Genomic DNA, 72,089 nt, shown 5'->3' on the forward strand with positions numbered 1-72,089 from the left:
GCATACAGAACAGCATACAAAACACCCATTGGGATGAGTCCTTTTCGCTTAGTTTATGGAAAAGCTTGTCATCTCCCGATGGAAATAGAGCGCAAAGCCTTTTGGGCAGTCAAAGAGTGCAACATGGGAATTGAGAAAGCCGGAGCTGAAAGGAAGTTGCAACTATAAGAACTGGAGAGCCTTCGCCTAGAAGCTTATGAGAACTCAAGACTACACACGGAGAAGATGAAGGCTGTACATGACCAGAACATCAAGAGGAAAGAGTTCCAACCTAGGGACTCGGTCCTCCTTTACAAATCTCAACTGAGGCTCATGCCAGGCAAGTTGAGATCAAGATGGGAAGGTCTATACAGAGTAGAGAAGGCCGAACCATACGGAGTTTACCACCTAAGCCATCCTTCGAGCTCGGAGCTTATCAAAGTGAATGGACATCGTTTAAAGCTGTACCATGGCGAAAAGTGGAAGAAAGACAAGGAACTCGAGATCTTCCTCTTGGAAGATCCCCACATAGCCAAAGACTGAGCTAGTGGAGCGTCCAACTTACGGACGTTAAAGCAAAGTGCTAGGTGGGAGACAACCCACCATGGTATGATCGTTCTTTTCTCTATTTTTAGTTTTCTTATCCAATAACTCTTCTCTTTACTAGTATATTTCGTGCATCTGCATTTACATATTTTTTATTTAAAAAAAAAAAGCCACGCGACGCGATCGCATCAGCGACGCGTCCGCGTCGCAAGGAGAGGGGAGAAAAATAAAAACGAACAGAGAGTCCCGCTGGAGCGTGGCTAGAGGAGTGCCAGTGGCACAAATCAGCCCACGCGACCGCGTCGCCAACGCGTCCGTGTCGTATGGGCATAATGCCCTCCCACGCGACCGCGTGCCCTGATTTTAGACGTAGAAAGGGTGCACAGCTGAAAGTTGTGCTAGAGTGGTGCTGGACTGGTGCTGGACGCGCAATCCCCCTCACGCGACCGCGTGCCCCACGTGGCCGCGTCGTACCCCATAAACTGCCCACTCACGCAATCGCATGCCCCATGCGATCGCGTCACCTAAAATTTGGCATTTAATGATTTTAAACAGAGAGTTGTGCGAGTGCGAGGCAACCCTCGCGCCACTAGCACAAACTGGGTCACGCGACCGCGTGACCGACGCGACCGCGTGACCGACGCGACCGCGTCCATCACCTTGAGCGCAAGTCGCGCGACCGCGTGCCCCATGCGATCGCATCGCTTGCGCCGCACAGCTCAACCTAAATTGCCAAATATCTTATTTTTCTCTTCTCCAAATCCTAATTTTTCTTTTCCCTCCTTATTTCTTCCTCCTCCCTTTTTCCTTCTATCTCACCTTTCACTCTCTCTCCCTCACCTCCATTAACACGGTTTTATTTTCTTCTTCACCCTTTTCTTTTCTATCATTCTTCTTATTTTATATGTTATTTTCGTTTCTTTTCTTTTTCTTTTCATTATTCATATTTTCTTTCTTCTTCTTTCCTTTTTACATGGTGTTAGAATTTTATTTGAGTCATTATTCTTCATTATATGCTTGTGGATTGTTGCAAATTATTTGGCAATTATATATTATTTTCTTTAAAGGGTTGCTTGCATATTCACTTTAATACTTTCTATACTTTATTTACCTTGCATGCTATGTGTTTGTGAAAAAGCCCATATGGCATTATGCACTTCTCTATGTTATTCTAATATTCAATGCTTGCTTTTCACAAATTCCCTTTACTATTATATTAGTTGAATTTAATTGTCAATACAAACGTGATGGTTTGCTACAAAGTGATGCTTGATCTATGCTACTCATGCCCTTTGCCGGCATGCTAATAAACACCTTGCATTCACTTGTCATCATATGCACTAACTATTTTCCATTAATGATCTTTCACATGTACTCATGAGCGTGTGTTAACATCATTTACCTTTTAATGTGCATTTATAACCATCCTTTTTCGTTCTCTTCATTGCTATATATCTCTTTGAATTCAATTTACTCTCTCTTCCCTTTTCAGGATGGCCACCAAGAAAGAAAAAGAGAAAGCTACTCCCAAACCTCCAGCAAGAAGAGGAACTAAAAGAGCACTAGTGGCAGAGCCTTCTTCAACTACAGTCAAGCCCTCAACAAAAAGAGTTAAGAGGATCATAAAGGTTGATGAAAAGGAGAAAGCCTTTCAAGCAAAGGACACCGCGCGATTTCCGAATCGCTACTGTGAGCAGATGTTCCCTATTCTAGCTGAAAGGAATTACAACAATGAACACCTTCTTATCCTCCCGCCCAATATTGCTACTTTTGTTGAGCCGCAAATTGAACGAAGACAATGGGGTTTCCTACAGAGACAACAGAAGCAGGTCAATCTTTCTTGGGTAGTCAAGTTCTACTCTAACTTCTACCTGCCTACCCTGCAGTCTGTCTTTGTTTGTCAGAAGCAAGTCTCCATTACAGAAGAGGCTATTCAACAAGCTTTGAGTCTTCCCCCTATTCCAGAAGGATTGGACGCCTTTCAAGAAGCCGCACTCAAGCGCCAGATGTACCAATTTGACTGGGAAGCTGTTCTCAGAGTTATCGCACTACCTGGCAGCCGTTGGATCTACGGATACCATCGTACCCACCCTAAGGGTATATTGGCTTTAGCACATACATTGGAGGCTCGTGTATGGGCACAGATCATGTCCCATTACGTCTTTCCGAGCACTCACGAGTCCTTCTTCACTGCAGACATGGCCGTTCTACTATGGTGCATCCTTACAGACCAGCCTCTGAATCTACCAAGACATATCCAGAATGCCATGGGACACGTACAAATTACGGGCAACTTACCTTTTCCCGCCTTGGTCTCAGATCTTGTCTCAGCAGCCGGAGTTTCCTACAGAGCTGGAGACACCAAAGCCATGCTTCCACGGGATGATCAGTATGTCCCCAATGGGAAGTACCTTAGACTTCCAGCAGCCACTACGAGCCTTCCTAATGCACCGGTTGAAGATATCCCTTCTTCAACACCACAAGCACCTACAACAGATGAACTGCTCCAGCAGATAATCAAAAGATTGGATCGGCAAGAACAGAAAGCGAAGTTAAGAGAGCGTCGTAACGAGCGCCGATTCAAACACCTCAGGGAGCTACTCAAGGGACACTTCAAGAACTCAGACACCCCGGACTCCACTTCTTTTACCAGCACAGGGAGCCATGATGGTCCTGACTGTGGAGATACTGCTACCAGCCCACCCCTGTTCCTGACAGATGGCACCGAGGACGGTGCAAAGCCTTAAGTGTGGGGAGGTCGGTTAGTACCTGACTTCCGGAGGTAATTTCTCTTCCCTAGCACCAATAAATTAGGATATTTAGTTAGATTTTCTTTCTTTTATAGAATAGGATAAATTGCATAGTAATAGGTTAGTTGCATGCATGCTCTACTTGATTGAAAAGACAATAAGTTTCTTCTAAGACTCTATCTTTGGAACAAAATTTCACTAATTTTTAAAATTTTTATGATAAATTTACTTGAAGTTGTATTTGGAACATGATGTTTGAGCTAAAGAACACACAACCTGTGAAGATTTGAGCCTTTATGCATGGTTAATTATTTAACCATAATTATTTTATTCTTGTGTGTTTACTTCTCTATGATTGTAATCTATATTTTGTTTTATCTTATATGTCTAATATTTATTATATTTATATGTTTGCACATGATTGAGGCCATTATTTGTTTAAACTCACTCATCCAAATTAAGCCTACCCTTTTCAATTACCTTTGTTAACCACTTTGGGCCTTTAAATCCCATTTGTTCTATATTTCACCACATTACTAGCCTTAAGCGAAAAAACAATTGTATATCCCAAATTGAATCTTTGGTTAGCTTAAGATAGAATTGTGTGTGCTAGTTAAGTATGGGAAATTGTGGGAGTAAAAGTTATTAAGGGAATGTGTCATGATAATTTAATAGGAATTTGGATACCTACTCATGTGAAACTATAAGAATTAAAAATCTATGTGCATTGATAAGCTATGTTTATTTTTGCTTCTATAAAATAAATAAATAAATAAATAAAATTTAATAAATAAATGAATAAGGGGACAAAATTACCCCAATGCTAAATTGAGAATTCAAAGATCAATGCACATATGATAAAAATTAAAATAAAAAGTTGATACATGAGTATGGAATGTAAAAAGGGAATTCTGGGTAGCTAGGTATGAATTCTAAGGTTATGCAAGTTATATAGGTTGGGTTGAAGCTTGGGTTAATTAAAGATTCAATTTATAAGCTCACTTGACCATACATGTATCCCTACCTACCTTGGCCCCATTACAACCTTGAAAAGACCTCATGATGTTTGCATTGGTATATTAACTGTTGTTGATTGGTTATGAGAAGAACAAAAGTTAGAGAGCATGATTAGAGAAGGATAGAGTGATTACCCTATACACTAGAGAGGTTAGAGCGTACATACATCATCAGTGAGGGTTCAATGCTAGAATTTCCATGTTCCCTGCTTTCATGAGCTATCTTCTTGCACTTTTATCTGTCTTACTGTATGATGATAGAATTAGTGGAATTTGATTTGTAATTGTTTTGAAGAGCTTATTTACTTTTGATCAAGTGGGAAAGGATCATATAGTTGCATTTATTTATATATATAGGATTGCATTGCATTGCATGAGTTTCTGCATGATCATACTTATTTACTTTATCTCCTTCAATTAAGCATGAAGACATGCTAATGTTTAAGTGTGGGGAGGTTGATAAACCACTATTTTATGGTTTATATTGTGTTTAATTGTGTGGTTTTATCATGATCCTTACCCACTTATTCATTAATTTAGCATGCATTTATATTTCCTTCCTGAAATTATTACATGATTGAAAACTGCTTCCTAGAGACTTTTAATTATGCATTTTAATTCTTCTTTATTCCATTCGATGTCGTGATCTGTGTATTAAGCGTTTCAGGCATTATAGGACATGAATGAGTTGGAGATTGGAAAGGAAGCTAGAAAAAATGGAAGGAACACAAGAAATTGAGGAGATAACCAGCGAGAAGTGACGCGGTCGCATGGCTCACGCGACCGCGCGAAAGAGGAAAATTTGCAGTGACGCGGCCGCACGGCTCACGCGATCGCGCAGATTGGAAAAGCTCGAGCGACGCGGAAGCGTGGACGACGCGAACGCGTGGCAAGGAAAAGCGCGAATGACGCGTCCGCATGGATGACGCGATCGCATGACATGTGCGATCTGCATAATCTGCAGGATTTGCTGGGGGTGATTTTGGACCCTATTTTGTCCCAGTTTTCGACCCAGAACAGCAGACTAGAGTCAGAGAACATACAGATACCAAAGACAACATTCATTCTACACATAGTTTAGTTTTAGATCTAGTTTTTACTCCCCTCCTAGGTTTTCTTCTCCACACACGTTCATAGTTCTTAGGATTTTTATTTTACTTTTTGGCATTGGGATATTGATAAGAGTTATTACCTCATCAAGACTTCGTCACTCTAGTTCGTTTTCTTTACTTGGTCTTATTCTTCCATGTCCTTTGCTTTGTTTAATTTTATCATTGGAATATTTTTAGGATTATTTAATACAAGGATTGATTTTATTTTTAACTGATTATTTTGATTTTTATTTACAATGTCTTCCTCTAATTCCTTTTCATATGTTATGAATTTTACATTCACAATGAGCGAGCAGTTCCCTAACTTGATAGGGAATTGATTGAAAGGAATCTTTGAGTTGGAAAGCTTAAAAGAAAGATTGTAATTGGGTTTATGGTTGGATTGCCTTCTAGTCACTAACACCAATCTCTTTTAATTAAGTGGATTGCAACTCGTGAACAGACATAGCATTCCAACTTGTTTGACTTTCCCTTACCTAGTAAGGGATAACTAAACAGGACAACCTTAATTTATCAATTAATCTTGAGAGTATTCCAACAATAATAGGAATTCCAACTAATCAATTCCCAGTCAAGGCTTTTATTTATATTATTCAAATTCATCAATTTAATTCCCTGTTTACTCAACTCAAACCTTTTTGAAAACATCTGATTAATAGAATAGCACACTTTTCTATAACTCGTTGGGAGACGACCTGGGACTCATACTCCCAGTATTTTAATTTCAATTTTCCGTGACACCTTTTTAAATTGAGCGGTGGATTTCTGGCGAGTTAAGAACTATACTTGCAACGTATATATTTTAATAATTTTTAATTCACCAATTTCTACACGCATCACTCCTCACCCCCAACAATGGAGTTTAGAGACTCATGCCATCAAAAGGTATAAAGTTCAGATCTAAAAATGTCATGAGGTACAAAATAAAAATCTAAAAGTTGTTTAAATACTAAATGGGTAACCTAGGTTTACAGAAAATGAGTAAACTAAGATAGATAGTGCAGAAATCCACTTCTGGGGCCCACTTGGTGTGTGCTGGGGCTGAGACTTAAGCTTCTCACGTGCTTGGGCTGTTTCTGGAGTTGAACGCAAGGTTGTAACCTATTTCTGGCATTGAACTCCAACTTGTAACCTGTTTCTAGCGCTGAACGCCAGACTGCAGCATGGAACTGGCGTTGAACACCAGTTTACGTCATCTATCCTTGAGCAAAGTATGGACTATTATAATTTCTGGAAAGCCCTGGATGTCTAATTTCCAACGCAATTGGGAGCGCGCCAATTGGACTCCTGTAGCTCCAGAAAATCCATTCCGAGTGTAGAGAGGTCAGAATCCAACAGCATTAGTAGTCCTTTTTCAGCCTGAATCAGATCTTTGCTCAGCTCCCTCAATTTCAGCCAGAGAATACCTGAAATTACAGAAAAACACACAAACTCATAGTAAAGTCCAGAAATATGAATTTTGGCTAGAAAGTAATGAAAATATACTAAAAACTAACTAAAACATACTAAAAACTACATGAAATTAACCCCAAAAAGCGTATAAAATATCCGCTCATCACAACACCAAACTTAAACTGTTGCTTGCCCCCAAGCAACTAGACAAATAAAATAGGATACAAATAAGTCAAGAAGCAATAGTCTCTCAGAGTTTTTGAGTGAAGCTCAGATTCTAATTAGATGAGCGGGACTAGTAGCTTTTTGCGTCCGAACAGTTTTGGCATCTCACTTTATTCATTGAAGCTCAGAATGATTGGCATCTATAGGAACCTAGAATTCAGATAGTGTTATTGATTCTCTTAGTTCATTATGTTGATTCTTGAACACAACTACTTTATGAGTCTTGGCCGTGGCCCTAAGCACTTTGTTTTCCAATATTACCACCGGATACATAAATGCCACAGACACATAATTGGGTGAACCTTTTCAGATTGTGACTCAGCTTTGCTAAAGTCCCCAATTAGAGGTGTCCAGGGTTCTTAAGCACACTCTTCTTTTTGCTTTGGACCTTGACTTTAACCGCTCAGTCTCAAGTTTTCACTTGACACCTTCACGCCACAAGCACATGGTTAGGGACAGCTTTGGTTTAGCCGCTTAGGCCAGGATTTGATTCCTTTAGGCCCTCCTATCCACTGATGCTGAAAGCCTTGGATCCTTTTTATTAGCCTTGCCTCTTGGTTTTAAGGGCTATTGGCTTTTTCTGCTTGCTTTTTCTTTTTCTCTCTTTTTTTTTCTGCAAGCTTTTGTATTCACTGCTTTTTCTTGCTTCAAGAATCAATTTGTTTATGATTTTTCAGATTATCAAATAACATTTCTCCTTTTTCATCATTCTTTCAAGAGCCAACATATTTAACATTCATAAACATCAAATTCAAAAGACATATGCACTATTCAAGCATTCATTCAGAAGACAAAAGCATTGCCACCACATGTAAATAATTAGAATTTTTCTTATTAAAAACTCGAGAAATATTGCCTCCTTATTCTAAAGAAAATCTGCTATTTTATTCATGTTTAATGATGATGAGAAAAATAAATTATAGCTTAATTGGAGATAAAATCAAAATATAGATACTAATTACTACTGTAACTTCTAAGGTAAAACTCAAATAAGAACAATTATCACAGATTTAAGGCGAAGATTAGAACTCAACAACCTTGAATTTGGGAGGTGGAAGCCTCTTTAGTCTGTGGAGTGCTTGGCCCTTCGAGAGATAGTTTCTGACGCTTTAATTCCTTCAGTTCACGACCTTGCTCTTCTTGTTCTCTAAGCAGTTTGCGGAGCATGCTGTTTTGATTTTGCTGTTCTTCCTTTATTTGATCCATAGCTTCTTGCAACTTGGTAACAGATGCTTCAAGATATTCCCAATATTCAAATTGAGGAATTTCTGGGAGGAATTCCTGTGCCCCCCTCTTAATGGGGTTATCCTGCACTTGCTATTTTTCCATTGTGGTTTTAGTGATTGGTTGCTCAACTGAGATATACTCTGTTATTCCCATCCTCACTCCAGCATCTTTGTAGAGCATAGAGATTAAGCTTGGATAAGCCAACCTTGCATCCTTGGAGTTCTTGTTTGCAATTATGTAAAGTTCACATGAAATCAGTTGATGAACTTCCACTTCTTTCCCCAACATAATGCAATGGATCATCACTGCTCTCTTAATGGTGACTTCAGAGCGGTTGCTAGTGGGCAATATAGAACGCCCAATGAAGTCCAGCCATCCTCTGGTGACAGGTTTGAGATCTTCTCTCTTGAGTTGATTTGGGACGCCCTTGCTGCTGGTGGTCCACCTGGCTCCAGGGATGCATATATCCTCTAGAATCCTGTCCAGGCTCTTGTTTGTTCTCATCATTCTCCTATTGAAGGAGTCTGGGTCATCTTTCAGCTGAGGTAGCTTAAAGATCTCCCTGATTTTGTCAGGGTGGATGTGAACAATCTTTCCTCTAACCAAGGTCATATAGTCATAGAGGGCAGTTCCAGATATTATCTGCCTGTCTGTTTGCCACAGATTAGCGTAAAACTCCTGAACCATATTTCTTCCCACTTTTGTTTCAGGATTAGCTAGGATTTCCCAGTTCCTGTTTTGAATTCGCTCTTGGATCTCCGAATATTCATCTTCTTTCAGATCGAATTTGACTTCCAAAATCACTAATCTTAGACCCATTATTTTGTAGTAGTGGTCTGAATGTTCTTTGCTTAAGAACTTCCCTTGATTCCAAAGTGGTTTTGGAATACTCTCTTTCTTGACTCTTGGAGTGGGTTGTTTTTCCTTTCGGAGCCATGATCTTAGTGGGTATGGTTTAGTGATCACGGATAAACACACCAAATTTAGAGGTTTGCTTGTCCTCAAGCAAAAGGAAAGAAAGCAGAGGGATAGGAGGAGAGCTAGGCACAACTTGTAGAGGAGGCGGGGGAGGCCGAACCAGAATTTAAGGGGAAGGGGGGGTGGGATTCGAAAATTATTTGAAAAAGATATGATAGAAAAAGTGATTTGGAAAAGATAGGTATGATAGGAAAAGATGTGATTTAAAGTTAAAAAGATATGAAAGATATTTAAAAAATAAAAGATAATGTGAGGATTTGAAAAAGATATTGATGAGTTGAAACGATTTTAGAAGGAAAAGAGATAGATTTGTTTTGAAAAGGATTTGAAAAAAATAATTTCAAGAGGATTAAGAAAAAGGGTTTATGAATTAAGATACATTTGATATTTTTGAGATAGGGATTTTAGAAATTAGGATTAAAAATTTTTTTTGGAATAGAGAGTTTGTAACATGTTTATGCAAGAAATCATGAATTGAAACACAAAAAAATAAAAATAAAATAAAAAATGTGAAGTAAAAACGAATTTACCTCCTCCCCACCATCCTGGCGTTAAATGCCCAAATGCTGCATGTTTTGGGCGTTTAATGCCCAAATGCTGCTTCTCCTGGGCGTTCAACGCCCAGCTGCCGCTTCTTTCTGGCATTGAACGCCAGGAACTCCTTTGTCACTGGCGTTTTTCTGAACGCCCAGGATGCTGTAAATCTGGCGTTTAACACCCAGAAGGTGCCTCTTTCTAGCGTTCAACGCCCAGAAGATGCTTCTTTCTGGCGTTTAACGCCTAGATGGCTATCCTTACTGGCGTTTTCTTGCCAGTGAGCTCCTTTTTCCTGTTTTGTGCTCTGAATCCTTCTGTAGCCCTGTGAACTTATGCAATTGATTCTTTACCTTGTTAATAATGTACTTATAAAAAAAAATTAAAATGAAGAATGGAATAATATAAAATACAATAACAGAAAAAGTATTGTCACTGGCTGGGTTGCCTACCAGCAAGCGCTTCTTTATTGTCTTTAGCTGGACCTTGCTGAGCTTTTAATCTAGCCTCAACCTTGAGCACTCTTGCTCAACATTGCCTTCAAGATAATGCTTGATTCTTTGTCCATTAACAGTGAACTTCTTATCAGAATCAATGTCTTGAAGCTCCACATAACCATATGGTGATACACTTGTAATCACATATGGTCCCCTCCACCGGGATTTTAGTTTCCCGGGGAATAGCCTGAGCCTAGAGTTAAATAACAGAACCTTTTGTCATGGTTCAAAGATTCTAGATGACAGCTTTCTGTCATGCCACCTTTTTTATTTCTCTTTATAAAGCTTGACATTTTCGAAAGCAGTGAATCTGAATTCCTCTAGCTCATTCAGCTGGAGCAATCTTTTTTCTCCAGCTAATTTGGCATCAAAGTTTAGGAATCTGGTTGCCCAGTAGGCCTTATGTTCCAGTTCCACGGGCAGGTGACAGGCCTTACCATACACAAGTTGGTATGGAGAGGTCCCTATAGGAGTCTTGAATGTTGTTCTGTAAGCCCACAGAGCATCATCCAACCTTCATGCCCAATCTTTTCTATGGGTACTTACAGTCCGTTCCAGGATTCTTTTTAGTTCTCTGTTAGAAACTTCAGTTTGTCCATTCATCTGTGGATGATATGGAGTCGCCACCTTGTGGTGAATCCCATACCGGACCATGGCAGAGTAAAGCTGTTTGTTGCAGAAGTGAGTGCCCCCATCACTGATTAGTACCCTAGGGACACCAAACCTGCTGAAGATATGTTTCTAGAGAAACTTCAGCACTGTTTTAGTATCATTGGTGGGTGTGGCAATGGCCTCTACCCATTTTGATACATAGTCGACTGCCACCAGAATATAAGTGTTTGAGTATGATGGTGGGAAATATCCTATGAAGTCAATTCCCCACACGTCAAACAACTCAATCTCCAAGATTCCTTGTTGAGGCATGGCATAATCATGAGGCAGATTACCAGCTCTTTGGCAACTGTCACAGTTACGTATAAACTCTTGGGAATCCCTATAGAGTGTAGGCCAGTAGAAGCCACATTAGAAGACCTTGGTGGCCGTTCGCTCACCTCCGAAACGGCCTCCATATTGTGATCCATGGCAATGCCATAAAATCCTCTGTGCTTCTTCTTTAGGCACACACCTACGGATTATTCCGTCTGCACATCTCTTAAAGAGATAGGGTTCATCCCACAAGTAGTACTTTGCATCAGTAATTAATTTTTTCCTTTGTTGCCTGCTGTACTCCTTGGGTATGAACCTTGCAGCTTTATAGTTTGTAATGTCTGCAAACCATGGTGTTTCCTGAATGGCAAATAAATGCTCATCTGGAAAGGTCTCAGAGATCTCAATAGAGGGGAAAGACGTCCCTTCTACTGGCTCTATCCAGGACAGATGATCAGCCACTTGGTTCTATGTCCCTTTTCTATCTCTTATTTCTATATCAAACTCTTGCAGAAGCAACACCCATCTTATGAGCCTGGGTTTTGAATCCTGTTTTGTGAGTAGATATTTAAGAGCAGCATGGTCAGTATACATAATCACTTTTGATCCTACTAAGTATGATCTAAACTTGTCAATGGCATAAACCACTGCAAGCAATTCTTTTTCCGTGGTTGTGTAGTTTTTCTGGGCATCATTTAAAACGCGGCTAGCATAATAAATGACATGCAGAAGCTTGTCATGCCTCTGTCCCAGTACTGCACCAATGGCATGGTCACTGGCATCACACATTAGTTCAAATGGTAATGTCCAGTCTGGTGTAGAAATAACTGGTGCTGTGACCAGCTTAGCTTTCAGAGTTTCAAACACTTGCAGACACTCTGTGTCAAACACAAATGGCGTGTCAGCAGCTAGCAGATTGCTCAGAGGTTTTGCAATTTTTGAGAAATCCTTTATAAACCTCCTGTAGAATCCTGCATGCCCCAGAAAGCTTCTGATTGCCTTAACATTAGCAGGTGGTGGTAATTTTTCAATTACTTCCACTTTAGCTTGATCCACCTCTATTCCCTTGTTTGAAATTTTATGCCCAAGGACAATCCCTTCAGTCACAATAAAGTGACATTTTTCACAGTTTAAAACTAGGTTGGCCTCTTTGCATCTTTTCAGAACAAGTGCTAAATGGTCAAGGCAGGAGCTGAATGAGTCTCCAAATACTGAAAAGTCATCCATGAAGACTTCCAGAAACTTCTCTACCATATCAGAGAAGATAGAGAGCATGCACCTCTGAAAGGTTGCAGGTGCATTACACAGACCAAAAGGCATTCTTCTGTAAGCAAATACTCCAGAAAGACATGTGAATACTGTTTTTTCTTGATCCTGAGGATCTACTGCAATTTGGTTGTAACCTGAATAGCCATCTAAAAAGCAATAATATTCATGACCTGCTAGTCTTTCTAGCATCTGGTCTATGAATGGTAAAGGAAAATGATCCTTTCTGGTGGCTGTGTTGAGCCTTCTGTAGTCAATACACATGCGCCACACTGTAACTGTTCTTGTGGGAACCAGTTCATTTTTTTCATTATGAACCACTGTCATGCCTCCCTTTTTTGGGATAACTTGGACAGGGCTCACTCAGGGGCTATCAGAAATAGGATAAATAATCCCAGCCTCCAATAATTTGGTGACCTCTTTCTGCACCACTTCCTTCTTGGTTGGATTTAGCCTCCTCTGTGGTTGAACCACTGGCTTAGCATTATCCTCCAATAGGATCTTGTGCATGCATCTAGCTGGGCTTATGCCCTTAAGGTCACCTATGGACCACCCAAGAGCTGTCTTGTGTGTCCTTAGCACCTGAATTAGTGCTTCCTCTTCCTGTGGATTTAAAACAGAGCTTATGATCACTGGAAAAGTGTCACCTTCTCCCAGAAATGCATATTTCAGGGATGGTGGTAATGGTTTGAGCTTGGCTTTAGGAGGTTTCTCTTCTTCCTGAGGAAGTTTCAGAGGCTCATTCAATTCCTCTGAATTCTCCAGATTAGGCTGAACATCTTTAAAGATGTCTGGATGCTGCATGGCCTTGACAGCATTAAACTTAAACTCATCCTCATTGACTCTCAGGGTTACTTCCCCCTTTTGGACATCAATGAGAGTTCGTCCAGTTGCTAGGAAAGGTCTTCCTAGAATGAAAGTAGCACTCCTATGCTCCTCCATTTCTAGCACTACAAAGTCAGTGGGAAAGGCGAATGGCCTAACCCTGACAATCATGTCCTCAATCACGCCTGATGGGTATTTAATGGAGCCATCAGCAAGTTGGAAACATATCCGGTTTGGTTTAACTTCTTCAGTTAAACCAAGCTTTCTGATAGTGGATGCAGGTATTAGGTTGATGCTTGCCCCAAGATCGCATAAAGCTATCCTGGTGCAATTACCCTCTAATATACATGGTATTAGAAAGCTCCCGGGATCTTTAAGCTTTTCTGGAAAGCTTTTCAGAATGACTGCACTGCATTCTTCAGTGAGGATAACTCTTTCAGTTTCTCTCCAATCCTTCTTATGACTCAAGATCTCTTTCATGAACTTGGCATAAGAAGGTATTTGCTCAAGTGCCTCTGCAAACGGAATCTTTATTTCAAGAGTCTTGAGATAATCTGCAAAGCGAGAAAATTGCTTATCCTACTCCTCTCGGTGGAGTTTTTGAGGATAAGGTATCTTGGCTTTATATTCCTCAACCTTAGTTGCTGCAGGTTTATTTCCTACAGAAGTGGTTGGAGAAGCCTATTTAGAGGGGTTGTTATCAGCATTTGTGTATGTCTGATCCCTCACTGGCATTTGAATGCCAGGGTTAGAAGCTGGAGTGACGTTAGACGCCAACTCCTCACCTATTCCTGGCGTCTGAACGCCAGAACTGTGCTTCCTTTGGGCGTTCAACGCCAATTCCTTGCTTGTTTCTGGCGTTGAACGCCAGGACTGAGCATGGTTTGGGCGTTCAACGCCAGCTTTCCACCCAATTTCTGGCGTTTGAGTGCCAGAATTATTCCTCTCCGGGCTCTTACTATCCTCAGATGGATTTTGGGTAGTTTGCTCATTTCTTGGCTTCCTGCTACCTTGAGGTGAGGCATCTAATGTTTTCCCACTTCTTAATTGAACTGCTTGATATTCTTCTGTTATTTGTTTTGACAGCTGCTGTTTTGTTTGCTTTCATTGTACTTCCATATTTATATTAGCCATTCTTGTCTCTTGTAGTCTCTCCTTGAATTCGGCTAACTGTTTTGTTAGAAAATCCAATTGCTGATTGAATTTAGTGGCTTGTTCTGCAGGACTGAGTTCAGTAGTCACTATTTTAGCCTCTTCTTTCATGGAAGGTTCATTGCTTAGGTATAGATGTTGATTTCTGTCAACTGTATCAATGAGCTCTTGAGCTTCTTCAATTGTCTTTCTCATGTGGATAGATCCACCAGCTGAGTAGTCTAGAGAAATCTGAGCTCTTTCTGTAAGCCCATAATAGAAGATGTCTAACTGCACCCACTCTGAAAACATTTCAGAGGGGCATTTTCTTAGCATCTCTCTATATCTCTCCCAGGCATCATAAAGAGATTCATTATCTCCTTGTTTAAAGCCTTGGATGTCCAGCCTTAGCTGTGTCATCCGTTTTGGAGGGAAGTATTGATTCAGGAATTTTTCTGACAGCTGTTTCTATGTCTTTATGCTAGCCTTAGGTTGGTTATTTAACCACCTCTTAGCTTGGTGTTTTACAGCAAATGAAAACAGTAATAATCTATAGACATCCTGATCTACTTCCTTATCATGTACTGTGTCAGCAATTTGTAAAAACTGTGCCAGAAACTCTGTAGGTTCTTCCTGAGGAAGACCGGAATACTGGCAACTTTGCTACACCATGATAATGAGCTGAGGATTCAACTCAATGCTACTAACTCCGATGGAGGGTATACAGATACTACTCCCATATGAAGCAGCAGTGGGATTAGCATATGACCCCAGAGTCCTTCTGGACTGTTCATTTCCACTTAGGTCCATGATGGAAAAAAGGAAATTGATATGAATAGCAAATAGAATATATTTTTATTTTTATAAAAAAACGAATAAATAAAATAAAAAGATAAAATTTCAAAAATTAAATAAGATAATTAGAAATTAAATATAGATTTCGAAAATTAAGAACAAAAAATTTAAAACCAAAATAATTACTTAATTAAGAAGATTTGAAAAATTTTGGATATGGTTTTTGAAAAGGAGTTTAAATTTTGAAATAAAAAACAATCTGAATTTTAAAAGTAATTTTCGAAAGTTTGCTTTAAAATAGAGATAAAAAATATTTTTAAATTTAATAAGGAAAGAGAAAAACAATAAAATAGCACAAGATTTAAAATTTTTAGATCTAATGCTCCTTGTTTTTGAAAATTTTGGAGGGAAAACACCAAGGAACACCAAACTTAAAAATTTTAAGATCAAGACACAAGGAAAACTTAAGAACACCTTGAAGACTCACAAGAACAACAAGAACATGAAGATAGAACACCAAACTTAAAATTTTTAGAAAACCAAAATGAAATTTTCAAAAACTAAAGAAAAATTAGCAAGAAAACACCAAAAAAATGCATGAACCAATTGGAGAAGAAGTGTTTTTGAAAAATTTAAGGAACACAAAAAGCATGTAATTGACACCAAACTTAAAACATAAAACTAAACTCAAATAGAAAAACTCAATTATTAGTAAAAAAAAAATAAAATTTCGAAGAAAAAATTTTGAAAAAGAGAATAAGGATTCTAAAATTTTAACAAGAACAACAATAAAAGACTCAAAGACAAATCACAGATTAATAAAGAAAAATAAAAAAATTTGAAATATTTTTGAAAAGAAAGTAAAAGACTCTGACCCAAAAGACAAAATCTTCCTAATCTAAGCAACAAGATAAACCGTCAGTTGTTCAAACTCGAACAATCCCCGACAACGGCGCCAAAAACTTGGTGCACGAAAATGTGTATGTCAATGTCAATATTACCATTTCTCACAAATTCGCACAACTAACCAGCAAGTGCACTGGGTCGTCCAAGTAATACCTTACGTGAGTAAGGGTCGAATCCCACGGAGATTGTTGGCTTGAAGCAAGCTATGGTTATCTTATTATTCTTAGTCAGGATACCGACAACAGTGTTTTGTAAGTTCAATTGTGAAAAGTAAAAAGGCATAAAATAAATACTTATTGTGCAATAATGGAGAATATGTTGGAGTTTCGGAGATGCTTTGTCATTTGAATTTCATCTTTTCTCTTGTACTCCTCTTCACACATGCAAGGCTCCTTGCATGGCAAGCTGTATGTAGGGTGTCACCGTTGTCAATGGCTACTTCCCATCCTCTCAGTGAAAATGGTCCAAATGCTGTGTCACAGCACGGCTAATCATCTGTTGGTTCTCGATCATGTCGGAATAAGATCCATTGATCCTTTTGCGTCTGTCACTACGCTCAACAATCGCGAGTTTGAAGCTCGTCACAGCCATTCAATCCTTGAATCCTACTCGGAATACCACAAACAAGGTTTAGACTTTCTGGATTCTCATGAATGCCGCCATCAATCCTAGCTTATACCATGAAGATTCAGATTAAGAAATCTAAGAGATACTCATTCAATCTGATGTAGAACGGAGGTGGTTGTCAGACACACGTTCGTGGATTGAGGAGGTGATGAGTGTCACGGATCATCACCTTCTTCATAGTGAAGCGCAAATGAACATCTTAGATAGAAACAAGCGTTTTTGAATGGAAAACAGAAATAATTGCATTAATTCATCGAGACGCTGCAGAGCTCCTCACCCCCAACAATGGAGTTTAGAAACTCATGCTGTCAAAAGGTATAAAGTTCAGATCTAAAAATGTCATGAGGTATAAAATAAAAATCTAAAAGTTGTTTAAATACAAAACTAGTAACCTAGGTTTACAGAAAATGAGTAAACTAAGATAGATAGTGCAGAAATCCACTTCTGGGGCTGAGACTTAAGCTTCTCACGTGCTTGGGCTGTTTCTGGATTTGCACGCCTAGTTGTAACCTGTTTCTGGCGTTGAACTCCAACTTGTAACTTGTTTCTGGCACTGAACGCCAGACTGCAGCATGGAACTGGCGTTGAACACCAGTTTACGTCATCTATCCTTGAGCAAATATGGACTATTATATATTTCTGAAAAGCCCTGGATGTCTACTTTCCAACTCAATTGGGAGCGCGCCAATTGGACTCCTGTAGCTCCAGAAAATCCATTCCGAGTGCAGAGAGGTCAGAATCCAACAGCATTAGCAGTCCTTTTTCAGCCTGAATCAGATCTTTGCTCAGCTCCCTCAATTTCAGCCAGAGAATACCTGAAATTACAGAAAAACACACAAACTCATAGTAAAGTCCAGAAATATGAATTTTGCCTAGAAACTAATGAAAATATACTAAAAACTAACAAAAACATACTAAAAACTACATGAAATTAACCCCAAAAAGCGTATAAAATATCCGCTCATCAAGGATCTCTTCATTTGAAGAAGACGCCTGCAGAAGCTCAGGAACTCATTGAAATGGTTGAAAATAACCAATTCATGTACACCTCTGAAAGGAATCCTGTGAATAATGGGACAAGTCAGAAGAAAAGAGTTCTTGAGATTGATACTCTGAATGTCATATTGGCTCAGAACAAAATATTGACTCAGCAAGTCAATATGATTTCTCAGAGTCTGTCTGGAATGCAAGCAGCAACAGTCAGTACCAAAGAAGCTTCATCTGAAGAAGAAGCTTATGATCCTGAGAACCCAGCAATGGAAGAGGTGAATTACATGGGAGAATCCTATGGAAACACCTATAATCCTTCATGGAGAAATCATCCAAACCTCTCATGGAAGGATCAACAGAGGCCTCAACAAGGCTTCAACAACAATAATGATGGAAGAAATAGGTTTAGCAATGGCAAACCTTTTCCATCATCTTCTCAGCAACAAACAGAGAATTCCAAGTAGAACCACTCTAAATTAGCAACTGTAGTCTCTGATTTAATTAAAACCACTCAAAGTTTCATGACTAAAACAAGGTCCTCCATTAGAAATTTGGAGGCACAAGTGGGTCAGCTGAGTAAGAAAGTTACTGAACTCCCTCCTAGTACTCTTCCAAGCAATACAGAAGAGAATCCAAAAGGAGAGTGCAAGGCCATCAATATAACCCACACGGCCGAACCTGGAGAGGAGGAAGAGGCAGTGATCTCCACTGAGGAAGACCTCAATGGATGTCCACTGGCCTCCAAGGAGTTCCCTAATGAGGAACCATGGGAATCTGAGGCTCACACTGAGTCCATAGAAATTCCATTGAATTTACTTTTGCCATTCATGAGCTCTGATGAGTATTCTTCCTCTGAAGAGGATGAAGATGTTACTGAAGAACACGTTGCTAAGTACCTTGGAGCAATCATGAAGCTAAATGCCAAGCTATTTGGTAACAGGGCTTGGGAGGATGAACCCCCCTTGCTCACGAAAGAACTGGATGACTTGACTAGGAAGAAATTACCTCTGAAGAGACAAGATCCTGGAAAGTTCTCAATACCTTGTACCATAGGCACCATGACCTTTGAGAAGGCTCTGTGTTACCTAGGGTCAAGCATAAAACTCATGCCTCTCTCTGTAATGGAGAAGCTAGGGATCCTTGAGGTACAAGCTGCAAGAATCTCACTAGAGATGGCAAACAATTTAAGGAAACAGGCTTATGGACTTGTAGAGGATGTCTTGGTAAAGGTTGAAGACCACTACATCCCTGCTGATTTCATAATCCTAGATACTGGGAAGTGTATGGATGAATCCATCATCCTTGGCAGGCCCTTCCTAGCCACAGCAAAAGCTGTGATTGATGTTGATAGAGGAGAATTGGTCCTTCAAGTGAATGAGGACTCCCTTGTGTTTAAAGCTCAAGGATCTCCCTCTGTAACCATGGAGAAGAAGCATAAAAAGCTTCTCTCAATACAGAGTCAAATAAAACCCCCACATTCAAACTCTAAGTTTGGTGTTAAGAGGCCATCATCATGCTCTGAGTATCTGTGAGGCTCCATGAGAGCCCACTGTCAAGCTACTGACATTAAAGAAGCGCTTGTTGGGAGGCAACCCAATTTTACTTATCTATGTTAAATTTCTATTTTCCATTGTTATTTTATGTTTTCTATAGGTTGATGATCATGTGAAGTCACAAAAACAATTGAAAAAGCAAAAACAAACTGAAAAATAGAATGAAAAATAGCACACCCTGGAGGAGAAGCCTACTGGCGTTTAAACGCCAGTAAGGGCAGCAAAATGGGCGTTAAACGCCCAGTCTGGCACCATTCTGGGCGTTTAACGCCAGAAATAGCCACCAGACTGGGGTTTAATGCCAGAAAAGGGTAAGAAGCTGGCGTTAAACGTAAGAAATGGGCAGCAACCTGGCGTTTAACGCCAGGATTGGCAGCAAAGGGCGTTTCGCAAGCCTAATTAGTGTAGGGATGAGAAATCCTTAACACCTCAGGATCTCGTGGACACCACAGGATCCCCACCAACCTCAACTCACTCTCTCTCTTCTTCACACCTTTTCATAATACTCTTCCCCAAATACCCTTCACCCTTCACCAATCACCTCAATACCTCTTCCCCAAAAACCCCTCACCTATCAAATCCTTCCCTCTTCTCCATAAAGCCTTCACCAATCCACATCTATCCATCATAAACCCCACCTACCTCACCATTTAAATTCAAACCACTTTTCCTCCCAAACCCACCCATACATGGCCGAACCTTACCCTCTCCCCACTCCTATATAAACCCATCTTCACCCCTTCATTTTCATACATCTTAAACACTATTTCTTCTTCCTCTACTCTCTTCCTTCTTCTTTTGCTCGAGGACGAACAAAACTTCTATGTTTGGTGTGGTAAAAGCGTTGCTTTTTGTTTTTCCATAACTATTTATGGCACCTAAGGCCGGAAAAACCTCTAGAAAGAGGAAAATGAAGGTAAAAGCTTCCACCTCTGAGTCACGGGAGATGGAGAGATTTATCTCAAGGGTGCATCAAGACCACTTCTATGAAGTTGTAACCAAGAAGAAGGTGATCCCCGAGTTCCCTTTCAAACTTAAAAAGGGTGAATACCCAGATATCCGACATGAGATTCGAAGAAGAGGTTGGGAAGTTCTCACCAACCCCATTCAACAAGTCAAAATCTTAATGGTTCAAGAGTTCTAGGCCAATACATGGATCACCAAGATCCATGATCAAAGTGTGAACCCGGACCCAAAGAATTGGCTTACAATGGTTCAGGGGAAATACTTAGATTTCAGTCCGGAAAATGTAAGGTTGGCATTCAACTTGCCCATGATGCAAGGAGATGCACACCTCTACACAAGAAGGGTTAACTTTGATCAAAGGTTGGACCAAGTCCTCATAGACATTTGTGAAGAGGGCGCTCAATGGAAGAAAGATTCAAGAGGGAAGCCGGTTCAACTAAGAAGGCATGACATCAAGCCTGTGGCTAGGGGATGGTTGGAGTTCATCCAACGCTTAATCATTCCCACTAGCAACCGGTCTGAAGTTACTATAGACCGGGCTATCATGATCCATAGCATCCTGATTGGAGAGAAAGTAGAAGTTCATGAGGTTATATCCCTAGAAATCTACAAGGTGGCGGACAAGTCCTCTACTTTGTCAAGGTTAGCCTTCCCTCATCTCATTTGTCACCTTTGCAATTCAGTTGGAATTGACATAGAGGAAGACATCCTCATTGATGAGGACAAGCCCATCACTAAGAAAAGGATGGAGCAAACAAGAGATCCCATTCATGGACAAGAGCATGAGGAAATTCCTCATCATGAAATCCCTGAGATGCCTCAAGGGATGCATTTTCCTCCACAAAATTATTGGGAGCAAATTAATACCTCCCTAGGAGAATTAAGTTCCAATATGGGACAACTAAGGGTGGAACACCAAGAGCATTCTATCCTCCTTCATGAAATTAGAGAAGATCAAAGAATCATGAGAGAGGAGCAACAAAGGCAAGGAAGAGACATTGAGGAGCTCAAGCACTCCATAAGATCTTCAAGAGGAAGAACTAGCCGCCATCACTAAGGTGGCCACATTCTTTAATTTCCTTGTTCTTTATTTTCTGTTTTTCAAATTTTTATGTTTTATGTTTATCTATGTTTGTGTCTTTATTACATGATCACTAATGTCTTAGTGTCTATGTCTTAAAGCTATGAATGTCCTATGAATCCATCATCTTTCTTAAAAGAAAAATGTTTTAATCACAAAAGAACAAGATGTACATGATTTCGAATTCATCCTTGAAACTAGTTTAATTATTTTGATGTGGTGACAATACTTTTTGTTTTCTGAATGAATGCTTGAACAGTGCATATTTTTGAATTTGTTGTTTATGAATGTTAAAATTGTTGGCTCTTGAAAGAATAATGAAAAAGGAGAAATGTTATTGATAATCTGAAAAATCATAAAATTGATTCTTGAAGCAAGAAAAAGCAGTGAAAAGCTTGCAGAGAAAAAAATGGCAAGCAGAAAAAGCCAATAGCCCTTTAAATCAAAAGGCAAGGGTAAAATAAAAAGGATCTAAGGCTTTGAGCATCAGTGGATAGGAGGGCCTAAAGGAATAAAATCCTGGCCTAAGTGGCTAAACCAAGCTATCCCTAACCATGTGCTTGTGGCGTGAAGGTGTCAAGTAAAAACTTGAGACTGAGCGGTTAAAGTCGTGGTCCAAAGCAAAAAGAGTGTGTTTAAGAGCTCTGGACACCTCTAATTGGGGACTCTAGCAAAGCTGAGTCACAATCTGAAAAGGTTCACCCAGTTATGTGTCTGTGGCATTTATGTATCCGGGGGTAATACTGGAAAACAAAATGCTTAGGGTCACGGCCAAGACTCGTAAAGTAGATGTGTTCAAGAATCAACATACTGAACTAGGAGAATCAATAACACTATCTGAATTCTGAGTTCCTATAGATGCCGATCATTCTGAACTTCAAGGGATAAAGTGAGATGCCAAAACTGTTCAGAGGCAAAAAAGCTACTAGTCCCGCTCATCTAATTGGAGCTAAGTTTCATTGAAATTTTGGAATTTATAGTATATTCTCTTTTTTTTATCCTATTTGATTTTTAGTTGCTTGGGGACAAGCAACAATTTAAGTTTGGTGTTGTGATGAGCGGATAATTTATATGCTTTTTGGCATTGTTTTTAGTACGTTTTTAGTATATTTTAGTTAGTTTTTATTATGTTTTTATTAGTTTTTAAATAAAAATCACATTTCTGAACTTTACTATGAGTTTGTGTGTTTTTCTGTGATTTCAGGTATTTTCTGGCTGAAATTGAGGGACCTGAGCAAAAATCTGATTTAGAGGCTGAAAAAGGACTACAGATGCTGTTGGATTCTGACCTCCCTGCACTCGAAGTGGATTTTCTGGAGCTACAGAAGCCCAATTGGCGCGATCTCAATTGTGTTGGAAGGTAGACATCCTGGGCTTTCCAGCAATATATAATAGGTCTATACTTTGCCCGAGATTTGATGACCCAAACTGGCGTTCAAAGTCAGCATAGAAATTCTGGCGTCAAAACGCCAGAACTGGCATAAAAGCTGGAGTTAAACGCCCAAACTGGCACAAAAGCTGGCGTTTAACTCCAAGAAAAGCCTCTACACATGAAAGCTTCAACGCTCAGCCCAAGCACACACCATGTGGGCCCTGAAGTGGATTCTGCATCATTTACTCATTTCTACAAACCCTAGGTTACTAGTTTTCTACAAATAGGACCTCTTGCTATTGTATTTTACACACTTGATCATACTTTTGATCTTGGTTCTTCTGGTTCCCTCTCTGGGGCCGAAGCCAATGATCACCATTATCACTTTTGTATTTTCAACGGTGGAATTTCTACACACCATAGATTAAGGTGTGGAGCTCTGCTGTTCCTCATGAATTAATACAAAGTACTATTGTTTTTCTATTCAACTCAAGCCTATTTCTGTTCTAAGATATCCATTCGTTCTTCAACATGAAGAATGTGATGATCCATGACACTCATCACCATTCTCACCTATGAATGCGTGCCTGACAACCACTTTCGTTCTACATGCAAACAAGCTTGAATGTGTATCTCTTGGGTTTCTAATATAAGATTAGAACCTTCATGGTATAGGCTAGAATCAATTGGCGGCCATTCCTGAGATCCAGAAAGTCTAAACCTTGTCTAGGTATTCCGAGTAGGATCAGGGAAGGGATGACTGTGACGAGCTTCAAACTCGCGAGTGTTGGGCGTAGTGACAGACGCAAAAGGATCAATGGATCCTATTCCAACATGATCGAGAACCAACAGCTGATTAGCTGTGCGGTGACAGTGCATTTGGAACATTTTCACTGAGAGGATGGGAGGTAGCCATTAACAACGGTGAAACCCAACATAAAGCTTGCCATGGAAAGGAGTATGATTGATTGGAAGAAGGCAATAGGAAAGCAGAGGTTCAGAAGGAACAAAGCATCTCCATACGCTTATCTGAAATTCTCACCAATGAATTACATGAGTATCTCTATCTTATTTTATGTTTTATTCATATTTTAATTATTAATTCTCCATAACCATTTGAATCCACCTGACTGAGATTTACAAGATGACCATAGCTTGCTTCAAGCCGACAATCTCCGTGGGATCGACCCTTACTCACGTAAGGTTTATTACTTGGACGACCCAGTGCATGATGCACAGAAACTTGTCTCTCAACAAATTTCCTTCAGCAAGTATACCGAATTGTCGTCAAGTAAAAACTCACAATAGAGTGAGGTCGAATCCCACAGGGATTGATTGGTCAAGCAACTTTAATTGGAAGAATGTTCTAGTTGAGCTAATCAAAAAGTGAGTTGAGAATTACAGGAAATTAAATGGAGGGAAAGTAAATAGCAGAAAATAAATGACGAGAAGTAAATTGCAGAATCTGAAATGGGAAAGGGAAGTTTAGCATGAAAGTAAATGGCAATAAGTAAAGAGAATGGGTAAGATCAGAAATGGGGAATTCATTGGGCTTAGGAGATGTTGCATTCTCCGGATCAAGTTTGTTTTCATCTCTTCCTCAATCAATGCATTCATTGATCTCCTTGGCAATCTTAAGTGATTGAATTCCAATTCCTTGGTAATTCAATCTCTCAAATCATATCAATAGCCAATTCCTTGGTCTAATTGCTCATGAGAAGAGATGAAGTGTGGTCACTAATTATACCACATGTATTTCCAAATCAAAGTATTGGGAGAATTATATGTCACCATATCCGCCCAAACCCCAATTTGGTCCAACATGAGAAAACATTTCTAGCATGATCTCTTCATTCCTTTTCCAAGGTTCAGAAGAGATCCAAGTATGAATAGCTTCTTTTCCAAGATAACTACTCAATTGGATGAAGATTGAAAGCTTTCTAGTAAAATCAAGAGAAAAAAAAGAAGAAGGATTATGAAAACTATTATTAATCCATCAAATTACAACAGAGCTCCCTAACCCAATGAAAGGGGTTTAGTTGTTCATAGCTCTGGGAATGGAAAGAAAAGATGGAGAGTACATTCTGAAAGTTAAACTAGAAGTGCAGAGAAAGTAAAATACAGAGAGTAATTCTAATAATGCCAAAAGCTCTTTTCTAGTTCAAAGCTACTCCTATATATACTACTCTTCTGATCTTCTAGTTGATTCTTCAAGTCTTGGATATGGGCCTTTGGATCTTGAGTTGAAGCAGTTATCTTCTTCAGTGGGCTCAACTTTACTTGCAGAGAAAGTGTGAAGTAGGCAGGGACTTTAACTTAGGGCATTAGTGGTGTTAACGTTAAGTGAAAATGTAGGGTTAAGAACGTTAGTGACAATCACCTTTTTTACTAACGTTTCTAACCCAAAGTGGTCCACGTTAACTTCAACGTTAGTGGCACTAACGTGACCACTAACATTGACCCTTGGCCCTTCGCAAACGTTATTGGGGTTTACCTTTTTCAATAACGTTAAGAGTACCCCTTTCTCCCTACGTTAGAGTTCATGTTAGAATAGTTAACGTTGCTTTTAACGTAGGTTTGCCAAATCTTCGAGAGCATTAGTGACACTTACCTTTGTCACTAACGCTTCAGAACGCCCTTACTTCCCACGTTAGAGTTCATGTTAACTAGGTTAACGTGACTTCTAACGTGGTATTGATAGCCATCTCCAACGTTAGTGACAAAGGTGAGTGTCACTAACGTTGGCTCATCATCCCTCTTCTCCATGTTAGCTTCCACGTTAATGTAATTAACGTGGCAATGAACGTGGCTCATAGTGGCTCAATCTAACGTTAGTGACAAAGGTGAGTGTCACTAACGTTGGTGATTCTTGCTCCCTCCACGTTAGAGTCCACGTTAACTAGGTTAACGTGGCTTTTATCGTAGCCAATATGGGCTTAGTCTAACATTAGTGACAAAGGTGAGTGTCACTAACGTTGGCATCATCTTCTTCTTCCATGTTAGAGCTCACGTTAACTAAGTTAACGTGGCTCTTAACGTGGCCAATTGCCCCTTTTGGAACGTTAGTGGCACTTACTTTTACCACTAACGTTGGAGTTCTACTTCTCTTCCACGTTAGCTTCCACGTTAACATAGTTAACGTGGCAATTAACGTGGGCTATGATGGCTCACGAAGGCGTTATTGGCAATCACTTTTCTCATTAACATTGCAAGCTAGCCTTCATTCCACTTTAGTGGTCACGTTAGCTAGACTAACGTGGCTGCTAACGTGGTTCTTCCTTGCTTCCTTTATCGTGAAATCAAGAAATAAAGTGCATCAAAGCTCTGATCCAAGTTATGAGACATGCATCATTCAATTTGTCCTTTAATTCATGCATAATTCTCATGAAATCATGTAAAATTCACAATGTTTGCTTGAATCAAGATGTAAGTGATTATTTACCCAAAACTTGCTTATTTCCTAAGAAAATGCATGAAACTACCTTAAAACCATAAAGAAAAGGTCAGTGAAACTGGCCAAAATGCCCTGACATCACAACACCAAACTTAAAGCTTGCTTGTCCCTAAGCAAGTACTGGAACAAGAGAATGATGAATGAAATAACAAGAGGAATGAATAATTATTGTGGAAGTCATGTTCTTGGTTTTATGGGGTTTCATGCATAGCAACTTAGGTTCATTCCTTTACTGGCTTTCAGACCTTTATCATGCCTTGGAATACTCACTTGATTGCACCCTTTGAGACTTTTATTTATTGATCCCTTTGTCTTTCCAAGGTTTATTTCTTCCTTAGGCTAAGTGTTCTGTGAGGGGACAACTCTTTAAGATAAGCTTTCAGCTAACACTCCCGAACCAGTTGGTTCAAGGTGCTAGGTGTTGAAACACCCCTAAGAACTTACTCCCTCAAGTCTCTCTCCCCCATACATGCACACCACAGGCACATGGTTTGTTATTTTATTTCCTTGAGGTCTTGGTGTCCAGCACCTCTTTGGGTTACTAGATGTTCTGTAACAAGGTTGCTCTTGATAGTGGATTTTCAGTTGACAATCCCGGGTTAGTTAAACCAAGTTACCAAGTGATGAAGCACTCCTAAGAACTTATTCATCCAAGCAGATCCTTGGTACAAGAGCACCACAGACACATCCCTCAAGTTTCAAGCCCTTGGTTCCTAGCCTTATTCTTTATTAACTTTTCTTTCTTTTTCAACCCTTATTGTTTTTTCCTTTTTTTTATTAGGATTTTATTATTTAGCTAGTCTCATGGGGTGTGTTTCAAGCATATGATTCAAGACAGATAGTTGCCTTCCCACCTTGTTGGTGAACCAACTTAGCTAAGTGATTACTACACCACAAATTTAAGGACCTACTCCACAACTTGAACATCACTCTGGTCTTTCATAACATCTCTTTTTATTGGACTTAAAAGGACAAGCATACAATAAGCAAGATGAGAATGAAAACAGGCAATTTGACTAGCAAGCATAGACCTAGGCAAAAGCAGACTTAAAGACAGAATTGAAAATTCCTAAGCTACTATGGAAGCATGTTCTATTTCATACATGATTTTCCTTATTTAAAAGACTTGAAAATGAAAGATGGAACAATGAGGGAACTCCACCACCTTTTACTCTTGGGGGTGCTCATGCTCCCCTTCCTGTTTGTCCTCCTTGTGTTTTTCTTGAGTGCTTGCACTCCCACTTCCCTTGCTTTTTCCAATCAACTTCTTCCAGAAGCCAGCATCTTCCATCTTCTTTTTCAATGTTTCCTTCTGCTGTTTCACCTTCGTTTCCTCTTGTTCTGTGAGATCTTTTTGGACCTCATCATACCTAGGGATTGCAGAGTGTAGATTATGCATATGACTAGACATATAGTTCAACTTGGCTTGAGTGTTTATGTTGAACTCCTCCCTATGTAGTTGCCGTCCTTCATTCAATACGCTGAACTCATTGAATGCTTTTGTCTGAGCTAGCTGTTGTTGATTGAGTTCTTGAAGGCGTTTGTCTTGATGCTCTTGCCTTTCAGTCACTTGATTGATGGCTTGAGTGAGCTGGGAGTAGTGTTCCATTTGCTGTTTCTGCCACTCCCCTTATTGATTCATCCAATTAGAAAGCAGTTCTTCTTGACGATCCATCCTTTGGGCTTGAATGTGCAGTTGTTGTTCTTGTCCCTCCATATAACTCCTCGCTAGCTCCTCAATGGCTTCGTGAATGTGATTCAAGTTGATGTTAGTTGGATCATAGTACTCTTCTTGCTGATATTCTTCCTGTTGAGGTTCTTCTTGGTGAGGTTCTTCTTGTGTTGTTCTTCTCCCTATTTGATGCCTTCTTTGTTGTTGGGCGGGTGTCACATACGTTATACGCTGGAGTGTAACCATCCTTCCAGGGTTTACCCAAGTTGGATTGCTGTCCTTGAAGACTATCTTGGCTTTCGTACACAGCCTAAGGATGGTGCTGGGGAACCAAAGTCTAGGACCTGGATCATTCTTCTCGGCTGATTCTTGAATCCCCTCAGCTATAATTTCGTTCACATTGATGCCTCCATCCTTTACTAAGAAGTGTACCATAGTAGCTCAAGTAACGTTGACCTCAGAATTGTTTGCAGCTGGGAGGATAGATCTTCTCACAAGTTTAAACCATCCCTTGGCTTCCGGGATGAGGTCTCCACTCCTGATGAACCGAGGTCTTCTATCTGAATACCTTTCCCAGTTAGATCCTATAACACACATATCATTCATAATTTCTTCAAGTTCATCATTGTCGGGGCCGTTATTTATTCTCATGTGGTAACTGGGCTCATCAAAATGTGGTGATTTCAGCTGAAGAACCCTTGTTATGGCATTGGGGTTGAAATCCACCTCTGTTCCTCTCACGTAACTTTTGAAGGTGGGGGCCTTGGTTTTGTCTTCTCTAACCACATTTGCATAGAATTCTTTGATGAGGTTTCTATTTATCTTTGCTTCTGGGTTCGTGAGCCTTTGCCAACCCCTTTGTTCGATCTTCTCTCGAATCTGTGGGCATTCATCTTCGTTGAACTGGAATGTTAACTCAAGCAATATCTTTTTGAGCTTTATCCATTCAAATTCACGTTCATGGAATGCAGTTTTGAATTTCCCTTCATCAAAAGGGCTGCTCTCAACCGGTTCCTTTCTCTTTTGCCTCTTGGAGCTTGATGATGCCATGAATGATTTTTGAAAAGTGAAGGTGTTGAGGTTAGTGATGAGTGGTGGAATTTGGTTGGGTTTGGATAGGGTGTAGCTTGGAGAATTGTACTTCGAGAGTGAGAAGTTTGAAGAAGTGGTTGCTGGAATGTGAAGGGAAGTACGGACTAGGAATCACTTATATAGGAAAATGATGAGTAAATAAAAGGTGTGGATTGATGGGGTGGTTGTGTGATGGACGGATGGGGTTTTGCATGGGATGAGCACAAGGATCATCAACTTTATGATGAGGTTGGTTCAGTTTCCAAGCTTGTTCTCCTTCCAATGTTGCATGGCAACAATTTCCAATGCAATCCCCCTGGACACACGTGTATAATCTTCTCTTTTTGTGGTGGCCGAACCCTTCAATTGCCCCATCAATTCTCCTTTAAAATAAAAGAAATGTGATTAAAAGAAAACTTGTGGAAAGTGGCGGCAAAATTTAAAAGACAAGAAAGAGTAACTACTTTTTAAAATTGTTGTTGTCAACTACTAAGTGCTATTCACAAATGCAAACCAACTGACTAATTAAATTTCCATGTATGCAACCTTGGTGACACCAAACTTAGTTTGTGGCAATATGGTGTAAGATGATTTGTTCAAGGTGCTAAGAGTGACATGCTATGAGCTACATTCATGTCCTCTTAGTGTACCTTGAACACCAAACTTCTTCTTCACTATATGTTGTATAAAAGGATTTATTCAAGGATATGTCAAAGTTGATTTGCGATCCATGAACCTTGCTTTATTAACTACTTTAAAAGCATGTAAAACATGGGTTGCCTCCCATGAAGCGCTTCTTTAGCGTCATTAGCTTGACGTTCTTCCTTTGTCAGGGTGGTTGGTAATGCTTCAAATCTTCCCCCCTTGCAGTAAACCTGTCTCCATTGGCTTCATCAATGATCTTTACATGTTCTAGGGAGAGAACTTTATTGATGGTGAAAACCTTAGGTAACTGAGATGGGATGGTGGGGAGATGAGGTGGGATCTCTAGGAAGTAAGCTGATATCACTTTATCCCCTGGAGAGAAATCTTCTGTAGGGATCCTTTTGTTCCTCCATCTCCTTGGTATCTTCTTCTTTGTTTCTCTTGTTGTTATCCTGCTCTTTGTGGTCTCTTTTCCTAGGGGGATTTTGTTGCTGGTCCTATATGATTCTGGTGGTTTTGGCTCCACTTGAGTTTCCTTTAGCTGTGACGGCTGCTGATTATTTTGTTCATCACCCAAAGAAATTCTTGAGAGTACAGCTTGTGCCTCAATGCTTGTTTCTCCAACCATTGCTCTGTCATGCTCTGTCCTTAGTTCCTTGCCTTCCTGACTTGCTTCTTGTGAGGATTTGAAGACATTGAAGGTGAGTTGTTCATCATGTACACTTAGTATTAGCTCTCCTCGCTCCACATCTATGAGCGCTCTGGCTGTAGCTAAGAATGGTCTTCCCAATATGATTGGGTGAAGATGACTTTCTTCCATTTCCAGTATGACAAAGTCTGTGGAAAGGAAGTAGTTCCCAACCTTCACCAGCACGTTTTCAACCACTCCTATTGCTTATTTTTGAGTTTTGTCCGCCAGCCTGATGACTACATCTGTGGGCATCAGCTCATTGATTTGCAGCCTCTTCATAAGGGATAAAGGCATTAAGTTGATGCTGGCTCCCAGATCACAGAGTCCTTTATCAAACATTGTTTCTCCTATAGAACAGAGGATGTGAAAACTCCCTGGGTCCTTCCTTTTTGTAGGCAGCTCTGGTTGAATGAGAGCACTACACTCCTTATTCATCACTATGGTTTGTCCTTCCTTGAGTGAGCTTTTTCTGGTCAGCAGCTCCTTCATGTACTTAATGTATGAGGGCATTTGTTGGAGGACCTTGATGAATGGTATGTTTATATGGAGAGATGAAAATATGTTAAGAAACCTTGAGTATATTCTCTTCTCTACACCACTGTTGAGTAATTGGGGAAATAGTGCATAGAGTCTCAGCAAGTACTTCTGTGTAATTGTGGTTTCTTGATGATTCTCTTCCTGCTTTTCTGCTGATGTATCTTCAGGTTGTTCTGATGGTTTGTTCGGCTCTTCCTCAGTCTCCTTATCATTTATAGTAACCATCTTACAATCTTCCCATATGACTTTCTTTGCTTCACTTCTCGGATTTTTCTCTGTGTCACTTGGGAAGCTATCAGTAGATTTGGGAATCTTCTCAGATAGGTATCCCACTTGAATTTCCAGCCTCTTGATGGTGTCTCCCTGATTCTTGATATTGGCTCGCACCTCCTCTTTGAACACCTTGTTATCTTGAATCTCCTTGCATATGCCTTCAAGTAGAATCTCAATCCTTGATAGTCTTTCTTTCGATGATGGATAGTTGAGATTGGAAGGATGAGAAGGGCCATTTTGACTTTGGTATGGATGTTGAGAAGTGTTGTTGGGTGGGTGTTGGTATGATCTCTGTGTGGAGTGTTGGTGAGTTGCATTGTTTTTGGGGTTGTGGCATCTTTGATCTTGGCCTTGGTCTTGTTGATTTCTCCACCCAAAGTTTGGGTGGTTCCTCCAACCAGGATTATACGTTTTGGAGTATGGGTCATGGTTCTGCCTAGGTGAATTCCCAATGTAGTTGGCTTGTTCCTGATCACCCTTTGCTTCTTCATTCACTCCTTCTTGGGTTGTTGCTGAAGTGGTGATTGCTGCTACTTGATTCCTCTCCATCTTCTTGGTGAGGTCAGCTAATTGCTTGGTAATAATCTTGTTTTGAGCTAGCAGTGCATCCACATTGTTCAGCTCCATCACTCCTCTAGTATTGCCTCTTTCAGAAGCATAGAAGTAGTCATTCTCTGCTACAGTCTCAATGATATCTATGGCTTCTTCAATGGTTTTCTTCTTGTTCAGAGATCCCCTGGATGAGTGGTCTACTGCCTTCTTTGATTCATACGAAAGGCCTTCATTGAAAATGTGCAACTGCACCCATTCATTGAACATATCTGGCGGGCATCTTCTTATCAAGTCTTTAAACCTCTCACATGCTTCATATAGAGTCTCACCATCCTACTGCCTGAATGTTTGTACCTCAGCTCTCAACCTTTGATCCGTTAAGGAGGATAGAATCTTGCCAAGAACTTGTTCACCACATCTTCCCAGGTTGCTAAACTCTCCTTTGGAAAGGATTCCAGCCATTTAAATGCTTTGTCCTTGAGTGAGAAGGGAAACAGAAGTAGTCTATAGGTGTCAGGATGAACACCATTAGACTTCACAGTATCGCATATCCTCAGGAAGGTGGTTAGATATTGATTAGGGTCTTCTTGGACACTTCCTCCGAATGAACAATTGTTTTGAACAAAGGTGATGAGCTGTGGCTTTAGTTTAAAGTTGTTTGCATGTATGGTTGGCCTTTGGATGCTACTTCCACAGTTTCCTAGGTTTGGGTTGATGTAAGAACCCAGAACTCTTCTCTCTTGTCCAGCCTGATGCGCTGGACCTTCTTTGCCATGGTTGTGAGTCTCTTCTTCATGTGGTTCTCCATATTCTCCTCCATGTCTAGTTCAAAGTACTCTTCCTCTTCCTCAGCACCAACTACTCTCTTTCCTCTTGCTTCCCTCCTTAATCTAAGGAAGGTCCTCTCAGGTTCAGAATCAAAGGAAGTTGAAGCCCCGCTTCTTCTACCTGTCATACAACCAACAAAGCAAAAGCAAGAGAGATAGATGCAGACAGTAATTTCTACAGAAATGCTGTTAGTGTGAGTGATGCAATATATCAAACAGTTAGTGGGTTAGTGACTGAATTGTAAACAACTAAGAAAATGGGTAGGGAAAAGGGAAGAAAATAGCTAAACAGAAAGTAAATTACTCAAATGAACTTAAATCAAGCAAAATAAAAACAAATGCTCAATCTAGTTATCCACCAATTTAATCATTGTTGATACAAAATCGATCCCCGGCAACGGCGCCATAAACTTGATGCATGGAAACTTTTCTCTCAACAAATTTCCTTCGGCAAGTATACCGAATTGTCGTAAAGTAAAAACTCACAGTTGAGCCAAGCAGAAAGTGAGTTGAGAATTGCAGGAAATTAAATGTCGGGAAAGTAAATAGCAGAAAATAAATGACGAGAAGTAAATTGCAGAATCTTAAATGGGGAAGGGAAGTTTAGCATGAAAGTAAATGGCAATAAGTAAAGAGAATGGGTAAGATCAGAAATGGGGAATTCATTGGTCTTAGGAGATGTTGCATTCTCCGGATGAAGTTCGTTTTCATCTCTTCCTCAATCAATGCATTCATTGATCTCCTTGGCAATCTTAAATGATTGAATTCCAATTCCTTGGTAATTCAATCTCTCAAATTAGATCAATAGCCAATTCCTTGGTCTAATTGCTCATGAGAAGAGATGAAGTGTGGTCACTGATTATACCACATGTATTTCCAAATCAAAGTATTGGGAGAATTATATATCACCATATCCGCCCAAACCCCAATTTGGTCCAACATGAGAAAATATTTCTAGCATGATCTCTTCATTCCTTTTCTAAGGTTCAGAAGAGATCCAAGTATGAATAGCTTCTTTTCCAAGATAACTGATGACAAGTCATCTTAGCCTAGTTTCACTAGCCTTTTTCTTTTCTTTTCAATTGATTTATGCACTTTCTTGAGCCATAAGCAAGCCAATTGGGTGGATTTTCATGCTTCCTTTGATTTAATCAACCATAGATGAATTAACACAATTTCATGAGGATTTATGCTATAATTGCCACATATTATGAAAGAATGACAAACTCATGATTTTGAGCATAGCTTTGATGTGTTTGGTTGATTAATGATAGGTGAAGAAAGCTTGGAGAAAGGTTTAAACAAGAAGGAATGGCTAGGAGCAAAAGAGAACAAAAAGTTTGAGCAAACGTTTGCCTCAAACTTAAGCTCAAACTTTCGGATAAGTGAAAACACATCAGGGAACAAAAAAGCTTGAGCAAAAGTTTGCATCAAACTTTAGCTCAAACTTTTGGGAGAAAAGCTTGAGCCAACGTTTGCCTCAAACTTTTTGGCAAACGTTGGCATCACAAATCAACACCCTGGAGAGCAAAAGTTTGCGCCAACGTTTGCCTCAAACTTTTTGGCAAACGTTGGCGCCATGAACAACACACCCTGGAGAGCAAAAGTTTGCGCCAATGTTTGCCTCAAACTTTTTGGCAAACGTTGGCGCCATGAGTGTGCAAGGGGGAGCCAACGTTTGAGCAAAAGTTTGACCCCAAACTTTGGCTCAAACGTTGGTAGCAGCAAGGATGGGGTGGCTGATATGAAAAGTTTGAGTAAAAGTTTGCCTCAAACTTTTACTCAAACTTTTACTCAAGCTTACATGATTCCAAACCCGGTTCACTTCGGTTCTTCTCCAAACTCCAAGAGCAATCAACCAAGGCCTCTATCAACCCAATTCCATCAAGAGCAAAGGCCCAATTGAAGGCTTGAAGACCATTTAAAGAAAGTGTATAAATAGCATAGGATTTAAGTTTTTCGAGAGCTTTCTTTTCGATTTTGATTTAGTAGTTTTGTAGAGAGCTCACTTTTACATTTTGGCATTGTTGTTTTAATTCAAGAGAATTTGGGGAGGAGAATTGATCTCTCTTCTTCCTTGTTCTTGCTTGAATACTCTTTACTTTTCTTGCTTCGGATCTTGGGTGGAGAATTGAAGAAATTCTATTTCAATCTCACCTTAGGATCTTGTTTAATTTTACTGCACAATTGAATTTCAATTTCTGATAATTGCTTCTTCTTCTACTTTCTCTGCAATTTACATTTCCTTTGCAATTGCTCTTGTTGGATCTAGGAAGGTATTGAGATCTAGACTTGGTTATCTAGTCTCTTGAGTCTTGAGATCTGGATTCCCATTTTTGATTCCCTGTTTAATGCTTTTCAAGCCCATTTACAATTCCGTTTTAGATCTGATTCAATTCAAGTTATCTTCAACTCTTCTGTGTGTTGAATTTTACTTTTCCTTGTTTAATTTCTGCAAATCCAATTCCCAATTCCCTTTACAATTCAAGCCATTTACATTTCTTGCACTTTAAGATTATGAAATTTACATTTCTTGTGTTCTAAGTTTCTGCCATTTAATTTCTTGCCCTCTAAGATTCAGCACTTTAAATTTCAGTTCTCTTTAATTTCATGCAAATTACCCATTCCCTTTACTTTCCATGCAATTTAAATTCTGCAAATCACAAATATCTCAACCAAATCTTGATTTGCTTGACTAAATCAACCACTAAGCTAAAATTGCTCAATCCTTCAATCCCTATGGGATCGACCTCACTCCCGTGAGTTATTATTACTTGCTGCGACCCGGTGCACTTGCCGGTGAGTTTTGTGTCGGATCATTTTCCGCACATCAAGTTTTTGGCGCCGTTGCCGGGGATTGATTAGATTGACAATGATTAAGTGAGGTGGTGATCTAGATCTAGCATTTTTATTTTCTGTTTCTCTAATTTTTGACTAACACACTAACTGTTTGAAGTTTTATCTCAACTGACTACACTCAATTTTCAAGAATACCACTGTGTGTTCCGTTTGTTGATTTATATGTCACAGGAAAGAAGAGAGGCCAGAGGGAAGGATATCATTGAAGAAGGAGTTTCTGAGAAAGAAGAACACCACAACATGAAGCCGCAACTCATTACACTAATCAAGAACAATTGTTCCTATGGTGGAAATCCATTGAAGGATCCTAAACAGCACCTATCCCTTTTTCTGAGGACTTGTGGTGCTGTCAATCTCGATAGTATAAATCATGATACCTATAAGCTCTTGTTATTTCCTTTCTCACTAAAGGATGAAGCGGCACAATGGCTTGAAACCTTTCCCCAAGAAAGTATCACTAGTTGGGATGATTTGGTTGCCAAGTTTCTAGCCAAATTCTCCTCATCCCAACAAAACATCAAGATGAAAGAGGGAATACATCCTTTCATACAAGGAGAGGAAGAACCATTGTTCAAAGCATGGGAAAGATACAAGAAAGCAAGTGACAAAGTGGGTTTCCAAGCGTTCTATGAAGGATTAACCCCAGAAACAAAAAGAGCGGTGGATTACTTCTCAGATGGCCTACTCAACGCAACAGCAACCATCCAAGGAACTGCAGAGTTCAAAGACAAAAGAGCCAATAACCAACACTCATTTGAGACACCACGGAATGCAATTTCAGAAAAGGAAGTAATGAATCTTGAAGGAGTGAGGGCAATCATGAATCAAAACAAACAGCTATACCAGCAAACTCAGCAACAATTAGAGTCAATAGCTAGACAAATTGATTTTCTACATTCTGCCACAGTGAATGCACAATTTCCACCATGGAAGCCACATTCTTATCTAAGAATGAGGGAATCTCAGCATCAGGAACAAAGAGACTTCAACTATAAGAACCCTAACTTCCCAAACCTGCAAAAACACCACCATACCAACAACAATCACTACATACTACCACACTACCCACCCCTCCAACCCCAGATACCTCACAACCAACAAATTTCACAACACTTTCATAAGATCACCAATTTGGAGATCTTAATTGAGAAAATGATGGAGCACCAAGAGGAGATAACACAGAACCAGGAAACCTCACTCAGAAGAATTGAGAGGCAAATGCAGCAACTGGCTAAGAACCTCACAGAAATGGGTGAGAAGAGGGCTGAAGGAAAAGAATCACTCATCCAGGATGAACATCACAAAGCAAAACCTCACTTAGGAGGAAACCAAAGGCAACAGAAGCCTCAACTTCCATAATCAGAGGATGAAGGATGTCAAGCTAATGACAATAAAAGAGCGCTTGTTGGGAGGCAACCCAACCTGAGGTAGTTTTCTTTTCATAGCTATTTTAATAAAAAGGTTAAGTAGTTTTATCTATATTGCAAGAAGCTAAGTTTGGTGTTGCACACCAAAACAATATAAGGAAGAATGAAGGATTCTAAGTTTGGTGTTCCACCAAAATCCCATCATAAAACACATTCTCACTTTCTGCATAATGCTAGCTTCAAGCATTTAGATAAACTGGTTAACTATGCTGCCGTTTCCTAAGTTTCCAGTTTTGTCACTTTTGAAAAAGAAAAAGAGTTTCACATCTGGTTAGTTTGATGAACAAGAACCATTGGCAAGGTACTAAGTTTGGTGTTCCCACACCAAAGTAAGTACAAAAGCCCACAAATAAATCATGCATGCTAACCATTTTTCAAGTGCTTGGGGAACAAGCAACTTTCAATATCATTGCAGAGTGTCATACAAGCTTTTGGAAGGATTAAGCATCATCACCCAAAGAAATGAAAGAGGAATGCTAAAACCAGCAATGAGGATGATGAGGAGGAGGACAGCAAGTAGATTCCAAAAGGTTGTATTGTTCAGTGATTATTTTATATTAGATACTGCTACGATTGAAAGTGATATAATACCCCTACTTGTCTGCATAGTATAGTTTTTCTGTAATTCAATAATTAAGATGCTTGATTATTCACAACACTACACTTTTCACACTTGTTTGCACTCAATACTTCAAAAATGCATCACATGAAAGTTCTTTGAAAAGAAGGATTGAGGAATTAAACAATTTTGAGGCAAGCAAAAGATTAGGAGAAGTGGCGGTTCTAGTTGTATGATAATGTATTGAGGTTGCATGCTTATGAAAACTTGCATGGGAGCTCATAGGCAGGACATGAAGTTCAAAGAAGTATTGTGGAGATTCTCAAAAATTTATTAATCCAAGAAGCAGCAAACAAAACAAAAAAAAATAAAGAAAATAAAAAAACAAAAAGAACATGGCCCAAGGCTCTGAGCATCAATTACTAGGCAGAAAAGAAAGAAGAAACAAAAACTCAAAGAGTTGTTATCCTAGTAAATGCTTGTGGTCGAATTGTGTCAAAGAAAGAGGCTTGAGCAAGTAAATCCTTAGGGGTGCTTTAACACCTAATACCTTGAAACCAACTGGTTTAGGAGTATTGATTGAAAGCTTATCTAAAGAGCCGCTTTGAGACATGACACTTAGAGTCAAGGCCAAAGCAAGGAAACCATAAGCTGCTTCAAGGTGATTACATATAAAGAGATCTCCATGATACCATTTGGATGAAAATCCTAAGACCTAAGACTCCCAAGATGTAGGGACTAGTAAGCACTGAGGCCCTTGCATGAGCACATGATTTAGAGTTCACCCCACTGTCACTTGATCACTTCACTCACAGGATAGTACATGTAATTTTTCAAATCCATTCTGATTGAAAGAACCTTTGAGCATAATTCCTTTCTTGCTTGGGGACAAGCAAGCTTTAAGTTTGGTGTTGTGATGACAAGTCATCTTAGCCTAGTTTCACTAGCCTTTTTCTTTTGTTTTCAATTGATTTATGCACTTTCTTGAGCCATAAGCAAGCCAATTGGGTGGATTTTCATGCTTCCTTTGATTTAATCAACCATAGATGAATTAACACAATTTCATGAGGATTTATGCTATAATTGCCACATATTATGAAAGAATGACAAACTCATGATTTTGAGCATAGCTTTGATGTGTTTGGTTGATTAATGATAGGTGAAGAAAGCTTGGAGAAAGGTTGAAACAAGAAGGAATAGCTAGGAGCAAAAGAGAACAAAAAGTTTGAGCAAAAGTTTGCCTCAAACTTTAGCTCAAACTTTCGGATAAGTGAAAACACATCAGGGAACAAAAAAGCTTGAGCAAAAGTTTGCCTCAAACTTTAGCTCAAACTTTTGGGAGAAAAGCTTGAGCCAACGTTTGCCTCAAACTTTTTGGCAAACGTTGGCATCACAAATCAACACCCTGGAAAGCAAAAGTTTGCGCCAACGTTTGCCTCAAACTTTTTGGCAAACGTTGGCGCCATGAACAACACACCCTGGAGAGCAAAAGTTTGCGCCAACGTTTGCCTCAAACTTTTTGGCAAACGTTGGCGCCATGAGTGTGCAAGGGGGAGCCAACGTTTGAGCAAAAGTTTGACCCCAAACTTTGGCTCAAACGTTGGTAGCAGCAAGGATGGGGTGGCTGATATGAAAAGTTTGAGTAAAAGTTTGCCTCAAACTTTTACTCAAACTTTTACTCAAGCTTACTTGATTCCAAACCCGGTTCACTTCGGTTTTTCTCCAAACTCCAAGAACAATCAACCAAGGCCTCTATGAACCCAATTCCATCAAGAGCAAAGGCCCAATTGAAGGCTTGAAGACCATTTGAAGAAAGTGTATAAATAGCATAGGATTTAAGTTTTTCGAGAGCTTTCTTTTCGGTTTTGATTTAGTAGTTTTGTAGAGAGCTCACTTTTACATTTTGGCATTGTTGTTTTAATTCAAGAGAATTTGGGGAGGAGAATTGATCTCTCTTCTTCCTTGTTCTTGCTTGAATACTCTTTACTTTTCTTGCTTCGGATCTTGGGTGGAGAATTGAAGAAATTCTATTTCAATCTCACCTTAGGATCTTGTTTAATTTTACTGCACAATTGAATTTCAATTTCTGATAATTGCTTCTTCTTCTACTTTCTCTGGAATTTACATTTCCTTTGCAATTGCTCTTGTTGGATCTAGGAAGGCATTGAGATCTAGACTTGGTTATTTAGTCTCTTGAGTCTTGAGATCTGGATTCCCATTTTCGATTCTTTGTTTAATGCTTTTCAAGCCCATTTACAATTCCGTTTTAGATCTGATTCAATTCAAGTTATCTTCTACTCTTCTGTGTGTTGAATTTTTCTTTTCCTTGTTTAATTTCTACAAATCCAATTCCCAATTCCCTTTACAATTCAAGCCATTTACATTTCTTGTACTTTAAGATTCTTAAATTTACATTTCTTGCGTTCTAAGTTTCTGCCATTTAATTTCTTGCCCTTTAAGATTCAGCACTTTAAATTTCAGTTCTCTTTAATTTCATGCAAATTACCCATTCCCTTTACTTTCCATGCAATTTAAATTCTGCAAATCACAAATCTCTCAACCAAATCTTGATTCGCTTGACTAAATCAACCACTAAGCTAAAATTGCTCAATCCTTCAATCCCTGTGGGATCGACCTCACTCCCGTGAGTTATTATTACTTGATGCGACCCGGTGCACTTGCCGGTGAGTTTTGTGTCGGATCGTTTTCCGCACATCAATAACTACTCAATTGGATGAAGATTGAAAGCTTTCTAGTAAAATCAAGAGAAAAAAAAGAAGAAGGATTATGAAAACTATTATTGATCCATCAAATTACAACAGAGTTCCCTAACCCAATGAAAGGGGTTTAGTTGTTCATAGCTCTGGGAATGGAAAGCAAAGATGGAGAGTACATTCTGAAAGTTAAACTAGAAGTGCAGAGAAAGTAAAATACAGAAAGTAATTCTAATAATGCCAAAAGCTCTTTTCTAGTTCAAAGCTACTCCTATATATACTACTCTTCTGATCTTCTAGTTGATTCTTCAAGTCTTGGATATGGGCCTTAGGATCCTGAGTTGAAGCAGTTATCTTCTTCAGTGGGCTCAGCTTTACTTGCAAAGAAAGTGTGAAGTAGGCAGGGACTTTAGCTTAGGGCGTTAGTAGTGTTAATGTTAAGTGAAAATGTGGGGTTGAGAACATTAGTGACAATCACCTTTTTCACTAACGTTTCTAACCCAAAGTGGTCCACGTTAACTTCAACGTTAGTGGCACTAACATGATCACTAACGTTGACCCTTGGCCCTTCGCAAACGTTATTGGGGTTTACCTTTTTCAATAACGTTAAGAGTACCCCTTTCTCCCTACGTTAGAGTTCACGTTAGAATAGTTAATGTAGCTTTTAACGTATGTTTGCCAAATCTTCGAGAGCGTTAGTGACACTTACCTTTGTCACTAACGCTTCAGAACGCCCTTACTTCCCACGTTAGAGTTCACGTTAACTAGGTTAACGTGACTTCTAACGTGGTATTGATAGCCATTTCCAACGTTAGTGACAAAGGTGAGTGTCACTAACGTTGGCTCATCATCCCTCTTCTCCACGTTAGCTTCCACGTTAATGTAATTAACGTGGCAATGAACGTGGCTCATAGTGGCTCAATCCAATGTTAGTGACAAAGGTGAGTGTCACTAACGTTGGTGATTCTTGCTCCCTCCACGTTAGAGTCCACGTTAACTAGGTTAACGTGGCTTTTAACGTAGCCAATATGGGCTTAGTCCAACGTTAGTGACAAAGGTGAGAGTCACTAACGTTGGCATCATCTTCTTCTTCCACGTTAGAGCTCACGTTAACTAAGTTAACGTGGCTCTTAACGTGGCCAATTGCCCCTTTTGGAACGTTAGTGGCACTTACTTTTACCACTAATGTTGGAGTTCTACTTCTCTTCCACGTTAGCTTCCACGTTAATATAGTTAACGTGGCAACTAACGTGGGCTATGATGGCTCACGAAGGCGTTATTGGCAATCACTTTTCTCATTAACGTTGCAAGCTAGCCTTCATTCCACATTAGTGGTCATGTTAGCTAGACTAACGTGGCTGCTAACATGGTTCTTCCTTGCTTCCTTTATCCTGAAATCAAGCATTAAAGTGCATCAAAGCTTTGATCCAAGTTATGAGACATGCATCATTCAATTTGTCCTTTAATTCATGCATAATTCTCATGAAATCATGTAAAATTCACAATGTTTGCTTGAATCAAGATGTAAGTGATTATTTACCCAAAACTTGCTTATTTCCTAAGAAAATGCATGAAACTACCTTAAAATTATAAAGAAAAGGTCAGTGAAACTGGCCAAAATGCCCTGGCATCAGTGCACTTGCTGGTTAGTTGTGTGGAGTTGTGACAAAGAGTTGAGATTACAATTGTGCGTACCATGATGTTGGCGCCATTGATGATCACAATTCCGTGCACCACTTCCGTTCCACCCAATTTCATAAAATAAAGAACGAAAATAATTCTTGAATTATATGAATCAATACATGAATTAAAATAGAAAAACAATAGAATCAATCCATACAATAGACAGAGCTCCTAACCTTAACAGTGGAGGTTTAGTTGCTCATGGTTCATAGTTGAAACTAGGATTCTCTTAAACTGTAAATTGGAATGAGGTGGAATTATCCCCAGAAGAGATGTTTCTTTTCTCTTTTATATCTAATTCAAATTAATTTAAAATCTATTTTCTAAATCTAAAATAATATCTTTTCCTATTTTTAAATAAAAATAAAGTTTAAATTAGAATTAATTAAAACAATCGACGCGACCCTTGTAAACATGGGGACACTAAACTTTATTAAGGACCACGCCTAACTTGGCAACAAGCCACGCCTTACTTGAGGGGTGCAGTAAGGAAGAGTGTGTTGCTCTCATGTGCTACGCCTAACTTGGGGGTTCATTGCGCCTTACTTGAGGAGTCACGCCTATGGTTGCGTGTTGTTGTTCTTATCTTGCCCCTAACTTGACAATTTGGGCGCCTAACTTGGAATGTGGCCTCTCTTTGTGCGTGCTTGTTAATGTCTTGCGCCTAACTTGAGAAATCTCAAGTTAGGCGCAGCCTTGGCAGAATTGATGGAGGAGAAGTATGAATTATTATATATCGTTAGAAAGCTCTGGAAGTTAGCTTTCCAACGCCGCTAGAATCACATCAATTGAACCTCTGTATCTCGAGATATTCAGGTTTGAGTGCAGAGAGGTCAGGGTTGACAGCATCATTCGCCTTCTTCTCTTTTTCTGTGAAAACTCCATCAAATCCAGTCGAATGCTACCTAAAATAAATAGAATTGTAAACGACTCAAAGTAGCATCCATAGTGGCTAAAAGATAATTAATTCTTGATTAAACTCAACAAATTAAATGCAAATTCACTATGAAAAGATAGGAAAGATCCTCACGCATCAGCGTACGCACAAAAAGAAAATCAGCATGTGTGCGTACGCACACAGCCGTGCATACGCACACACCTGTGCGTCCGCACACATCCCAGCACATGACTCACTTAATGGAAATCGCTGGGGGCGATTTCTGGGCCTCCAAAACCCAGTTTTTGGACCTTCTGAAGCTAATTCTTCCTATATTAAACAAGGCCTCACTCCATGTGAATGGGGGGAGCAATTAGGGTTAGATTTTAGTCATGTAGTTCATTTTCTAGAGAAAGAAGCTCCCTCTTCTCTATAGAACCTAGGGTTATTAGTTTAATTTCCTTGTAATTTTTGGTTTTGATTCTTTTTTTCATCTAGTTTCTTCTACATTTCTTTGTTCTATTATCTTAATTTCCTTATATTATCTTGTTAATTTCTCATTTTTATCACTTTTATGTTTAAGCACACTCTTGTTATTTTAATTTGTATTTAATGTAATTTATGTTTTCATGTCATTTATTGCTTTATTGAGTTGCTATCTTTACTTTCCTTGCTTGGTAGTTCTAGCATTTATTATTTCTTGTAATTTTACCATGCTTTATTTTCATGCCTCCCAAGTGTTTGATAAAATGCTTGGGTTGGTTTTAGCCTAGTTCATCCCACTCTTGGTTGGGAAATTGGGTGCTTGGGTAAACTATAGTGGTGGATGTCCATTCCACATTGTGTGAGGATTGTTAATTAATTTGGTTTTCCTTGACTCTAAGTGACCCAATAGTTTTGACTTAGGACTTTGGGATTGAGATGAATTATGTCCTTTTGACTTATCTTCGATTTAGGATTGACTAATTGGGATTAATTCACACACAATTACCATGTTTGTGGTCCACAACTAGGATAGGAATCCTTAATTACCCACTTCTTGCCAAAAGTCCTTTTTAGCTTTCAATTTACATTTTCATTTCCTTTACTTGCCTTCATTTAATTTCTTGCATGTTAAGTTACTTTCTTGCTATTTACATTTTCTTGCCTCCTTCAATCAATCCTCTTTGTTCTCCCATAACCAATGATTGAGCACTTCATTTGCAACTCCTAGGGAAGAATGAACCGAGGTTGAATTACTCTTGATCTCGGTTACTTTAAATTAAACATTTGATTATGAAAATTCGTTGTTGGTTTGAACTATTCTACCAACGAATTGATTCTTGTTTTGATCGATTCCGAACCGACATAAAAATTCTCTTCATCAATTTTGGCGCCGTTGCTGGGAAGTTGCAGTGTTGTATGTCTTTTGGTTATTGTGCATATGTGAATATTGTAAATAGCTTGCTTTTTGGTTGATTGTACATATATATGTTGCTTCCTTATTTTTGGCTTTTGTAAATATGTTAGTATGTGAATATCTTGCTTCTTATTTGCTATTGTAAATATGCATCTCTTGTTTGCCTTTTTATTTTTCTTGTTGGGAGCTAATAGCTTGTTGGACATTCCATCCAAGTTTGGTGCAATCAATTGGGAATTGTGGAGATTCTAGCATTGTTGGAAGCTCCATGATGAACACAAGCACAAGATTAAAGCTCTTCATAAGTCTAACTTAAAGACAATAAATGAAAGTACTAGGTAGGAGATACTCCACCATGGTAACACCTTTCTAACCCTCTCTTTGTACATAGTTCCAATTTATTACATTTTGTCTCTTGTAGTTAGCTTAGGCTTAGTTAATTTCAAGCTTAAATTGCTTAGATTTTAGTTTAGATTATGTGTTTTTGATGATTAATATGTTTTGGGGTTGAAAAGCTATTTTGGATGTCAAGTTTGGTGCCTTAGAGCACTAAAATATTTTGAGAAAAACAGAGCATGTGCGTGCGCACACACCTGTGCGTACGCACACAACCCCAATTTTCGTAATCTGTGCGCGCACCCTACAGTGCGTGCGCACACCAGCTTATGCACCTTCTGTTGGGAGCGTTAGCACACCTTGTGCATCCGCAAGCTCCCTCATTTTGCCTCTGTGCGTGCGCACGGACCTGTGTGCGTATGCACAGAAGGCGTGAAAGCTGGCTGTTTTGACGTTTCATGTCAAAAAAAAAAATTTCGCCTTTCTGTGCATGGGCAAAGGTCTGTGCCAACACACACCTCAAAACAAAGCCTCTGGTCGCAGCATTAGAACGCATAGTGCGAATGCACAACCTTTTAATTTTTTCCCATCGACGCGTACGCGTAACCCACGCGTACGCGTTGCCTTGCATTTTTGCCATCCCACGCGCACGCGTCCCCGACGCGTGCGCGTGACCCCTTGTGCGTGCGCACATCCCTTTGTGCATACGCACAGCCCTGTTTTGTCACTACTACATTTCTTTTCTTCTCTTCTCTCTACTTCTTCTTTTATTCTTCCTTTCACCCCTCTCTTCTCTTGCTTTTACCTTATTCTTTACTTGCTTTACTTTGTTTTGTTTGCATTTCATCTATAGTTTAGTGATTATATTAGTTTGCTTTAGTTGTTTGTTAATTTAATAAGTTGCATGTGTTTTCTTAATGTTGATTGAGTTGCTTCTTGATTGAATTTCATCAGTGCACTTATACTTTTGCGTTAAATTACTAACACCTAATTGGATTTGCACATTTATATGTTGCGTATTAGGTGAAATTTTTATAAGTGAATAATGAATTTAGTGAATTGAGTTGAACTATTTATTCGTCATGGTTTTTGGTGAATATAATCACATAACAAGGTACTTGTCCCTTGTTAATGCCTTGCATTTTTTTGAGTCGACTTGACTTGATTCTTATCGAAACTTGTCACTTTTTGTAACAAGCACCTTATATATGTGATTATTTCATTATTCCTAAGGGTGAATAAGTAGTTTCTTTTTATTATTGAATTGGTTATTGTTAATTGTGCCATTTTCTATTAATTTTGCGCTTTCACTTGCACAATTTCAATATCCAATAGCTCAAATACTCATTTCACTTTAGTTGTGGTTACCTAGGTTGTTTGTATCTTGGTTGTTGCTTATTCATCACTTGCAACCTAGACCACTTAATTGAGGAAGATGGTATTTCTTTTGCTTTTGTGGTTATTGTTTTACCCGATCAATGTGTTGTGTTCTAAATTGTGCGCGTATTTAGAGTACACACATTGCCTTTTATCATACCACACACATCTCACTTTTCCTCAATTGTTGTTTATTTGTTTTCTATAGCAACCTGCAGCCCCCAGAGCCCACCCGCTGAAGGTGGAGCCTCAAAGCCCTTCATCCCTCAGATTGTGTGCATGCACGGAGAACCGTGCATTATTTAAGTGTGGGGGAGGATCGCCAACTTCAAGAGGGGTAAAATTTATTTTCTTAGACACTTTGCAACATTCCTTTTTGTTCTTTTTCTTCAATTTTTGCAACTTTTGTTCTTGTTTGCATTTTGTTTGGTTTAATTTGTTTGTGTATATCTCTTTAATGCTTATAGTTATATGATAGTAAATACTTGCATGTTGCATGTTAGATTAAATAAGTTTGGTAAAACAATAAAGAATTTTCAAGAATTCTCTTCTAGGGCGTTCCATTGATTGGATTTGAAACTTGTTTTGAACTTGCTTGAAGTATTCTTCTTAAGGAACATAGAAAAGAGCTTGAACAAATTACCTAGTGAGATTTGAGCTTAAATTGTGTGGTTGCACATTTTTAGCCACAATTTTTGTTCTTGTGTGTTATACTCCTTTTATGATTGTAATCATTGATTTGGTTTAATCTATATGTCCTATATTTGTTGTTTTGAATGCATTTAGTATGATTGAGGCCACTTTTTTTAATTTAAACTCACCTAACCCATATGGCCAACCCTTGCATCTACCTTTGTAAACCACTTTTGAGCCTTGATAATTCCCTTTTGTTCTTCATTTTATCACATCTTTTACCCTAAGTAAAAAACCAATAATGTCCATTAATGGTATCTTTGATTAGCTTGGGTTTGAGTGTGTGTGTTAATCAAGTATGGGAGAATTTGTGGGAAAATATTGGTAGTTAGTTTGGATTTTTATTTAGAAAATTTGGAAAAATGGGTAAACACTCATGAATCTATCATTTAAAATATATGCATCTCTTTTTGTTGATAAAAGGAAAATTTTGGTGTATATACCTTTTGAAAAAAAAGAAACAAAAAGAAATTATAATAAGAATGTTAAATAAAGGATGCATATGTGTGTGAATTGGAAAGAAGGATGCATGAGTGAGTGTGAAAAAGAGGATAAATGGATAGTTAGGTTGGTTTCTTTTATGTATATAGGATGATATAGGATTAGGTGGGATACTTGAACTAATCAAAGATTCAATCTATTTGCCCACTTAACCATATTAATCCTACCCTTACCCTAGCCCCATTACAACCCTCAAAAGTCCTCATGATATTTGCATTCATTCATCAAGTATTAGTTGATTGTTAGATGACTTGCAAATCTTTGAAAACATGATTAAAGGAGGATTGAGTGATTAAGCCCTAAACACTGAGTGATGAGAGTGTAAACACATCCAGTGAGGGTTTCAATTGCTCAATTCTATGATTCCATCTCTCATATTATATCTTCTTGCAAGTTGCTTGTTAGTTTTTGAAAAGTTCAAATCAAATCTTTGGATATGGATCACATTGCATTGATTCTTTGCCTTGACCCTAAGGTCTACTTTTGATTGATTGATGTTCTTTTGTTTGTTTTTGCCAAACTCAATTGGAATTATAGTCTATATATAGATAGATAGCATTTAGTATAGTTGACTGCATATAAGTGGTTTCATTTGATAAATTGCTTGCCTTCCTTATCCTTCTCCTTTGATTGTGATTAGCATGAGGACATGCTATTGTTTAAGTATGGGAAAATTGATGAATCCATATTTGACGATATATTTTGGTTTGATTTGAGTGGATTTCATCACTTAAAACCACATTTATTTATCCAAATAGCATACTTTTGTGTTCTCTCCTTTAATTGAGCCTAATTATGAAAACATGCTATTTTGTGCTTAATTTAATCACTTTTATCCCACTTTTATCCCATTCAATACCTTGATGGTTTTGATGAGTGATTTCAGGTGTAATAGGTTAGAATGGCTTGATAAGAGTGGAAGGAAAGCATGCAAGAGGGAGAAAACATGAAGAAAACAAAGGAGAAGTACACATTGGAGTGTGCATGCGCACAACCACCTGTGCGTACGCACAAGAACCACACAGCCATGTATGCGTACGCACAACAACCTGTGCGTATGCACATGTCCCAGCATGTGACTCACTTAAGGGAAATTGCTAGAGGCGATTTCTGGTTCTCCAGAGCCCAGTTTTTGGACCTTCTGAAGCTGATTCTTCCTATATTAAACAAGGCCTCACTCCATGTGAAAGGGGAGAGCAATTAGGGTTAGATTTTAGTCATGTAGTTTATTTTCTAGAGAGAGAAGCTCTCCCTTCTCTTTAGAACCTAGGGTTTTTAGTTTAATTTCCTTGTAATTTCTGGTTTTAATTCTTGTTTTCATCTAGTTTCTTCTACATTTCTTTGTTCTATTGTCTTAATTTCCTTATGTTATCTTGTTAATTTCTCATTTTTGTCACTTTTATGTTTAAGCACACTCTTGTTATTTTAATTTACATTTAATGCAATTTATGTTTTCATATCATTTATTGCTTTATTGAGTTGCTATCTTTACTTTCCTTGCTTGGTAGTTGTAGCATTTATTATTTCTTGTTATTTTACCATGCTTTATTTTCATGCCTCCCAAGTGTTTGATAAAATGCCTGGGTTGGTTTTAGCCTAGTTTATCCCACTCTTGGTTGGAAAATTGGGTGCTTAGGTGAACTTTAGCGGTGGATGTCCATTCCACATTGTGTGAGGATTGTTAATTAATTTGATTTCCCTTGACTCTAAGTGACCTCATAGTGTTGACTTAGGACTTAGGGATTGAGATGAATTATGTCCTTTTGACTTATCCTCGATGTAGGGTTGACTAATTGGGATTAATTCACACACAATTACCATGTTTGTGGTCCACAACTAGGATAGGAATCCTTAATTACCCACTTCTTGCCAAGAGTCCTTTTTAGCTTTCAACTTATATTTTCATTGCCTTTACTTGCCTTCATTTAATTTCTTGCATGTTAAGTTACTTTCTTGCTATTTACATTTTCTTCCCTCCTTCAATCAATCTCCTTTGTTCTCCCATAGCCAATGATTGAGCACTTCATTTGCAACTCCTAGGGAAGAACGACCCAAGGTTGAATTACTCTTGATCTCGGTTACTTTAAATTAAACATTTGATTATGAGAATTTATTATTGGTTTGGACTATGCTACCAATGAATTGATTCTTGTTTTGATCGATTCGGAACCGACATAAAAATTCTCTTTATCATGTACCTAGTTCGAAAGGCAGTTTAGCTATATCCGGTTCCCTCACTCGAATTTGTTGGTAACCTAACCGCAAATCAATATTAGACAATATTGTCGCACCTCTCAACTACTCCATTAGATTATCTATCCTTGGTAATGGTTACTTATTGTTAATTGTGATCATGTTCATTTGCCAAAAATCCACACACAATCTCATCCCACCGTCTTTCTTCTTTATCAGTAACATTGGAGTCCCCTTGGTGATACATTGGGACAAATAAACTTCTTTCCTAATAACTCATCTAATTACTTCTTCAACTCTACTTGATCCAATGGTGACATCTGATATGGTGCTATATAAACTGGTCCAGCTCTAGGCACCAAGTCAATATTAAATTTATCTTTTTCTGGGGTGTAAACTCAGGTATGTCATCCGGGAAAATGTCAGGAAACTCGTTGACTACTCAGATTTGCTCCAAATCTTGTTCACTACTTTCTGAGCTAGTTGATAATAAAACATAACCCTTACACCCACTACTACTAGAGTAACTTTTTGGGAATTCAAATAAAAGGTACAAGACTCAACTGGTCCAATGTGCATGTCAAATGATGGAAATATAATAATTTATTTGAAATAATCAAGCAAAACATGATGCTTAAATAACCAATCCAGTCTTAAGATAATTTCTAAACCATGCAAAGCCAAACAGACCAAGTCATGTATGAAAGTCCTAGTGGTGTGTGCGTACGCAAAACCCCCACACGTTTTCGTACAGCAGGAAATACCAGCAAGTGCACTGGGTGGTCCAAGTAATACCTGAGCGAGTCAGGGTCGATCCCACGAGGATTGTGGCTTGAAGCAAGCTTGTGGTTGTCTTGCAGGTCTTAGTCAGGCAGATCAGAAGGTTTATGTTATGAAGTACGATGATGATGAAACTATGAACGCAAAAGGGATAAAACCAATTGGATTATGCAATAATAGGAATTATATGCTGGATATAGAGTTGAGAGTTGGAGTTGCTTTGTCTTTCTGAAGTAACTCTAATACTACTATCTTCTTTATTTGTGACTGATCTTCTTCTATGGCAGGCTGTAAGTGATCAAAGCCATGCCAATGGTCTTTTATCTCCTCTGCTACAGAATAAACGCCAGGTACCTTGGTCATTCACTCCAATGGAGGGTGAAGTGCTTAGCAAATCATTCTCCTGGCGATCCTACTCAAAACTCCACAGACAAGGTAGAATCTTTCAGATCAGAGAACGCTGCTTTTTGGATCTAGCCTATACCACAGATACCTTAATCTCCCTGGAAATAAGCTGAACTAGTGTCTCAAGAAGTCTCCAACGAAATCATGGATTAACCGTCTGAGAGAGTAGCTGTTGATTCGTGCTTTTCTTCCAGGTACTCACACGAATCCAAGTAGACGCGGGTGTTTGTCAGGTACGTTCATCTTAATATGATGAACAGAGCTAATTGGTTGGATCATCCTGTTCATCACGATAAAGATCAGAATATACATCTTAGAGATAGATCAGAAACGGATCGAAGAAGAAGAAATAGTACTTTTATTAATTCATAGGACTCAACAGGGCTCCTCCCCTCAACCTAGGAGGTTTAGAAACTCATACTAAGGTATAACAATGGTGAAAATGAAAATAATGAGAAAAGTGATGAATGTTGTCAAGAAGTGTGAATCTAATCCCTTAAATACTAAACTAATGACTAATAAGGATACAACAGTCTTTTTTTAGTGCTAAAATCCACTTCTGAGGCCCACTTGGTAAGTGTTTGGGATGAGCTTGATGAGATCTACGTGCATTGAGGTCTCTTGGACGTGGAATCCCAGCTTGGGGGTCCTCTCTGGGCCTTTGGGCGCTGGGCTCTGCTCTTTGGGCGCTGGATGCTTGGAAGGGTGCAGGAAGCTGGCGTTGGATGCCAGTTTTGGGCCTTCTAATCTGAAGCAAAGTATGGACTATTATATATTGCCGGAAAGCTCTGGAAGTCAGCTTTCCATAGATATTGAGAGTGCTCTATTTGGACTTTTGTAGAACTAGAAAAGCTCTTCTGAATGCAGGCAGATCAGATTTGGACAGCATCTGCAGTGCTTCCCCTGTCTCTGAATCAGACTTCTGCACCAGCTCTTCAATTTCAGTCAGAAAATACCTGAAATTGCCCAAAAATACAAAAACTCATAGTAGACTCCAAAAATATTATTTTAACACTAAAACCTATAGAAACTAAATAAAAACTAAACAAAAACTACTAAAAACTATATGAAAGTGATGTCAAAAAGTGTATAAAATATCCGCTCATCACAACACCTAACTTAAACCATTGCTTGTCCCCAAGCAACTAAAAATACAGCAGGATAAAAAAATTAAAATACAATAAATTTCTAAGTTTCAAATGAAGCTTAGTTACAATCAGATGAGCGGGACTTAGTAGCTTTTTGCTTCTGAATAGTTTTGGCATCTCACTATCCATTGAAACTCAGAGATGTTGGCATCTTTAGGAACCTAGAATCCAGATAATATCATTGACTCTCCTAGTTAAGTTTATTTTGATTCTTGAACACAGCTTTCTGAGTCTTGGTCGTAACCCTAAGCACTCTGTTTTTCAGTATTACCACTGGATACATTCATGCCGCAGACACTTTAACTGGGTGATCCTTTTCAGATTGTGACTCAGCTTTGCTAGAGTCCCCAGAAAGAGGTGTCCAGAGTTCTTAAGCACACTCTTTTTGCTTTGGACCACGACTTTAACCGCTCAGTCTTAAGCTTTTCACTTGACACCTTCACGCCACAAGCACAGGGTTAAGGACATCTTGGTTTAGCTGCTTAGGCCAGGAATTTATTCCTTTGGGCCCTCCTAACCACTGATACTCAAAGCCTTGGGCTCTTTTGCTCTTGCCTTTTGGTTTAAAGGGTTATTAGCTTTTTCTGCTTGCTTTTTATTTTTTTTCTTTCTCTTTATTTTTCACCACTTTTTTTTCTTTTTTTTTTTTTGCATGCAAGCCCTTTTTTTTGGCTGCTTTTTCTTACTTCAAGAATCAATTTTAGAGATTTTTCAGATCATCAATAATACTTTTCCTTTTTCCTTATTCTTTCAAGAGCCAACATTCATAAATTTCAACTTCAAATATCTAACTATTTATTCATACATTCAAAAAACAAAAGCAATTGACACCACATCAATCATAATTAAACTAATCTTATTTTAAACTTAAAATTCATGCATCTTTCAATTCTTTTCAAATAAAAAATTTTATTTAAGCAAGGTGAGAGATATATGGGACATTTTACATCTTTAAGACATCAAATGCAAATGATCATGCAACTTAGAACAATAGAACAGAAAATAAAGAAACAGAAAAAAAATAAAATAGGAAAGGAGTAAAAGGGAACAAATCTACCTGAATGATGGTGGCCAGTGCTCCTCCTTGAGGATCCAATGTGATGCTTGGTCTCTTCTAGGTCACTCCTTTATTTTTGTTGAGGCGGTTGCACAGGCTCATGTGCATGCTCTCTGGTTTGCTCAATCCTCTTCTTCTATACTTAAGAGTGGTAGAAGTTACAAAAGCAAAGCTTTTGCCCAACACCAAACTTAAGAGTTTTGCTCGTCCTCGACTAGACATGATCAATGGGAAAGAAGAAGGTGGGGTAGGTGGAGCTTCTGTGGGTCTTGGTCCTGAGAGGCTAGGAAATTCCAGATTCCTTACTTCTCTGCGCTGGCATTTGAACGCCCAGGGGCTGCTCCCTGGCTGGCATTTAACGCCAGCAAAGCTCCCTGGTATACGAATTGTAAATCACACTTTTGACAACTCGTACCACTAACCAGCAAGTGCACTGGGTCGTCCAAGTAATACCTTACGTGAGTAAGGGTCGAATCCCACGGAGATTCTTGGCTTGAAGCAATCTATGGTTATCTTGTAATTCTTAGTCAGGATATCAATTATAATTATCAGTTTGGATTGCGAAAAATAAAAGAGCATGAATTAAATACTTGTTATGAAGTAATGGAGAATATGTTGGAGTTTTGGAGATGCTTTGTCTTCTGAATCTCTGCTTTCCCCCTGTCTTCTTCTTCACGCACGCAAGGTTCCTCCTATGGCAAGCTGTGTGTTGGTGGATCACTGTTGTCAATGGCTACCATCCGTCCTCTCAGTGAAAATGGTCCAGGTGCGCTGTCACTGCACGACTAATCATCTGTCGGTTCTCACTCATGCTGGAATAGGATCCATTGATCCTTTTGCGTTTGTCACTACGCCCAACCCTTGTGAGTTTGAAGCTCGTCATAGTCATTCAATCCCTGAATCCTACTCGGAATACCACAGACAAGGTTTAGACTTTCCGGATTCTCAAGAATGCTGCCAATGGATTCTAGCTTATACCACGAAGATTCTGATTAAGGAATCCAAGAGATACTCATTCAATCGAAGGTAGAACGGAGGTGGTTGTCAGGCACACGTTCATAGGTTGAGAATGGTGATGAGTGTCACGGATCATCACATCCATCATATTGAAGTGTGAATGAACATCTTAGATAGAAACAAGCGTGTTTGAATAGAAAACAGAAATAATTGCATTAATTCATCGAGACACAGGAGAGCTCCTCACCCCAACAATGGAGTTTAGAGACTCATGCCGTCAAAGAGTACAAAGTTCAGATCTAAAATGTCATGAGGTACAAAATAAATCTCTAAAAGTTGTTTAAATACTAAACTAGTAACCTAGGTTTACAGAAAATGAGTAAACTAAGATAGATAGTGCAGAAATTCACTTCTGGGGCCCCCTTGGTGTGTGCTGGGGCTGAGACATGAGCTTTACACGTGCCTAGGCTGTTTCTAAAGTTAAACGCCAGGTTGTAACCTGTTTCCGGCGTTTAACTCCAACTTGTAACCTGTTCCTGGCGTTTAACGCCAGAATGCAACATGGAACCGGCGTTGAATGCCAGTTTACGTCGTCTATCCTTGAACAAAGTATGGACTATTATATATTACTGGAAAGCCCTAGATTTCTACTTTCCAACGCAATTGAGAGCGCGCCAATTAAATTTCTGTAGCTCCAAAAAATCCATTCCGAGTGCAGGGAGGTCAGAATCCAACAGCATCAGCAGTCCTTTTTTAGCCTGAATCAGATTTTTGCTCAGCTCCCCCAATTTCAGCCAGAAAATACCTGAAATTATAAAAAAACACACAAACTCATAGTAAAGTCCAGAAATATGAATTTTTCCTAGAAAATAATAAAAATATACTAAAAACTAACTAAAACATACTAAAAACTACATGAAATTGACCCCAAAAAGCGTATAAAATATCCGCTCATCACTCCCCTCTTGGGGTGTTTGAATGCCTAGTGAGGGCTTCCTCACTGGCATTCACTTTGACACTCTTATCAGAGTGTGCTGTTTTTACTGTTGTGAATTATGTATCTTGACTGATGTACATAATCATGACTCTGACAACTGGAAACAAAATGAAAGAAAAATAAATATGGTTGAGTAAAGTTAGGTTGCCTCCCAATAAGTGCTTCTTTAATGTCTTTAGCTGGACTTCACTGTACTTATGTTAGTAGTGGTGTTAAGCCTCCCGGCTCTATATCTCCATCAAACTAATGTTTAACCCTCTGTCCATGGACAGTGAACCTGGTTTCTTTACCTTGAAGTTCTATGTGTCCGTAAGGTGATACCTTGGTAATCACAAACGGTCCTATCCACCGGGATTTATGTTTTCCAGAGAATAGTTTGAGTCTTGAATTAAACAGCAGGACTTTCTATCCTGATTTAAAGACTCTGGAAGCTAGCTTCCTGTCATGCCACCTCTTTGCCTTCTCCTTATAGATTCTTGCATTTTCAAATGCTTCTAAGCGGAAATCTTCCAACGCATTTAGTTGGAGCAGCCGTTTCTCCCCTGCGGCTTTAGCATCAAGGTTGAAGAACCTAGTAACCAAATAGGCTTTATGTTCTAGTTCTACTGGCAAATGACAGGATTGCCCATATACTAACTGATATGCGAAAGTTCTAATGGGGGGTTTTGAAAGCTGTTCTGTATGCCCACCGAGCATCATCAAGCTTTCTATCCCAATCCTTTCTAGAGGCACTTACTGTCCTTTCTAAGATTCGCTTTAGTTCTCTATTTGAGACTTCAGCTTACCCATTAGCTTGGGGATGATACGGTGTTGCTATTTTATGGTGAACTCCGTATCAGCTTAAGACAGAATCCAACTGTCTATTGCAGAAATGAGTTTCTCCATCACTGATTAGTGTCCTGGGGACACCAAACCTGCTGAAAATGTTCTTTTGGAGGAACTTCATTATGACTTTAGTGTCATTAGTGGGTGTTGCTCTTGCTTCAACCCATTTAGACACGTAGTCTACTGCCACAAGGATGTAAGTGTTTGAGTATGATGGTGGGAATGGGCCCATAAAATCTATCTCCCACACGCCAAACAACTCAATCTTTAGGATTCTTTGTTGAGGCATTCTGTGACCATGAGGAAGATTGCCAGTCCTCTAGCAACTATCACAGTTACGGACAAACTCTCTAGAGTCTTTAAAGAGAGTAGGCCAGTAAAAACTACTTTGGAGTACCTTAGTGGCTGTCCACTCACCTCCAAAGTGTCCTCCATAGTCAGAGCTATGGCAATGCCATAGAATTATCTGTGCCTCTTCTTCAGACACAGCGTCGAATTATTCCATCTGAGCATCTCTTAAAGAGATATGGCTCATCCCATAGATAATACTTTGCACCATCCATGAGCGTCCGGGCTTACTGCCTGGAAAATGCTTTGGGAATGAACCGGATAGCCTTGTAGTTTGCAATGTCTGCAAACCAAGGTACTATCCAGATGGCATAGAGCTGCTCATCTGTAAAGGATTCGGATATGTCAGTAGAGGGAGAAGAAGTCCCTGCTACCGGCTTAATCCGGGACAAGTGATCAGCTACCTGATTTTCTGCCCTTTTTCTGTTTCTAATTTCTATATCAAACTCTTGCAGGAGTAATACCCATCTTATAAGTATGGGTTTAGAATCCTGCTTAGTGAGTAGATATTTTAGAGCAATATGGTTAGCATAAATAATGACCTTAGATCCTACTAAGTAGGATCTAAACTTGTCAATGGCGTAAACCACTGCAACTAGCTCTTTTTCTGTAGTAGTGTAATTTTTCTGTGCATCATTTAATACGCGACTAGCATAGTAAATGACATGCAGAAGCTTGTCATGTCTCTGACCTAGGACTGCGCCAATTGCATGATCGCTTGCATCACACATTAGCTCAAATGGCAAATCCCAGAGATGATAGGAGCACTGACAAGCTTGGCCTTCAGAGTTTTAAAAGCATGCAGGCATTCTGGGTCAAAGACGAATGGAACATCAGTGGCCAAGAGATTGCATAGGGGTTTGGCAATTTTAGAAAAATCTTTTATGAACCGCCTGTAGAAGCCTGCATGTCCAAGGAAGCTTCTGATAGCCTTAACACTAGTAGGTGGAGGTAAGCATTCGATCACTTCCACTTTAGCTTGATCCACTTCTATCCTTTTGTTTGATATCCGATGTCCAAGAACAATGCCCTCTGTGACCATGAAGTGGCATTTCTCCCAGTTTAAAACTAGGTTTGTTTCTTGGCATCTTTTTAGGACCAGGGTCAGATGATTGATAAACCGCTATTTGACAGTTTATTTTGTACTAAATGGAGTGGATTTTATCCATTATTCTCACACTTATTCATAGAATTCGCATGTTTTATATTTTCCTTCCTAATTTTGTGCTATGATTGAAAACATGCTTCTTTGGCCTTAAATTTGCTAATTTTAATCCTCTATTATTAGCATTCAATGTTGTGATATGGTTGTTAACTGTTTTTAGGGTTTATAGGGCAGGAATGGCTTAGAGGATGGAAAGGAAGCATGCAAAAGTGGAAGGAACACAAGAAATTGAAGGAATTGCTAAGCTGTCAAGCCAGACCTCTTTGTACTAAATCGATCATAACTTGAGCTACAAAGGTCTAAAAGAGGCGTTTCTAGTTGCGTTAGAAAGCTAACATCCGAGGTTTCAAAACGATATACAATTTGCCATAGTTGTCTTGGAGTTAGGTGACATGTACGCATGGATGACGCGTACGGGTGACCAGGAATTGTTCAGCGACGCGTACGCATGGCTGATGCGTACGCGTGACAAAGCGTCACGTGCTGCAGATATCATAAGTCACTGGGGGCGATTCTTGAGCTATTTTTGGCCCAGTTTCAAGCCCAAAAATACTGATTAGAAGCTACAGAGTGAGGCTGGAAGGGGAATCAATCAATCACTTTTCATTATTCACATTAGTTAGGTTTAGATGTAGTTTTCTAGAGAGAGAGGCTCTCTCCTCTCTCTAGGTTTTTAGATTTATTTCTTCTCAAATTTCAGGTTCAATGTTCCTTTAATTTAGTTTTCTTCTACTTTTATTTGTTCGACTACTTTAGTTTATCTTCTTCTTTTATTAATTTCCCTTTTTCACCATTTTTATGTTTAATGATATCTTGTTACGTTTGGTTTCTTTTAATGAAATTTATGTTCTCTATGTCTATTGTTACTCTCTTTAATTGTTAGTCATTTATGTTTGCAATTGGTTGTTTAGATTTTATTATCTCTTATTAATTCTCTATGTTTTTATTTTGCACCTTCCAAGTGTTTGATAAAATGCTTGGCTGAATTTTAAATTAACTTTTTATATTCTTAACTTGGATTGATTAGTTGAGAATATAGAGTTATCAAATTCTCTTGTTGAAGGATAATTGAAAATAGCTGATTGGCTTAGCCTTCACCAAATCTAGTCTTTGATTAGGACTTGTGAACCTAAGTTGATTTTGCTCACTTAACTTACCTTCATTGTAGAGGTTAACTAAGTGAGAGCGAAATACAATTACCATTACAATTGATGACGATAACGAGGACATGACTTCTAAGTCTTAATCCTAGTTAATAGTTTTCTTAGTTATTGATTTATTTTCTTGCCATTTTATTTTCTTGTTTCTTATTACAAAATCCAAAAAGATACAATCTCAAAACCAATAATAAATACACTTTCCTACGATTCCTTGAGAGATGACCCGAGGATTAATACTTCGGTTAATTTTCATTGGGTTTGTATTTGTGTGACGAACGCATTTTTTTGCTAGTAAAGAATTCACAGAAGTAATTACGTTGTAAGTATAGCTTCTAAACCAACAAAGAACCCTTTCATACAAAAATTTGTTTATCACTAAAGCAAACCCAATAAAAATAAACCAAAGTATTTAAACCGCGGGTCATCTCTCAAGGAATTGCAAGGAGGTATAGTTATTATTGGTTACGGAAAAGTGTATTTTTGGGTTTTTGAATATTGAACAAGGAAATTAAATGATAAGAAAATAAACTAATAATTAAGAAAACTCTTGGCAAGATATAAAAATTGGAAGTCCTATCCTAGTTATCCTTATCAATTTTGATGGGAATTGTTCATTGCTCCCACTTAGTTAACCTCTAACTATGAAGGTAAGTCAAATAGATAAATCAATATGAATCCTCAAGTCCTAGTCAACTCCCAAGGAAAGACTAGAGTTAGTAGAATCCAAGTCAATTAGCAACTTTTAATTATCAATCAACAAAGGAGTTTGATAACTCAAGAGTCTCCAATTAATCAATTCAAGCTAAGAATGTAAGAAGCTAATTTAAAATCATAAATATGAAATACCTCAAATTGTATTAAATAAAGAAATCAAATCTGACATGGAGTTCATAAACCAAATTGTCAGCATAAAGTAATCAACAAGGAAAAGAAATAAACTGGAATGCTGGAACAAATAAAAGTAGAAGAGAAACTAAATTAAAGGAACATTGAACCTGGAATTGAGAAGAAATAAACCTAAAACTAAGAGAAATCCTAAAACCTAGAGAGAGGAGAGAGGAATTGTGAATAATTGATGCATGTTGTGTCATTGAATTCATGGACCCCCCCCATTCTATAGCCTCTAATTTGTGCTTTTTGAGCCAAAACCTGGGTCAAAAATAGCCCAGAAATCGCCCCCATTTTCTGATGCGTCCAGCACGTGGCTCTGTCACGCGTACGCGTCGTTCATGTGTACGCGTGGATTGAACTTTCGCCAGGTCACGCGTACGCGTGATCCACGCGTGTACATCGCCTAACAGCATGGAAACTATGGTAAATTATATATCATTTCGAAGCCCCAGTGTTAGCTTTTCAATGCAACTAGAACCGCCTCATTTGGACCTCTGTAGCTCAAGTTATGGTCGATTTAGGACAAAGAGGTCAGGCTTGACAAATTTAGCAATTCCTTCAATTTCTTGTATTCCTTCCACTTTGGCATGCTTCCTTTCCATCCTATAAGTCATTCCTGCCCTATAAACCCTGAAATCACTTAACACACATTTCAAGGCATCGAATGATAATAAGAGAGGATTAAGATTAGCAAATTTAAGACCAAAGAAGCATATTTTCAATCGTAGCACAAAATTAGGAAGGATTTGTAAAATCATGCAAATTGTATGAATAAGTATGAAAAGACTTGGTAAAAACCACTCAATTTAGCACAAGATAAACCATAAAATAGTGGTTTATCAATCTCTCCACACTTAAACATTAGCATGTCCTCTTATGAAATGCAACCTATCTATATGTATGCAACTAAATGCAAAATGCTCTTACGTACTTGGTTAAAAGTAAGCAAATCTTTCAAGAAGAAATATAAATTGGATCTTAGTAATTCAAATCATAAATAAATTACAAGTAAACTTGCAAAAGAAGATAGCTCATGAAAGTCGGGAACAAGAAATCGAGCATCGAACCCTCACCAGAAGTGTATACACTCTAATCACTCAAGTGTTTAAGGTTCGATTCTCTCAATTCTCTACTAACCTTGCTTTCTAAGGCTTGCTCTTCTTCTACCAATCAACAAATAATTTGATGCACAAATACACATATCAAGAGGTCTTTCAAGGGTTGTAATGGGGTTAGGGTCAAGGTAGGAATGTATTTGGTCAAGTGCACTAAAATCTGAATCCTTAATTAACTTAAACTTTTCCACCTAACTTAAGCCAATCCATGTAATCAGAATATAAAACCTAACTATCCATTAACCATGTTTTCCATATATTCATGCATCCTAATTTTGAGTACAGTACATATGCATTGCTTTCACTATTTACTTTGGGGCATTTTTGTCCCCTTTTTATTACTTGTTCTTTTTCTTATATTTTTCTCCTTTTTTTTTCTTTTTTTTATTTTATTATTTTTTTTCTCAATGCATATGATTAAATTATTGAATGCATGAACATGTCCTAACCATTTCTTTCACATTTTCATAAAGATATACAACACCCAATTCTTAAACCAAACGTTCCCAAATGCACTTTTCCCCACACTTAATTTATGAGCACTCTCACTAGTCTAAGCTAACCAGGGATTCAAATTAAGGACATTATTGTTTTCCGCTTAGAGTTAGTGATGTGCTAAAGTAAAGAACAAAGGGGTATAATAGGCTCAATATTGGTTTGCAAAGGATAAGAAAGGGTAAGGCCATATGGGTATGTAAGCTCAGTGAAACAAAGGCCTCAATCATATAAGTGCATGCATACATCAAACAATGAAAATATAGAATTAAGCAAGACAAATATCACAATTTTAGAGAGAACAACACACACCAAAAATAAAATATTGGTTGATAAAATGTAACCAATTCAAATAGGCTCAAAATCTCACTAGTTTTGTGTGTTCGAGCTCTAAACCATGTTCCAGTATAATATTCCTTCAAACAAGTTCGATAAAAATTTTAATTCAAATTAGTGAAATGCTATAAAAGGTTTCTTGAAAAAGAATTCATCACTTCAACCAAGTAGTGGTAAAATATGCACAAAATCAAGCAAACATGCAATCAAATCCAAATGCAACAATGAACTAACAAAGAAAATAAAACATTGGTGTTGAGAAGAAAATAACTAACCCACAGAAGTCGGTATCGACCTCCCCAAATAAACTGGAATGCTAGAACAAATAAAAGTAGAAGAGAAACTAAATTAAAGGAACATTGAACCTAGAATTCAGAAGAAATAAACCTAAAACTAAGAGAAATCCTAAAACCTAGAGAGAGGAGAGGAGAAAGCCTCTCTCTCTAGAAACTACATCTAAAACCTAAATTGTGAATAATTGATGAATGTTGTGTCATTGAATTCATGGACCCCCCCACTCTATAGCCTCCAATCTGTGCTTTTTGGGCCAAAAATTGGGTCAAAAACAGCCCAGAAATTGCCTCTAGCATTTTTTTATGCGCCAGAAATTGCCTAACAATATGGCAACTATGACAAATTATATATCATTTTGAAGCCCCAAATGTTAGCTTTTCAAGGTAACTGAAACTGCCTCATTTGAACCTCTTTCGCTCAAGTTATGGTTGATTTAGTACAAAGAGGTCAGGCTTGACAACTTGATGCCAGGGCATTTTGGCCAGTTTCACTGAGCTTTTCTTTACTGTTTTAGGGAAGTTTCATGCATTTTCTTAGTAAATAAGCAAGTTTTGATTAGAAATACACTTACATCTTGATTCAGGCTAACAGTGTGAACTTTACATGATTTCATGAGAATTATGCATGAATTGAATGACAAATTGGATAATGCATGATCTCATGACTTGGAATAGAGTTTTGATGCACTTTATTTGCTTGATTTCAGGATAAAAGAAGCAAGGAAGAGCTACGTTAGTAGCCACGTTAGTCCAATTAACGTTACCACTAACGTGGAATGGGCATAAGCTTGTAGTGTTAATGAGAAAAGTGATTGCCAATAACGCCTTCGAAGCCATCGTAACCTACGTTAGTTACATTAACGTGGGAGCTAACGTGGAAAGAAAAGAGGAGCTCCAACATTAGTGGTAAAAGTGAACACCACTAATGTTCTAAAAGGTCATACATAAGCCATGTTAAGAGCCACGTTAATCTAATTAATGTGAACTCTAACGTGGAGATTAGAGGAGATCGCCAACGTTAGTGACACTCACCTTTGTCACTAACGTTGGAACAGGCCAAGATTGCCCACGTTAGTGGTCACGTTAAGACCACTAACGTGAAGGGTAACGTGGAACAAGGAGTGATAAGCCAACGTTAGTGACACTCACCTTTGTCACTAACGTTGGAGATGGCAATTACCACCACATTAGTGGCCACGTTAATCTAATTAACGTGAACTCTAACGTGGGAAGAAGGGGCGTTTGGAGCGTTAGTGACAAAGGTAAGTGTCACTAACGCTCTCGAAGCTTAGGCATACCCACATTACGGGTCACGTTAGTTATACTAACGTGAACTCTAACGTGGAAAAAAGAGGCAATAAGCAACGTTATTGGAAAAGGTGAATGCCAATAATGTTTGCGAAGGACCAAGAGGTCACGTTAGTGCCACTAACGTTGAAGTTAACGTGGATCGTTTTTGGCTTGGAACGTTAGTGAAAAAGGTGATCGTCACTAACGTTCTCGAACCCATATTTTCACTTAACGTTAACACCACTAACGTCCTAACTAACGTCCATGCCTAACTCACACTTTTTCTGCAAGCAAAGCTGAGCCCACTGAAGACTATAACTACTTCAACTCAAGATCAAAGGCCCATATCCAAGACTTGAAGAGCCAACTAGAAGATCAGAAGAGTAGTATATATAGGAGTAGTTTTGAACTAGTATAGAGAGCTTTGGGCATTTTGGAGAACTACACTCTATATATTTTACTTTCTCTGCAACTTCTAGTTTTATTTTCAGAATGCATTCTTCTTTATCTTCTTCCATTTCCAGAGCTATGAACAACTAAACCCCTTTCATTGGGTTAGGGAGCTCTGTTGTAATTTGATGGATCAATAATAGTTATTATTCTTCTTCTTTCTTTTCTCTTGATTTTACTAGAAGGCTTTCAATCTTCATCCAATTGGGTAGTTGTCTTGGAAAAGAAGCTATTCATACTTGGATCTCTTCGAAACCTTGGAAGAGGAATGAAGAGATCATGCTAGAAATACTTTCTCATGTTGGACCAAATTGGGGTGTGGATGGATATAATCACATATAATCCTACCAACACTTTGATTTGGGAATACATGTGGTATAATCAGTGACCATACTTCATCTCTTCTCATGAGCAATTAGACCAAGGAATTGGCTATTGATCAAGATTTGAGAGATTGAATTACCAAGGAATTGGAATTCAGTCGCTTAAGATTGCCAAGGAGATCAATGAATGCATTGATTGAGGAAGAGATGAGAATGAACTTGATCCGGAGAATACAACATCTCCTGAGCCCAATGAATCCCCCATTTCTGATCTTACCCATTCTCTTCACTTTCTGGCATTTAATTTTATGCTCATCTTCCCAAATCCCCATTTAAGATTCTGCAATTTACTTTCCGCCATTTACATTTTGCTCTTTATTTCTAGCATTTACATTTTCTGTTATTTACCTTTCTGCCATTTAATTTCTTACAAATCTCAACTCAAATTCTGCTTAGCTCAACTAGAACATTCCTCTAATTAAAGTTGCTTGACCAATCAATCCCTGTGGGATTCAACCTCACTCTATTGTGAGTTTTTACTTGAGGACAATTCGGTATACTTGCCGAGGGAAATTTGTTGAGAGACAAGTTTCCATGCATCAAGTTTATGGCGCCGTTGCCGGGGATTGCTTTTGTATCAGCAATGATTAAATTCGTGGATAACTAGATTGAGCATTTTTCTTTTGTTTGATTTAATTTCATTTGAGTGATTTACTTTCAGTTTTAGTTATTTTCTTCCCTTTACCCCTTACCCGTTTATGTTATTGGTGCACGAAATTACAATCACACTTTTGCAACTCTGCATAACTAACCAGCAAGTGCACTGGGTCATCCAAGTAATACCTTACGTGAGTAAGGGTCAATCCCACGGAGATTGTCGGCTTGAAGCAAGCTATGGTTATCTTGTAACTCTTAGTCAGGATATCAATAATTCTCAGATTTAATTGTAAAAAGTAAAAGAACATGAAATAAATACTTGTTATGCAGTGATGAAGAACAGGTTGAGGCCTTGGAGATGCTTTGTCTTCTGAATCTCGGCTTTCCTACTATCTTCTTCTTCATGCATGCAAGGCTCCTTCCATGGCAAGCTTTATGTTGGGCATCACCGTTGTCAATGGCTACTTCCTGTCCTCTCAGTGAAAATGTTCCAAATGCGCTGTCACCGCACGGCTAATCATCTGTCGGTTCTCGATCATGCTGGAATAGGATCCATTGATCCTTTTGCGTCTGTCACACACCCAACAATCGCGAGTTTGAAGCTCGTCACAGCCATCCCTTCCCAGATCCTACTCAGAATACCACAGACAAGGTTTAGACGTTCCAGATCTTAGGAATGGCCACCAATAATTCTAGCTTATACCACGAAGACTCTAATCTGAATCATGAGGCTAAGAGATATGCATTCAATTTAAGGTAGAACAGAGGTGGTTGTCAGGCACGCGTTCATAGGTGAGAATGATGATGAGTGTCACGGATCATCACATTCATCAGGTTGAGGTGCGAATGAATATCTTAGAATAGAAGCAAGCATGATAGAATGGAAAACAGTAGTAATTGCATTAATTCATGAAGAACAAAAGAGCTCCTCACCCCCAACAATGGGGTTTAGAGACTCATGCCGTAGAGAATATAATAAGAAACGTGTAAAGTATCATGAGGTCCAAAATGAATCACTAAAAGTAGTTTTTATAGTAAACTAGTGACCTAGGGTTACAGAAAATGAGTAAGCTAGGGTGTTTAGTGTAAAAATCCACTTCCGGGGCCCACTTGGTGTGTGCTTGGGCTGAGCATTGAAGCTTTCATGTGTAGAGACTTTTCTTGGAGTTAAACGCCAGCTTTTGTGCCAGTTTGGGCGTTTAACTCCAGTTTTTATGCCAGTTCTGGCGTTAAACGCTAGAAATCTTGAGCTGACTTGGAACGCCTGTTTGGGCCATCGAATCTCGGACAAAATATGAACTATTATATATTGCTGAAAAGCCCAGGATGTCTACGTTTTAACGCAATTAAGAGCGCACCAATTGGGCTTCTGTAGCTCCATAAAATCCACTTTGAGTGCAGGGAGGTCAGAATCCAACAGCATCTGCAGTCCTTTTTCAGCCTCTGAATCAGATTTTTGCTCAGGTCCCTCAATTTCAGCCAGAAAATACCTAAAATCACAGAAAAACACACAAACTCATAGTAAAGTCCAGAAAAGTGAATTTTAAATAAAAACTAATAAAAATATAATAAAAACTAATTAAAACATACTAAAAACAATGCCAAAAAGCGTATAAATTATCCGCTCATCACAACACCAAACTTAAATTGTTGCTTGTCCCCAAGTAACTAAAAATCAAATAGGATAAAAAGAAGAGAATATACAATGAATTTCAAAAACATCTATGAAGATTAGTATTAATTAGATGAGCGGGGCTTTAAGCTTTTTGCCTCTGAATTGTTTTGGCATCTCACTTTATCCTTTGAAGTTCAGAATGATTGGCTTCTATAGGAACTCAGAATCCAGATAGTGTTATTGATTCTCCTAGTTAAGTATGTTGATTCTTGAAGACAGCTACTTTATGAGTCTTGTTCGTGACCCTAAGCATTTTATTTTCTAGTATTACCACCGGATACATAAATGCCACAGACACATAACTGGGTGAACCTTTTCAGATTGTGACTCAACTTTGCTAGAGTCCCCAATTAGAGGTGTCCAGAGCTCTTAAGCACACTCTTTTTGCTTTTGGACCACGACTTTAACTGCTCAGTCTCAAGTTTTAACTTGACACCTTCCCGCCACAAGCACATGGTTAGGGACAGCTTGGTTGAGCCGCTTAGGCCAGGATTTTATTCCTGTAGGCCCTCCTATCCACTGATGCTCAAAGCCTTGGATCCTTTTTTATTTCACCCTTGCCTTTTGGTTTAAAGGGCTATTGGCTTTTTCTGCTTGCTTTTTCTTTTTCTTTCTTTTTTTTCGCTTTCTCTCTTTTTTTTGCAAGCTTTTCACTGCTTTTTCTTGCTTCAAGAATCAATTTTATGATTTTTCAGATTATCAAATAACATTTCTCCTTTTCCATTATTCTTTCAAGAGCCAACAATTTTAACATTCATGAATCAACAAATTAAAAAATATGCACTGTTCAAGCATTCATTCAGAAAAACAAAAGTATTGCCACCACATCAAAATAATTAATCTGTTTTAAAATTTGAAATTCATGCACTTCTTTTTCTTTTTCAATTAAAAACATTTTTCATTTAAGAGAGGTGATGGATTCATTTTCATAGCTTTAAGGCATAGACACTAAGACACTAGTGATCATGTAATAAAGACATAAACATAGATAAACATAAAGCATAAAAATTTGAAAAACAGAAGATAAAGAACAAGGAGATTAAGGAACGGGTCCACCTTAGTGATGACGGCTAGTTCTTCCTCTTGAAGATCTTATGGAGTGCTTGAGCTCCTCAATGTCCCTTCCTTGCCTTTATTGCTCCTCTCTCATGACTCTTTGATCTTCTCTAATTTCACGAAGGAGGATGGAATGCTCTTGGTGCTCCACCCTTAGTTGTCCCTTATTGGAACTTAATTCTCCTAGAGAGGTGTTAATTTGCTTCCAATAGTTTTGTGGAGGAAAATGCATCCCTTGAGGCATCTCAGGGATTTCATGATGATGATTTTTCTCATGCTCTTGTTGAGGTCCATGAGTGGGCTCTCTTGTTTGCTCCATCCTTTTCTTAATGATGGGCTTGTCCTCTTCAATGAGGAGTCTTGACCACAACTTCATAGAAGTGGTCTTGATGGACCTTTGAGATGAATCTCTCCATCTCTCATGACTCGAAGGTGGAAGTAATTGCCTTTCCATTCCTCTTTCTAGAGGTTTCTCCGGCCTTAGGTGCCATAAATGGTTATGGAAAAACAGAAAAAGCTGAGCTTTTCCACACCAAACTTAAAAGGTTTGCTCGTCCTCGAGCAAAAGAATAAAGAAAGGAGGAGAAGAAGAAGAGATGGATGAGATGAAAGTGTGTGAATTATTCGGCCAAGGGGGGTTTTAGGTGGTTATAATGTGGAAAAGGAAGGAGTGATGGTGTGAATTTGAGTGGGTGGGTGTAGGTGGTTTGTATGATGGTTTTAGAGGAGTAATAGAGGTGATTGGTGGAGGTTATTTGGGGAAGAGTATTATAAAAAGGTGCGAAGAAGTGAGAGAGTGAGTTGAGGTTGGTGGGGAACCTGTGGGGTCCACAAATCCTGAGGTGTCAAGGATTTCCCATCCCTGCACCAATTAGGCTTGCAAAACGCCCTTTGCTGCCAATCCTGGCGTTAAACGCCAAGTTGCTGCCCATTTCTGGCGTTTAACGCCGGCTTCTTGCCCTTTTCTGGCGTTAAACGCCAGTCTGGTGCCCATTTTTGGCGTTAAACGCCCAGAATGGTGCCAGACTGGGCGCTTAACGCCCATTCTGCTTCCTTTACTGGCGTTTAAACGCCAGTAGGCTTCTCCTCCAGGGTGTGCTATTTTTCATTCTATTTTTCAAATTGTTTTTGCTTTTTCAATTGTTTTTGTGACTTCACATGATCATCAACCTACAGAAAACATAAAATAACAATGGAAAATAGAAATTAACATAGATAAGTAATATTGGGTTGCCTCCCAACAAGCGCTTCTTTAATGTCAGTAGCTTGACAGTGGGCTCTCATGGAGCCTCACAGATACTCAGAGCTTGATGATGGCCTCTTAACACCAAACTTAAAGTTTGGTTGTGGCCTTCCAACACCAAACTTAGAGTTTGAATGTGGGGGGTTTATTTGACTCTGTATTGAGAGAAGCCTTTCATGCTTCTTCCTTTTCCTGTCTGCAAACCATGGCACTTCCTGAATGGCGAAGAGTTGCTCATCCGGAAAGGTTTCAGAGATCTCATTAGGAGGGTTGGACGCCCCTGCTACTGGTTCTATCCGGGACAGGTGATCAACTACCTGGTTCTCTGTCCCTTTTCTGTCTCTTATTTCTATATCAAACTCTTGCAGAAGCAACACCCATCTTATGAGCCTGAGTTTTGAATCCTGCTTTATGAGTAGGTATTTAAGAGCAGCATGGTCAGTATACACAATCACTTTTGAACCTAATAAATAGGATCTAAACTTGTCAATGGCATAAACCACTGCAAGTAACTCTTTTTCTGTGGTTGTGTAATTTTTCTGTGCATCATTTAAAACACGGCTAGCATAGTAAATGATGTGCAGAAGCTTGTTATGCCTCTGTCCCAACACTGCACCAATGGCATGGTGGTGCGCAGAAATTGTAATTACACTTTGATTATGTAAAATTCATCGCTCTTTATTTCCCTGGTAATGGCGCCAAAAACATGATGCCAATACCATGGTTCACAACTTCGCACAACTAACCAGCAAGTGCACTGGGTCGTCCAAGTAATACCTTACGTGAGTAAGGGTCGAATCCCACAGAGATTATTGGTATGAAGCAAGCTATGGTCACCTTGTAAATCTCAGTCAGGCGGATATAAAATAGTAATGGGGTTTTCGAAAATAATTAATAAAATAGGGATAGAAATACTTATGTAAATCATTGGTGAGAATTTCAGATAAGCGAATAGAGATGCTTTCGTTCCTCTGAACCTTTGCTTTCCTGCTATCTTCATCCAATCAGTCTTACTCCTTTCCATGGCTGGCTTTATGTAATGCATCACCATTGTCAATGGCTACTTTCGGTCTTCTCTCGGGAAAATGATCCAAATGCCCTGTCACGGCACGGCTATTCATCTGTCAGTTCTCGATCATGCTGGAATAGGATTTACTATCCTTTTGCGTCTGTCACTACGCCCAGCAATCGCGAGTTTGAAGCTCGTCACAGTCATTCAATCATTGAATCCTACTCGGAATACCACAGACAAGGTTTAGACTTTCCGGATTCTCTTGAATGCCGCCATCATTCTAGCTTACACCACGAAGATTCTGATTAAGAGATCTAAGAGATACTCATTCAATCTAATGTAGAACAGAAGTGGTTGTCAGGTACGCGTTCATGGGGAATAATGATGATTGTCATGTTCATCACATTCAGGTTGAAGTGCGAATGAATATCTTAGAAGCGAAATAAGATGAATTGAATAGAAAACAGTAGTACTTGCATTAGTCTTTGAGGAACAGCAGAGCTCTACACCTTAATCTATGGAGTGTAGAAACTCTACCGTTAAAATTACATAAGTGAAAGGTCCGGGCATGGCCGAGATGGCCAGCCCCCAAAACGTGATCACAGGATCAAAAATACAATCCAGGATGTCTAATACAATAGTAAAAGGTCCTATTTATAATAAACTAGCTACTAGGGTTTACAGAAGTAAGTAATTGATGCATAAATCCACTTCCGGGGCCCCTTTTGGTGTGTGCTTGGGCTGAGCTTGAGTGTTACACGTGTAGAGGTTATTCCTGGAGTTGAACACCAGTTTTGGTGCCAGTTTGGGCGTTGAACTCCACTTTACAACTTGTTTCTAGCGCTGGACCCCAGAATTGGGCAGAGAGCTGGCGTTGAATGCCAGTTTGCCTCATCTAAACTTGGGCAAAGTATGGACTATTATACATTTCTGGAAAGCCCTGGATGTCTACTTTCCAACGCAATTGGAAGCGCGCCATTTCGAGTTCTGTAGCTCCAGAAAATCCACTTTGAGTGCAGGGAGGTCAGAATCCAACAACATCAGCAGTCCTTCTTCAACCTCTGAATCTGATTTTTGCTCAAGTCCCTCAATTTCAGTCAAAAAATACCTGAAATCACAGAAAAATACACAAACTTATAGTAAAGTCCAGAAATGTGAATTTAACATAAAAAATAATGAAAACATCCCTAAAAGTAACTAGATCCTACTAAAAACATACTAAAAACAATGCCAAAAAGCGTATAAATTATCCGCTCATCACAACACCAAACTTAAATTGTTGCTTGTCCCCAAGCAACTGAAAATCAAATAGGATAAAAAGAAGAGAATATACTATAAATTCCAAACTATCAATGAAACATAGCTCCAATCAGATGAGCGGGACTTATAGCTTTTTGCCTCTTGAATAGTTTTGGCATCTCACTTTATCCATTGAGGTTCAGAATGATTGGCATCTATAGGAACTCAGAGTTCAGATAATGTTATTGATTCTCCTAGTTCAGTATGATGATTCTTGAACACAGCTTCTTTATGAATCTTGGACGTGGCCCTAAGCACATTTTTTTTCCAGTATTACCACCGGATACATAAATGCCACAGACACATAATTAGGTGAACCTTTTCAGATTTTGACTCAGCTTTGCTAAAGTCCCCAATTAGAGGTGTCCAGGGTTCTTAAGCACACTCTTTTTTTTGCTTTGGACCTTGACTTTAACCGCTCAGTCTCAAGTTTTCACTTGACACCTACACGCCACAAGCACATGGTTAGGGATAGCTTGGTTTAGCCGCTTAGGCCAGAATTTTATTCCTTTAGGCCCTCCTATCCACTGATGCTCAAAGCCTTGGGATCCTTTTTATTTGCCCTTGCCTTTTGGTTTTAAGGGTTATTGGCTTTTTTCTCTTGCCTCTTGGTTTTAAGAGCTTTTGGCTTTTTCTGCTTGCTTTTTCTTTTTCTTTCTATTTCTTTTTTTTTCGCCTATTTTATTTTCTGCAAGCTTTGCTCTTTGCTGCTTTTTCTTGCTTCAAGAATCATATTTATGATTTTTTAGATTATCAAATAACATGTCTCCTAGTCATCATTCTTTCAAGAGCCAACATATTTAACATTCTTAAACAACAACTTCAAAAGACATATGCACTGTTCAAGCATTCATTCAGAAAACAAGAAGCATTGTCACCACATCAATATAATTAAACTAAGTTCAAGGATAAATTCGAAACTCATGTACTTCTTGTTCTTTTGAATTAAAATATTTTTCATTTAAGAGAGGTGATGGATTCATAGGACATTCATAACTTTAAGACATAGTTACCACTACTAATGATCATGTAATGAAGACACAAACATAGATATGCACATAACATAGAAAACAAAAAACAGAAGAAATAAGAACAAGGAATGAATCCACCTTAGTGATGGTGGCGTTTCCTTCTTGAGGAACCAATGATGTCCTTGAGCTCTTCTATGTCTCTTCCTTGTTTTTGTTGCTCCTCCCTCATTGCTTTTTGATCTTCTCTTATTTCATGAAGGATGATGGAGTGCTCTTGATGTTCCACCCTTAGTTGTCCCATATTGGAACTCAATTCTCCTAGGGAGGTGTTGATTTGCTCCCAATATTTATGTGGAGGGAAGTGCATCCCCTGAGGTATCTCAGGGATCTCTTGATTTGCAGCCACATGTTCTACCACTGAGCTATAGACCCTTGAGATGAATTTTTCCAACTCCCATGACTCGGAGGTGGAAGCCTTTGTCTTCCCTTTCCCTTTTCTGGAGGTTTCTCCGGTCTTAGGTGCCATTAATGGTAATGAAAAAACAAAAAGCTTATGCTTTTACCACACCAAACTTAGAATATTGCTTGCCCTCGAGCAAAAGAAGAAAGAATAGAAGAAGAAGAAGAAGAAGAAGATATGTAGGAGATGGGGGGATGTGTGTATGGATGTGAGTGGTGAATAGAAAACAGAAGGGATGGTCATGAATGGAGAAAGAGAGGGTGAGGTGGGTAGGGATCCTGTGAGGTTTCATAGATCCTGAGATGATCCTGTGGTGTCCACAGATCTTGAGGTGATCCTGTGGTGTCCACAAATCCGGAGGTGTCAAGGATTTACATCCCTGCACCCATTAGGCATGTAAAATGCCCTTGCACACAACTCTGGGCGTTCAGCGCCAGGTTGGTGCCCATTTTGGGCGTTCAACGCCCATTTGTTGGCCATTTCTGGCATTGAACGCCAGAACCATGCTTGTTCTGGGCGTTCAATGCCAGCTCTTCTCCAGGGTGCCATTCTGGCGTTCAGCGCCCAGATGATGCCCATTTTGGGCGTTCAGCGCCCAGACACTGCCTATTTTGGGCGTTCAGCGCCAGGCAGATGCTTTCTCCAG

The 72,089-nt window shown here is 38.9% G+C and overlaps 1 protein-coding gene and 1 non-coding gene across 2 annotated transcripts; both read left to right on the forward strand.

Annotated features, from left to right (window-relative positions):
- Positions 1-2,531: 2,531 nt before the first annotated feature.
- Positions 2,532-3,272, forward strand: LOC148574303 (uncharacterized). The gene has a single exon (XM_088504634.1). It carries the CDS (start codon positions 2,532-2,534, stop codon positions 3,270-3,272), a length of 741 nt encoding a protein of 246 aa, XP_088360760.1.
- A 28,580-nt stretch (positions 3,273-31,852) lies between these two features.
- On the forward strand, positions 31,853-31,959 carry LOC148574304 (small nucleolar RNA R71). Its single transcript, XR_015905788.1, has one exon. It is a non-coding gene; the product is annotated as a small nucleolar RNA R71 (small nucleolar RNA).
- Positions 31,960-72,089: the final 40,130 nt, after the last annotated feature.

Source organism: Arachis ipaensis, chromosome B2, assembly GCF_059453495.1.
Source record: "Arachis ipaensis isolate K30076 ecotype BB chromosome B2, ASM5945349v1, whole genome shotgun sequence".
In the NCBI taxonomy this organism is placed as follows: Eukaryota; Viridiplantae; Streptophyta; class Magnoliopsida; order Fabales; family Fabaceae; genus Arachis; species Arachis ipaensis.

What these genes read in the sequence shown, in the direction of transcription:
- LOC148574303 (XM_088504634.1), top strand. Translation starts at nt 2,532, where the DNA reads ATGTACCAATTTGACTGGGAAGCTGTTCTCAGAGTTATCGCACTACCT.